Source organism: Pseudophryne corroboree, chromosome 6, assembly GCF_028390025.1.
Source record: "Pseudophryne corroboree isolate aPseCor3 chromosome 6, aPseCor3.hap2, whole genome shotgun sequence".
NCBI lineage: Eukaryota > Metazoa > Chordata > Amphibia > Anura > Myobatrachidae > Pseudophryne > Pseudophryne corroboree.
This window is the reverse complement of record NC_086449.1, coordinates 568479348-568551436: the sequence shown is the minus strand read 5'-3', so window position 1 is coordinate 568551436 and position 72089 is coordinate 568479348. Positions and strand designations below refer to the sequence as shown.

At 47.1% G+C, this 72089-nt stretch overlaps 2 protein-coding genes and 1 non-coding gene across 5 annotated transcripts in view; 1 reads left to right on the top strand and 2 right to left on the bottom strand.

The window, feature by feature from the left end:
- Positions 1-14341, top strand: part of DRAM1 (DNA damage regulated autophagy modulator 1) — a 124118-nt gene extending 109777 nt beyond the window's left edge. The window contains exons 6-7 of the mRNA XM_063927808.1: positions 13385-13477; positions 14145-14341. Coding sequence (XP_063783878.1) covers positions 13385-13477; positions 14145-14189 — 138 coding nt within the window. The 3' untranslated portion in view covers positions 14190-14341. The remainder of the gene's footprint in view (positions 1-13384; positions 13478-14144) is intronic.
- Positions 1345-1460, bottom strand: LOC134938735 (U5 spliceosomal RNA). The gene has a single exon (XR_010181230.1). It is a non-coding gene; the product is annotated as a U5 spliceosomal RNA (small nuclear RNA).
- Positions 14342-31809: 17468 nt separating the features above from the next.
- WASHC3 (WASH complex subunit 3) lies at positions 31810-66796 on the bottom strand. Of its 3 annotated transcripts, none has more exons than XM_063927805.1 (8): positions 66375-66796; positions 63447-63640; positions 63092-63190; positions 62038-62103; positions 60671-60796; positions 53799-53921; positions 53490-53554; positions 31810-32045 (listed from the first exon to the last, which is right to left on the bottom strand). In XM_063927805.1, exons 2-8 carry the CDS (start codon positions 63495-63497, stop codon positions 31967-31969), a joined length of 609 nt encoding a protein of 202 aa, XP_063783875.1. In that variant the 5' UTR covers positions 63498-63640; positions 66375-66796; the 3' UTR covers positions 31810-31966. The 3 variants fall into 3 exon arrangements, with proteins under 3 accessions (XP_063783875.1, XP_063783876.1, XP_063783877.1); XM_063927806.1 differs by having other exon boundaries at positions 66477-66796; XM_063927807.1 differs by lacking the exon at positions 66375-66796 and adding an exon at positions 63880-63934.
- Positions 66797-72089: the final 5293 nt, after the last annotated feature.

Sequence of the window (72089 nt, the reverse complement as noted above, 5' to 3'; positions counted from 1 at the left end):
GGCTAACCCCAGTTTGCAGTATCATATAGAACAAACAACGTATTCATATCACGTACTGTAGACCTTCGGTACATATATAAACGCGTAACGCGTGTACCACATTCAGAATTTTAGAATGTGGTGTCCCCACAGGAACCACTATTGGTATATTGATGTGAAGAATACGAAAGCGGATTTCGTCGGAAGATCTGCTTTGTAATGAGAAAACTCAAATACGGTGGCTTGGAATACAAGGCACCCAAATATGAAAACAAAATCCTTGCCGAAGCACCCTTGGCGAAGCCAAGGCTAGAAGAAAATTGTTTTCCAAAGTGAGAACTTAATACCCATTTGTTGTAAGGGTTCAAAAATATGAAAACTAAGAAATCTGAACCCAACCTCAAATCGCCTGGCGCTGTAGGTGGGATAAATAGAGTCTGAACTTTGGTGACACCTCGTAGAAAGATGTTTACAGACGTAAATAGAGGCAAACGCTTTGAAAATAAGTTTACCACACAGATACCTGCACTCTTAGTGCAGATGAACGCAGTTTTCCATCCCATCCCGTTTAACAGAATACGGGTACTTGAAGTATGATGTTGGAAACTTCCGAGGTTTACAACCTATGTAAGCACACAAAATTTTTTTTTTTTAATTATGAGCTGCCTTAAGCGGCTTACTATTTCGTAACATGGTTGGTATAACCGATACTGTAATTCTCTATTTTTTTAAGAGAGCCGTCTGAACTCTCACCCCGTCAACCGCAGCTGCGGTACATAGATAATAGGTACATAGGTAACTATGGGTAAAAGAACGTTCCGTGATGTAACAGGTTGGCCGTATTATGAGCAGGTTGGCCGTATTATGAGCGGGCCAAGATCGTGTGCAAGTATTACTTGAAAATTCGAGAAGGAAACTTCTCCGAAACCCCTGAGATACCACCAGTATGACTGTGACGAACTGTCTTCTGATCCGTTTTGGCAACGAAGAGAGAAGCGGAAAATGGTGGAGCCAGATACACGATGCTGAATGACCCCATGAATGTGATGTACACATACTGAGCTTTTGTAAGTGTGGCGAGATGCCATTATGTATACTTGGGGTAACCGCCTTCTGTGGACTCACATATGAAACACCTCTGGATTTAATGTCCAGTTTTCAAGATCCAAACCCTGACGGGTGAGATCTTTTGTCTAACAAATGTCCACTCACGGATTGATGTCTTGACATTTTCACATAATGGCGTTCTGAGCCATTGAAAATTTGAGTTACCTGCCTCATCGCCATGCGGCTTCTTGGTTTTCACTGGTTGTTGTGTATGCAACTGCCGTTGCTTTGTTTGACTGCTTAAGGGCAGCGTGAGCCAGGCATGAAAAAAAAAAAACAAAACAAAATTACATGAAACTCACGGTTGTTCCTGTCCACAGAAATCTTTAGTAAAAAGCGAAAGATTTATTCGTTCTGAAGAGAACCCAGAGTCTATCCCTGATCAGACTGAAAACGAATCATTTATTGCATTGTAAAATGCACAGAGTTCTAGGACATTTATCTATTGCATTGTAAAATGCACAGAGTTCTAGGACATTTATTGACAGCAATCTGTCGTGTTTTAGAACCTTTGCGTTGATTTTAACTACAAATCCTGACTCTCTGTGACTGTCGTCCAGAGTATACGCACCCTTGTCCCTCTGTGAGAAACGCGATTGAAAACACATCTTTATTCTTAATAAGTGAATACACCAATGTACCGCTAATGTGCGTGTACCTTCGTTCTTGCTGGTGTAGTAGGTAAAAGTCCTTGATTTACCGACCTAGGAATTGACATCGTTTAGACCGACTTAGATGTGATTGTTTTCGAACTTAATCTGCTACCGCAGTATACCTTAGTAGCGCAAGATAGAGGAACTTTGTTGATACATAGTTTTTATGTGAGATGAGCGATTATTCCAACATCACTTTGGTAAATACCGGAAGCGATAAGCAACGGTATAAATGAAATGGTTAATGGTTGTGGCGATTTGCAACCGCTAGAACCTGTGCTGAAGAAACCGGACTGGGTAAATACGCATTGTGAAGATCAAATGCAATTATACAATTTTGTGGCTGCAATAAGCAAAAACTAACTGCAGAAAATCCATTTTCTAACTGTAGTAAATGACTTGCTGATTGATATTGCAACGGAGCGGTTTGATTTTGCTCAAACAGAGGGGAATAAGTAATTTTGACTCTGTTGGCGTAGTATTGCCTGGTTTATAAACCAGCAAAGACTAAATGACAACCTGCCAAACCGTTCGCCAGAAGCAGTTTTGTACTCTAAGCTGTAAATAGCTGAGACATATACGAGTTGAAGTCATGAAACCTCGCAAATGTAACCTGAAAACCACTGGCTTGCTGACTGTAACGTCCTGTCGTTACAAGGCGTGACTGATTTTTATAAAGGAATAAAACGCCGTTACAAGTATATTGTATGCGCTAATGGCAGAAAATCGTAAAGGGATAAAATGTCGTTACACATATATCAAATTTAGGAGCAAACAAGCTCTGGCCTTGTCGCGCTTAACTAGCGACAATTGAAAATAACCGGCGTTAGCAAAAGCTTTACAGATATACTCTGCAGCTTCTTTTAACCGTGGTTTTTTTGACAGAAACGCATATACCAATGGCGGATCGCGTCCTTTTGGAAACGATTATGTATGGTTGTCCAAAACCCCGCACTATCTGAATGCTGGACTAATGTACCCTTCTCACTTGTAGTTATCGGTGTGAGATTTGACATAGAATCGTGCATTAAATTATAAGACTAGTGAAATAAACACTCTGGTACCCAAAGGAAAATTGTCACTTTGGAAAGATTGTCTTTTGTTAGCGCTGGCGGAGTTATTCTGAGACTCCGATTACCGCTGTGTTAATTTGAATTGCCAATGTTAACCTTTTTTAGTCTGCACTAGAGCCTTATTCGCTATGTAGACAGACATCATAATAGGCAACAGACAGACACTTGCACGACTTAATAACATTATTATATGGCATATATATCTATATATATATATGTTATTGCTGAACAGCATATTTATTAGGAAACTAAAGTCTTTATGTGAAAAGCAGTTCACATGGGCATGAAACCCGAACCAAATTCCTACTAACACCCCTGCGCCTTCTGGTGGCTTAAAGATGTAGGGCAGGAATGTTCTAGAATTATCTTGAACTAAAAAATTCCCACTAACACCCCTGCGCCTCCTTGTGGAGTAGAGGTGTATGGTCTGGAATTATAACTGGAAAACCAGCAATGATTAAAATGGCCGTCATGCCATGCTTTCCCAGAAAATCACAGTACAGGTTACCTGCTGCAGTTTTAATATAGGCTTAATAGCCTATTATACATTGATAACCCAGGTGTAGGATACAGTAAAATATATGCATTTATTCAAATAATATGAGCACTGCCTGCAGTGTATTTATCTTGCAACTGTAACCAAAAATAACAGAAAACATGGTTAAACGTGCAATAGGTTATGCCCCTGATAACCTATTGCCAGCCAAAGCCTCATATATATATTATATATATATACAAAGTGTTTACACATATAATCACAGTTCATACTGATATTATAGACAGTTTCGCCAGCAAAAGCTTCATTATATTTATATATATAAAACGTGCTGAAACATCACAGTACACAGTGTACATTGTTTAACGTGCTGCGCTGCTTGTGTATTTTGAACCCATGCAGCCTTTGCTGCTGCTATGGGTATTATTCCCCCCCCCCCCCCTGCATCCCTTACCTGCAGCGTACGGAGATCGGGAGCAGGGAGAGCAGGAGAGCCTGAATCTAGCGCCGGGGAGCCGTCCGGCAGCTGCTTCCTACAGCAGCTGCTTCCTACAGCAGTACACAGTCTCCCTGTGTCTGCGGTGTCTCTCTGGAAGAGTGGCCTGCGTGCGGCCACTCTTTAGTCGAGGAGCGTCTCGGCGGCATGTAGCGGTGCCGGGTCATCAGAGCAGTGAGAGCGGCCGGCGTCTGAGTGACGTGCGGCCGCTCTGCTTAGTTGAGCGCCCGGAGAATGTCGGCGGCGTGTTCCGGTGCCGCATCAGAGCAGTGAGAGCGGCCGGCGTCTGAGTGACGTGCGGCCGCTCTGCTTAGTTCAGCCCAGGAAAATGTCGGTGGCGTGTAGCGGTGCCGTGCCCTCAGAGCAGTGAGAGCGGCCGGCGTCTGAGTGACGTGCGGCCGCTCTGCTTAGTACAGCGCACGGAGATTCTCGTACCGGGCCATCAGCGCAGTGAGAGCGGCCAACGTCTGAGTGACGTGCGGCCGCTCTGCGCATCGTTCAGCAAGATTCAGCGGCGTGCTCTTTCTACAGTATAACACTCACGTGCTCAGCGGCTATGGCATTTCTACAGTATAACACTCACACACAGCAGGGCGGCAGCGTGAGCTGACCGCCCTGACACTCATACCTTGTGCCGCCTTCTCCTGGCTGTGACGAGCTTCTCTCTGCAAGCTTCGTTTCAGCCTCCAGCATCTCATCTAGGCTGTAACGGGGCTTCTTCTGTAAGCTCCTTGCAGCTGTAGATTCTTCCAGCTCTTTGTCTCATCCTGGCTGTGACGGAGCTTCTTTCTGTAAGCTCCGTTCAGTTTGCAGGAGACAGTGGCTGCCTGTGGCTGTGAGGGTGCTCTTTGTGAGGACCGACACGCCATGCGCTTGCCTATAGCGCCTGTGGCTGTGAGGGTGCTCTTTGTGAGGACCGACACGCCATCCGCTGCCTTGCAGCGGCACCATCCCGGACCCATGTTTTTCCATAAACTGGGACGGGAAGTGTAAAAATTAAAAATAAAAATAAAAATCTGAAAAGTGGCCATTGCCACAAGCCGATGTTCATCTGTGAGCACCGAAAAAACACTGGCAAAGTACACTGAGGTACTTGGGGATATGGAGGGGGGGGGAGAGTCCTAAATTTGAATATTCAGTGCCTTTGTTCGGCTACGCCCGTCCATATCCCAAGAGTACTCCAGTGACCCCTAGTGGATGATAAAGAAATATAGTACACTAAAATAATCCCTGCTGAACTATGTTGTATTCAGAGGTCACATTATATCAGACAATGGGCTAAATGTAACAGCCTGCGACTTGTAAGCATTGGCGAGTTCCCAGCAATTCTGGCCAGTGTTTTAAAGGGGCTATCATTTTAAAGGTAAAACCATCCTGGTTTGCACTATCTTCCTGAAGATATCACTGGGAAGATGGTGCCGGCCTTAAGTATAGGTATACTCGGGAGGAGGGGGGACAGTGGACCAGAGCCCCTCCAGCAGGCCAGTCCCCAGTAATTAGTACCCGCCCCCCATTCCCTCCCAACGCCACTGTGCGCAGAGTGAGGCTGGCACTCAGCATTGGAGATCAGAAACCAGTGTTTACCATCATGACCTCCCATTGATGGTGAAGCCACTCACCAAGGACATCGATTGTTGCTAACCATGGATGGTTGATGGCCAGCTGTAGTGATGTGGGGGCAGGCTATTCTCTGTTAATAGTCCCATGTTGCTTCTGCATCGGTCTTGTCTGTTAGGCCGACAGCATAACCAATAGAACTATATCGGCCGGTCATACACACCCGTTCACAGTCACATTTAGAATGCATGCTGTCGTTACCAGAATTATCCCATTGGGAGTGCAGTGTGCCCGACTGGATGACCCAGCAAATGACCCGCAGAAGCGCACAAGTGGGGGTACACACTAGACGATGTGGCTGATATATTGTTCTGATCCATGTCAAAATCATATATCAGACAAATATATAGTCTAATGTGTACCCAGCCTACCTCTTGTTTGTCTTCATATGTGTATTGATTTACTGGTGTTTACCTTTTGACAGGTGACTGTCTGGCTTCATTGTGAATACCTGTTTCATGTCTGTTACCTTTACAAACTGGAACATCAGAGCAGAGTCTCCTAACCTTAACATATTTGGTTTCTGCCTTGGGATTCCATTCCTGATCACTACCTGTACATGTATGGGCAGCTGCAGCAGCTCACAGCATGCCAGGACTCCATCTATGCAGTCCAATTTGTAGGGCAAAATAGAAGCAAGCACAGTACATACAGAGGGGGCTGCCCAAAAGGGTAAAGCTCTTTGAAAGAAGACATTTAAGACTTTGCTAGCAAGTAGCTATAGAAGGGCTTACAGTCATTAGGTTGACAAGACTTAGGGCGACAGCCTTTACGTCGACCACTATTGGTCGACATGCACTAGGATGACATGGTCATTAGGTCAACATGAAAAAGGTCGACATGGAAAAATGTCAACATGAGTTTTTTTGTTGTTTTTTAAACAGGATTTTGATACCTACCGGCAAATCCTTTTCTCCTGGTCTGTAGAGGATGCTGTGGTCCACTTCATAACCACGGGGTATAGACGTTTCCGCAGGAGCCATGGGCACTCTTAAGACTTTTCAATGGGTGTGAACTGGCTCCTCCCTCTATGCCCCTCCTCCAGACCTCAGTTATAGGAACTGTGCCCAGGGAGACTGACATTTCGAGGAAAGGATTTACTTTAAACTAGTGGTGAGATACATACCAGCTCACACCACAACCATGCCGCACAACATAGCATTCAACAGAACACACGCTAACAGGCATGAACCAATTACAGCAACATGCTGAAACTAATATAACACAACTTGTGTAACTCTAATAACAAAACTGCAGGTAAAGTACGCACTGGGACGGGCGCCCAGCATCCTCTACGGACTAGGAGAAAAGGATTTACCGGTAGGTATCAAAATCCTGTTTTCTCATATGTCCTAGAGGATGCTGGGGTCCACTTCATGACAATGGGGTTTTTACCAAAGCTCCAGTACGGGCGGGAGAGTGCGGATGACCCTGCAGCACCAATTGACCGAACTTGAGGTCTACCTCGGCCAAGGTGTCAAACTTGTATAATTTAGCAAATGTGTTTGACCCCGACCAAGTAGCTGCTCGGCAAAGTTGCAATGCCGAGACCCCCCGGGCAGCCGCCCAGGATGAGCCCACCTTCCTAGTGGAATGGGCCTTCACCGACGTCGGTAACGGCAATCCAGCCGTAGTATGAGCGTGCTGAATCGTACTTCTGATCCAACGCGAAATAGTCTGCTTGGAAGCAGGACACCCAATCTTGGAGGTCATTCCGAGTCGTTCGCTCGGAAAATTTCTTTGCATCGCAGCGTTTTTCCGCTTAGTGCGCATGCGCAATGTCCGCACTGCGACAAGTAAATTTGCTATGAAGTTTGGATTTTTACTCACGGCTTTTTCTTCGCTCAGGCGATCGTAGTGTGATTGACAGGAAATGGGTGTTACTGGGCGGAAACAGGCCGTTTTATGGGCGTGTGGGAAAAAACGCTACCGTTTCCGGAAAAAACGCGGGAGTGGCTGGAGAAACGGAGGAGTGTCTGGGCGAACGCTGGGTGTGTTTGTGACGTCAAACCAGGAACGATAAGCACTGAACTGATCGCAGATGCCGAGTAAGTCTGAAGCTACTCTGAAACTGCTACGAGATGTGTAATCGCAATATTGCGAATCTTTCGTTCGCAATTTTAAGAAGCTAAGATTCACTCCCAGTAGGCGGCGGCTTAGCGTGTGCAATACTGCTAAAATCGCCTTGCGAGCGAACAACTCGGAATGAGGGCCCTTGTTGGGAGCATACAGGACAAACAAAGACTCTGTTTTCCATATTCGAGCTGTTCTAGCGACATAAATCTTCAAAGCCCTAACCACATCTAGAGACTTTGACTCAGTGAACGTGTCAGTAACTACTGGCACCACAATAGGTTGGTTTATGTGGAAAGATGAAACCACCTTCGGAAGAAAATGTTGACGAGTCCTCAACTCTGCCCTATCTTCATGGAAGATCAGGTAAGGGCTCTTGTGAGACAAGGCCCCCAATTCAGACACCTGCCGCGCGGATGCCAATGCCAAAAGCATCACCACTTTCCAAGTGAGAAACTTCAACTCTATCTCTTGTAGAGGGTCAAACCAATCTGATTGAAGGAACTGCAACACCACGTTAAGGTCCCATTGTGCCACTGGAAGCACAAATGGAGGCTGGATGTGCAGAACCCCTTTCACGAAGGTCTGAACCTCTGAAAGAGAGGCCAATTGTTTTTGGAAGAACACTGACAAGGCCGAAATCTGGACCTTGATTGATCCCAATCGTAGGCCCGCCTCCACACCAGCCTGCAAAAAATGGAGAAAATGTCCCAACTCAAACTCTTCCGTAGGAGCCTTCTTGGATTCACAACAAGACACATATTTTCTCCAAATACGGTGGTAATGTCTCGACGTTACTCCTTTCCTGGCCTGAAAAAAGGTGGGGATGACTTCCTTGGGAACACCCTTTCGGGCTAGGATCCGACACTCAACAGCCATGCCGTCAAACGTAGCCGCGGTAAGTCTTGATACACGCACGGCTCCTGAAGATCTGGGTACCAAGCCCTCCTTGGCCAGTCAGGGGCAATGAAGATTGCTCAAACTCTTGTTCTTCTTATGATCCTGAGCACTTTTGGGATCAGCGGAAGTGGAGGGAAGACATACACCGACCGGAACACCCACTGGGCCACCAGCGCATCCACTGCTATTGCTTGAGGGTCTCTCGACCTGGAACAATATTTCTGAAGCTTCTTGTTGAGACGAGATGCCATCATGTCTACTTGAGGAACTCTCCAAAGACTTGTCACCTCTGTGAAGACTTCTTGGTGTAGGCCCTACTCTCCTGGATGGAGATCGTGTCTGCTGAGGAAGTCTGCTTCTCAGTTGTCTACTCCCGGAATTAAAATTGCCGACAGTGCCTTTACATGTCTTTCTGCCCAGAGGAGGATCTTCGTCACCTCTGCCATTGCCGCTCTGCTTTTCGTTCCGCCCTGCCTGTTTATGTACGCGACTGCTGTTACATTGTCCGACTGGATCTGCACGGGATGATCTTGAAGAAGATGTACCGCTTGTCGAAGGCCGTTGTAAATGGCTCTCAATTCCAGCACGTTTATGTGAAGGCAGGCTTCCTGACTTGACCATTTTCCTTGGAAGCTTTCCCCTTGTGTGACAGCTCCCCAGCCTCAGAGACTTGCATCCGTGGTTATTAGGACCCAGTCGTGAATCCCAAACCTGTGTCCCTCTATAGGTGAGAACTGTGTAACCACCACAGGAGCAAAATCCTGGCTTTGGGGGACAAGATTATTCCGGTGCATGTGTAGGTGAGATCCGGACCACTTGTCCAACAGATCTCACTGAAATACTCTGGCATGAAATCGGCCAAACTGTATGGCCTCGTAGGCCGCTACCATGTTCCCCAACAACCAAATGCATTGATGGATCAACACGCTTGTTGGTTTCAATATTTGTTTGACCATTTTCTGGATTTCCAGAGCCTTTTCCACTGGAAGAAATACTCTCCATACTTCTGTGTCCAGAATCATCCCTAAAAAGGACAATCTTGTCGTCGGTTCCAACTGTGACTTTGGAAAATTCATGATCCAACCGTGTCGTTGGAGAATTGACAGGGAGAGTGCGATGTTCTGCACCAACTGTTCCCTGGATCTTGCTTTTATCAGGAGATCGTCCAGATAAGGATTATATTGACTCCTTTTTGACGAAGGAGGACCATCATCTCCTCCACCACCTTGGTGAATACCCTCGGTGCCGTGGAGAGTCCGACCGGCAACGTCTGGAACTGGTAACAGCAATCCTGTACTGCGAATCTCAGATAAGCCTGGTGAGGAGGATAAATGGGAACATGCAAGTAAGCATCCTTTATGTCTACTGACACCATGAAGTCCCCCTCCTCCAGACTGGAAATCACTACCCTCAGGGATTCCATCTTGAACTTGAACCTTTTCAGGTAGAGATTCAGATTTTTCAGGTTTAAAATCGGTCTGACCGAGCCATCCGGCTTCGGAACTACGAAAAGGCTTGAATAAAAACCTTCTCCTTGCTGTGACAAAGGTACCAGGACAATGACCTGATCCTGACATAATTTTTGAATTGCCGTTGTTACTGCCTCTCTTTCTGGAAGAGAAGCTGGCAAGGTCGATTTGAAAAATCGGCATGGGGGGGATGTCTTGAAACTCTAGTTTGCACCCATGGGACACTATTTGTAAGACCCATGGGTCCAGGCCAGATTGAATCCAGATTTGACCGAAAAGTTTCAGACGTGCTCCCACCTGAGCGGACTCCCGCAAGGGAGCCCCAGTGTCATGCTGCAGATTTGGCAGAAGCAAGGGTGGACTTCTGCTCCTGCGATCCGGGAGACGCTGCGGATTTCTTTCCTTTCCCCATTCCCCTACCTGCAAAAAAGGGGGAACCTTTGGCCTTTTTGTATTTGTTGGCCGAAAGGACTGCATGTGAGAGTGATGTGTCTTTTTCGCCGGTGTAGGAGCATAAGGCAAGAATGTCGACTTACCTGCGGTAGCCGCCGTGACTAACGCATCCAGACCATCATCAAACAAGGCCTCACCTTTATACGGGAGAGCCTCCATATTTCTTTTGGAATCTGCATCAGCATTCCACTGGCGAATCCACAAGGCCCTCCAATCCGATACTGCCATGGTAGCGGTTCTTGACCCCAAGAAACCAATATATTTCATGGTTTCTAGTACATACGCAGCAGCGTCTTTGATATGACCTAACGTTAGGAGTAGCTCGTTTCCATCTATTGTGTCAATGTCTAATGACAAGTTTTCTGACCACTTCTCAATAGCACTACGCACCCACGCACAGACAATGGTAGGCCTGAGTAGTGTCCCATTGGCCACATCAATAGATCACCTCACTCACTTGCGCCTGTCGGCTCCTTAAGTGAAGCCATTCCAGGCACAGGGAAACACCTTTTCTCTTTTATGACAGGGCCCTGTCTAAAATGCGGGGTGACTCCCACCTTTTGGAAAAAGGTAAGTTGCCTGAATTCCTTTTGGGAATCTGAAATTTGTTTTCAGGTTAAATCAGACTCCCTCCAAGATACTGTTCCTGAGGTGGAGGGAAAATTACATTACTTCTTTACTAAAGTAAACCCTGTACTTGTGGTAAAAGAGGGGGCTTCGTAACTTCTAACAGCTCCTTTATAGCTAAAACATGTTTTGAATGCTTTTTTGCTAATTTAGGACCTATTCCCCTGGAATCACTAGTGTCGACACAGGAATCAGAGTCCGTGTTGGTATCAGTTTGTACTACTTGTGCAAATTTGTATGTGGCTCAGAAAGATCCCTGTGGATGAAAGCCAGAACTATTAAAAATCACATCTTCACCAGATTATTTTCATTTTCTGTATGAGTTTCAGTCCAACCTCTTACTGATATGATTCACACTATCATGTAACCTTTCACCCAGTCAGGCTCTTGGTGTCATATTACACCTCTGTGTCCCTAACATGTCTCCACAGAGTTCCCTGCCACAGACATGTCACACACGTGCACAACCACACTACAGACACTCCGGGTTTATAGGGGACAGACCCACAGTAAAATCTGTCAGAGGGACACAGATAGGAGTGCATCCAGTCTGCCTGGGCACATTTCTAAAACGGAGGTCTGGAGGAGGGGCATAGAGGGAGGAGCCAGTTCACACCCATTGAAAAGTCTTGAGTGCCCATGGCTTCTGCGGAACCGTCTATACCCCATGGTCATGAAGTGGACCCCAGCATCCTCTATGAGAAAATAATTTTAACTTTTCATACTTTACGATCCACGTGGACTACAATTGGGAACGGTAACCTGTGCCGAGTGCAGCGATAGCAGAGCGAGGCACCTTGCCCGAAGCATAGCGAGAGGATACGGTGCACTAATTGGGGTTCCCTGTCACTTCATGAAGAAAACGACACCAAAAAAGTAAAAAAACTCATGTCGACCTTTTTCATGTTGACCTAATGACCATGTTGACCTAATCACCCTGTAGACCTAGTGCATGTCAACCAACAGTGGTCGACCTAATGACTGTTGACTTAAATCTTGTCAACCTAATGACCCATACCCCTATAGAAGAGTGCCAGTGAGTGTCTATAGATATATGAATACTTTGCAATCACATTGCAGTCACATCCATCGGGGATGCGATTGCAATGTGCGAGTCTGCGCAGCTGCTGTGCGGCCGTTGCGCATGCGCAGTTTGCCTCCCACCCGGGCAAACTGCACTGCAAACTGCAACAGCGGCAGGGTCTGAATGACCCCCAATGTGTATAGAGGGTACCACTGTGTGGTGTAATGTGACTGACAGACACTACTGTGCGGTATACTATGACTGACGGATACTGCTGTGCGGTATACTATGACTGACGGACACTACTGTGCGGTATAATGTAAATTGGTACTATTCTGTTGACACCCCCTTACATTTTTGTTATGTGTCTCCGGCGCACACTGCCCCTGTTTTCAACGGGGAGGGGAGTGCCATAGTAAACATTCACCCTGGGCACCACAAGGTCTACAACTGGCCTTAACGCCACGTGTATGTCAGGCATATAAGTCACACATCCTCATTTCTTCCATATTTTTAATTAGATTGAATATTTTTAATTGTATCCTACACTACACGAACTCCTGTAGGTATCACTCTGCATCAACTCCATAATATTTTACACACACACATACCCCTCATCATGGTCCTTTTATATCTATAGCTTCTATTTCCCCCTCTATTGCCCAAGCAGTAAATCGAAGGAAAAAGCTGGAATCTGTTACAGCAATATTCTATGCAAATAAAACGTGAAGGAAAAATGGCACAATCCAAGATGAAATGCTTGTTAATTGGTGTGAAAGGGTCCCGCGAATGGCGACCCAGGTCCCATTAACACCCTGCTCACTAGTGCCTGGAAATATTGTAATCTCCAAGCACTGGCAGAGGAGAACCTCTTGAAATAATCCGAATCCAGCCTGCGGTGTAAACAGGTTTCAGGCCAATTCGAAGCCGATGTAATATCCTAAAACTGCTTTTGATGTATTAATTAATCTGAGTGACACTTACCAGCAGAACTGCTGAGAAAGACTTCCTTTGTCTGGTTGGATGCCCATCTTGATACTGATGGCTCTCTCCTATCCTGAATAACATAGCTGCATTCCAGTTATGATGTGGATCAAGGAGAGAACGGTCAACAAATGTGAAGTATACAACTATAATAATACAAAGTGCACATTACCATAAACAGCCAAAGTACCGATTGCTCTGCATGTGGGAATACTTTTATCCCCAAAATGTAGATAAGATATTACACACCCAATTCCTGTAACAAAACGAGTTCTGTACTGGGAAACAGTCATGTAAGAACTATTCCTTAGTATCACACTGTACTTATTAGCATTACTTGCTGCATGGATCTAGACAAGTTTTCAAGAACATCTTACTAATGTTGAGTTGTCAAATGTTGAGTGTCCTTTACTAACCCCTTCTCTTCCTACAGCCATCCCCATATCACCAGGCAAGCGCCATCTGTGAGTGGATTGTAGCTTTTGGATTTGTTACATTTTTTTTCACGTTTATCAGAGATTTTCAGGTTGGTATAAATTCTAATCACAAATGCATTTAATAAGATCTGCCTTTAGCGCTTTCAGTGTAAATTTTTCCATTTAAAAAAAAAAAAAGCTTCTTAGCGATTTTTTGCCAAATTTTGTGTTTCAGGCAATAAAATTAATGCCTTTTTTTTTTGCGGCTAAATTTACCTTTTTTCATGCAAAAGCACACAGGACCCGAGATTTGGCGCTTATTGCAGATTTTAGTTCTCCTGTATCCGGGAAGTTGAAACAAAATCCCTGATAATGCTGGCTATCGGCTTCAATTGAATTACCCCCCCAAGGATCAATTAGCTATGCTAATTTACCACAGCTAATTGATTTTCCCCCTAAGTAGTCCCGCATTGTGGAAAAATAGTATTTTGTATTTTATGCTGAATTAAATTTCATGTTTTTTTTTCTACATGAGTTTCTCTTTACATGAGTTTTGGCATTTTTGTTTTCTATGGTACATTAATCATTCAGGAATCGGTCGATGTGTACTGATATTCCCATTCTCTATAGAAATGAATCATTTCTCTTACCAGCCCTTCTAGCTTTGGCGACTGCAGCCACTTTGTCTATCCAGGTCATATTTGCATAACCTTGTTTTATCAGTGTTCATAAGCTCCACATTTCTCCTAATACATGTGTTTATTTGTGTCCTTGCAGTCTGTGACTATAAAAATTTTGACAGAAATACATGATGATTTTTGACAAGAGCTCCTACACGTCAGAAGTGACTTCATCAGTCTGTTTCACTGGTGCCCAATTTGCACTATTCTGCTCTGGTCGCAGAAATATCTGGTCGACATTTCCTAGTATTTTATGTTTTATATTTTTTTCATCAATAAATAATTTAAGATTCATGTTCTCTGGTTCATTTATTGCTTATTTAGTAAGAGCAATGTGGAAAAAGCATCAAGATTTCCAAGACCCTAGGTGTATGAGTTGTTCTATAGCAGCTCTGTATTATACACTGGGTTTGGAGCATGAAGAAACTCACACCACTATTAGAGAAATTCCCTGTCACACTAGGGGATGGGATCACATACAAGTTTGTTTTTAATCCCCAAAATGAAACTCATTATTAAAGAAATATAATACATATCCTACTAGAATTTTAAATCTTTTACCAGCTGGTGGTGTTTGCATAAAAATATATTGGAGCTATTTGCTCTGTAGTTTGCACTACAACATGATTAAAACACTCATGTTGCAAATCATCAATATCAACAGGGTTTACCAAATGGTAACTTTGATAAAGCCAGGGCCATCATTTACACTAGGCACCAGGAAATTCAGTGACATTATACATACACTTCTATAAAAGGAGCTTATCAAACAAAGGGGCCGATGTATTAAGCCTGGAGAAGTGATAAAGCAGTGATAAGGAAAGGTTATAACGTACCAGCCAATCAGCTCTAACTGTCATTTTTCAAACCTGTAATGATTGGCTGGTGCGTTATCACCTTGCACTTATCACTGCTTTATCACTTCTTCAGGCTTAATACATTTGCCCCCAGGGCCGGCCGGCCCGTTACGCAGGGGTAGGCGGCTGAGTTAGGCGCCACAGTGAGGAGGGTGGCGGAAGCCTGGAGTGGATCACACCCCCAGCCTAACCGAGAGCCCATGCTGCATACCGCCAGCTCTGGCAGTGGCGGCTCCTGCCAGAGACCAGCTCCAGTTGGTGACAGGGAGTGTATGACGACGAGTGACAGGCAGGCCCCCATGTGACCGGGCTAGTTGTGACAGCAGGAGGAAGCAGGCAGAGTGCACGGCTGTCATGATCAGAACTTGGAAAGTGCCCGGGAGCCCCCATTGCCGCTGCATTCTGTGCCCCAGCTTGGACATCTCACTTGTGGAGCTGGGAAGGAGAGAGCCTGCAGATGCGCGGGCACCTTGCTGACCTCCGTGATTCTCCTTCTGCTGCCCTGGACTCTCTTGCTGCTGTTTGGGGCTTGGACCTGCTAGTGTCAGGTCTCAGGGGGCAGCAGTGCCAGGTGTCAGGGGTTAGTGGTTTAAGGTCTCAAGGGCAGCAGTTCCACGTTTCAGGGGGAAGTAGTTTAAGGTCTCAGGGGCAGCAGTGCCAGGTCTCAGGAGGTAGTAGTGTCAGGTCTCGGGGCAGCAGTGCCAGGTTTCAGGGGATAGTAGTACCAGGTCTCAGGGGATAGTAGTACCAGGTCTCAGGGGATAGTAGTACCAGGTCTCAGGGGATAGTAGTACCAGGTCTCAGGGGATAGTAGTACCAGGTCTCAGGGGATAGTAGTACCAGGTCTCAGGGGATAGTAGTGCCAGGTCTCAGGGGATAGTAGTACCAGGTCTCAGGGGATAGTAGTACCAGGTCTCAGGGGATAGTAGTACCAGGTCTCAGGGGATAGTAGTACCAGGTCTCAGTAGGCAGAGCAGGTCTTCTATGCGTAATAACTATCAGATCCAGCCGGCCTATTAGGCAAAGTAAGCATTTGCGTATGGTGCCAGGTCACAAACCCCACTGACCACATGAAGGTTCCACGCCAAGACACCAGAGGTACTTTTCGTCCTGGGGAGGGGGGTTCCCTGTAGTGTCTGTGTGTCTGTATCTGGGAGCCGGGGAGGGAAAGCACTGGGTCAGAGCTTCCCGACACTCTCTCCCTGTCACCTCAGCCACCCACTATCTCCCTGTCATCCCAGCCTCCTCAGTCACCCACTATCTCAATCACCTCTGCCTCCCCAGTCACACACTAACTCCCTGTACCCTTGGGGGTACGATTGTGTGGCCACACCCTTTTCTTGCGAGACCACACCCCTTTTAAAAATTATATCCCATCAAGGGGCGCCAAAGTCTAAACTCGCTTACCAAAAAAATGAAGCTCAGGCCGGCACTGTTTGCCCCATAATTCTCAAATACACAAACACTATTTTGACAACTTTTAAACAATGGGTTCTCCATTCTGTGAATTAGTTTTCTTTTTTAATTTTGTTAATCAAACACAACAAAGGAATCGTAAACGCAAGGTAAAAAAAAAATGCAAACAGTATATAGTTCTGTAAAAATAGGATTTTAATACCTACTGGTAAATCCTTTTCTCCTAGTCTGTAGAGGATGCTGGAGACTCCAAAAAGGACCATGGGGTATAGACGGGATCCGCAGGAGCTTGGGCACACTAAAAAGACTTTGACTGGGTGTGAACTGGCTCCTCCCTCTATGCCCCTCCCCCAGACTTCAGTTATAGGAACTGTGCCCAGGAGAGACGGACATTTCGAGGAAAGGATTTTTGTTAAATTAAGGGCGAAACACATACCAGCCCACACCACAAACATACCGTACAACCAGAGTAACAAGAAACCAGAAAACAGTATGAACTAATAACAGCAACAAGCTGAATATAACCGATACACATCTCGCGTGTAACCAAAAACAACCAGTAACACCACTACTGCAAGGAACAGTCTGCACTAGGATGGGCGCCCAGCATCCTCTACGGACTAGGAGAAAAGGATTTAATGGTAGGTATTAAAATCCTATTTTCTCTTATGTCCTAGAGGATGCTGGGGACTCCAAAAGGACCATGGGGTCTATACCAAAGCTCCAGACCGGGCAGGAGAGTGCGGACGACTCTGCAGCACCGAATGAGCAAACATGAGGTCCTCCTCAGCCAGGGTATCAAACTTATAGAATTTAGCAACAGGTGTTTGAACCCGACCACGTAGCTGCTCGGCAAAGTTGAAGTACCGAGACCCCTCGGGCAGCCGCCCAAGATGAGCCCACCTTTCTGGTAGAATGGGCCTTTACTGACCTCGGCAACGGTAGTCCAGCCGAAGAATGAGCTTGCTGAATCGTATTACAAATCCAGCGTGCAATAGTCTACATAGAAGCAGGATTTCCAATCTTTTTGGGAGCATACAAGACAAACAGAGCCTCTGTTTTCCTAGTAAGAGCCGTTCTGGCGACGTAAATCTTCAAGGCTCTTACAACATCCAGAGACTTTGGAACCGCCACAACATCCGACGCCACAGGTACTACAATAGGTTGGTTTATGTGAAACGAAGAAACCACCTTCGGCAGAAATTGCTGACGAGTCCTCAATTCCGCTCTATCAGAATGAAAGATCAAATATGGGCTCTTGTGAGACAAAGCCACCAACTCGGACACTCGTCTAGCAGATGCCAGAGCCAAAAGCATGACCACTTTCCAAGTGAGAAATTTTAACTCAACCTTACGCAAAAGGTTCAAACCAGTGAGACAAACTGTAACACCACTTCAAGGTCCCACGGTGCCACAAAAGGAGGATGTATATGCAGTACACCCTTCACGAAAGTCTGAACCTCAGGAAGGACAGCCAATTCTTTTTGAAAGAAAATAGATAAAGCCGAAATCTGCACTTTGATGGAACCCAATTTCAGGCCTGCATCTACGCATGCCTGCAAAAAATGGAGGAAACGACCCAAATGGAACTCCTCCGCAGGAGCTGCCTTGGTTTCACACCAGGATACATACTTCCTCCAAATACGGTGATAATGTTTCGCCGTGACCTCCTTCCTAGCTTTTAGGAGAGTGGGAATGACCTCCCCAGGAACACCCTTCCGAGCTAAGATCTGGTGTTCAACTTCCACGCCATCAAACGCAGCCGCGGTAAGTCCGGAAACACACAGGGTCCCTGTAGTAACAGGTCCTCTCTTAGAGGAAGCGGCCAAGGATCTTCTACCAGTAATTCCTGAAGATCCGGATACCAAGCCCTCCGTGGCCAATCTGGAACAACGAGTATTGCCTGAACCCGTTTGTCGTACGATCCTCCGCACCTTTGGAATGAGATGAAGAGGAGGGAACACATACACCGACCGAAACACCCACGGAGTTACCAGGGCGTCCACTGCACTGGCTTGGGGGTCCCTTGACCTGGAACAATACCTCGGAAGCTTCTTGTTGAGGCGCGACGCCATCATGTCTATTAGAGGTATGCCCCAACACCTTGTCACTTCTGCAAATACCTCTTGATGAAGAGCCCACTCTCCCGAATGGATATCGTGTCTGCTGAGGAAGTCTGCTTCCCAGTTGTCCACGCCCGGGAGAAAAACAGCCGACAGTCCTTGTGTGACCGCGCCCCAGCCTCGGAGACTTGCATCTGTTGTCATCAGGACCCAGTCCTGGATTCCGAATCGGCGTCCTTCTAGGAGGTGAGAGTCTTGTAGCCACCAAAGAAGAGAGATCCTGGCTCTGGAAGATGGACTATTTTTCCGGTGCATGTGCAGGTGAGACCCGGACCATTTGTTTAGCAGATCCCACTGAAACACCCGAGCATGAAACCTGCCAAACGGAATGGCTTCGTAAGCCGCCACCATCTTCCCTAGCACTCGAGTGCATTGGTGAATCGACATACTTGTCGGCCTCAGAAGCTCCCTGACCAGAGTCTGGATTTCCAGGGCTTTTTCCTCCGAAAGAAACTCTCTGTTGTTCCGTGTCTAGGATCATACCCAGAAAGGACAGCCGAGTGGCCGGGGTCAACTGAGACTTTGGCAAATTCAGAATCCAACCGTGATGCCACAGAACCGACAGGGAGAGATCCACATTTCTCAACAACTGATCCTTGGACCTTGCCTTTATCAGATCATCGTCCAAGTACGGGATAATTGTGACCCCTTGCTTGCGAAGGAGCACCATCATCTCCGCCATTACCTTGGTGAAACCCTCGGGGCCGTGGAAAGCCCAAACGGCAACGCCTGAAATTGGTAATGACCGTCCTGTATCGCAAACCTCAGGAAGGCTTGATGAGGAGGGTATATCGGGATGTGCAAGTAAGCATCCTTTATGTCGACTGACGCCATAAAATCCCCCCCCTTCGAGGCTGGAGATCACCGCTCGAAGAGATTCCATCTTGAACTTGAACACTTTCAAGTATGGATTGAGGGATTTTAGTTTCAGGATTGGTCTGACCGATCCGTCAGTCTTCGGCACCACAAAGAGGCTCGAATAGAACCCTTTTCCCCGTTCTGACGGGGGAACCGGCACCACGACCCTCTGTTGACACAACTTTTGTATCGCATCCCTTACCACTTCTCTTTCGGGAAGAGAAGCTGGCAAGGCCGACACGAAAAACCGGTTGGGGGGCATCTCCTGAAACTCCAGTCTGTACCCTTGGGACACTATGTCTAAGACCCAAGGATCCAGAGCCGAACGAACCCAGACCTGACTGAAGAATCAGAGACATCCCCCCACCGGTAGGGACTCCCCCAGGGGAGCCCCAGCGTCATGCGGTGGACTTGGTAGAGGCGGGGGAGGACTTTTGGTCCTGGGTGCCTGACACTGCAGGCGACTTCCTTCCCCTTCCCCTTTGAAGCGAGGAAGGACGAGCCCTTACCTCTTTTGTATTTATTAGGCCGAAAGGACTGCATCTGCTGATGGGGTGCCTTTTTCTGTTGTGTGGGAACATAGGGAAGAAAAGAGGACTTACCCGCAGTAGCGGTAGACACCAGGTCAGCCAGGCCGTCACCGAACAAGACACTACCTTTAAAAGGGAGAGCTTCCATATTCTTCTTGGAGTCGGCATCAGCATTCCATTGATGAACCCACAGTGCCCTCCTGGCTGAAATCGCCATGGCATTGACTCTTGATCCCAAGAGGCCAACATCCCTCGCCGCATCCTTTAGGTAATCTGCAGCGTCCTTGATATAACCAAGAGTCAAAAGAATATTATCTTTATCAAGAGCATCCATATCAGGAGCCAAATTTTCAGCCCACTTAGCAATAGCACTACTCACCCATACTGATGCAACAGCAGGTCTGAGCAATGCACCAGTATTGACGAAAATGGACTTCAATGTCGTCTCCAGCTTGCGATCCGCCGGATCCTTGAGAGCAGCCGTGTCAGGAGACGGAAGCGCCACCTTCTTGGACAATCGCGAGAGAGCCTTGTCCACATTGGGAGACGACTCCCATTTTTCCCTATCGTCAGAGGGGAAAGGATATGCCATCAAAATTCTCTTGGGAATCTGCCACCGTTTGTCAGGCGATTCCCAAGCCTTTTCACAAAGTGCATTACTTTCAATAGGGGGGAAATTTTACCTCAGGTCTTTTCCCTTTAAATAAACAAACTCTTGTGTCAGGAACGGCAGGTTCCTCAGATATATGTAAAACCTCTTTAATGGCTATAATCATGTACTGAATACTCTTGACAACCCGTGGATGCAAAGAAGCCTCATTAAAATCGACATCAGAGTTAGAGTCCGTGTCGGTACCTGTATCTGAAATCTGGGTAAAAGAACGCTTTTGTGACCCTGAGACTGTCTGTACCTGAGACAAAGCGTCCTCCACACACTGTCTCCATGTTTGTGTCTGAGAATCAGATTTATCCAGTCTCTTAGATAATAAAGCCACATTCGCATTCAGTGTACTCAGCATAGTCATCCAATCAGCAGTCGGCTGTGCCGACAGAGACATGCCTAAATCCTTTTCTGCACCCCCAATAACTTCCTCCGGGGAGGAACACCCAGGCTCAGACATGTCAACACCGAGTGCCGACACACCCACACAGGCCACAAGCACGGTGACAGACCCACAGAGAAGCCCATAGGGAGAAACACACAGGGAGTATGCCAGCTCACACCCCAGCGCCCATACACTAAAGGAATAGTATATATGATCAGCGCTGTCTAAACATATATGAAAGCACCAAATTTTATGTGCCACCCGCCCGCCCTGTTATTCCTCCCTGTTACTTGCGGGAGCTTGGAGGTCCGGGCCAGCGTCTCTGCAGCACTGTAGAGATAGGAGAAAATGGCGCTAATGAGCAATGTGCGGCTAAGCCCCGCCCCTTCCCGGCGCGCTGTAGCCCGCTAAAAATTAGATTTTACTCACCGATAAATCTATTTCTCGTAGTCCGTAGTGGATGCTGGGGACTCCGTAAGGACCATGGGGAATAGACGGCTCCGCAGGAGACTGGGCACATCTAAAGAAAGCTTTAGGACTATCTGGTGTGCACTGGCTCCTCCCCCTATGACCCGCCTCCAAGCCTCAGTTAGGACACTGTGCCCGGAAGAGCTGACACAATAAGGAAGGATTTTGAATCCCGGGTAAGACTCATACCAGCCACACCAATCACACCATATAACTCGTGATAGGAACCCCGGTTAACAGTATGATAACAATGGAACCTCTGAATAGATGGTTCGCAATAACAACCCGATTTGTGTAACAATAACTATTTACAAGTATTGCAGACAATCCGCACTTAGGATGGGCGCCCAGCATCCACTACGGACTACGAGAAATAGATTTACCGGTGAGTAAAATCTTATTTTCTCTGACGTCCTAGTGGATGCTGGGGACTCCGTAAGGACCATGGGGATTATACCAAAGCTCCCAAACGGGCGGGAGAGTGCGGATGACTCTGCAGCACCGAATGAGAGAACTCCAGGTCCTCCTCAGCCAGGGTATCAAATTTATAAAATTTTGCAAACGTGTTTGCCCCTGACCAAGTAGCAGCTCGGCCAAGTCGTAAAGCAGAGACCCCTCGGGCAGCCGCCCAAGATGAGCCCACCTTCCTTGTGGAATGGGCTTTTAGAGATTTAGGCTGCGGTAGTCCCACCGCAGAATGCGCAAGCTGAATAGTGCTACAAATCCAGCGCGCTATAGTCTGCTTAGAAGCAGGAGCACCCAGCTTGTTGGGTGCATCTAGGATAAACAGCGAGTCAGTTTTCCTGACTCCAGCCGTCCTGGAAATATAATTTTTCAGGGCCCTGACTACGTCCAGTAACTTGGAATCCTCCAGGTCCCTAGTAGCCGCAGGCACCAATAATAGGTTGGTACAAGTGAAAACCTGATACCACCTTCGGGAGAAAGTGAGGACGAGTCATCAACTCTGCCCTATCCATATGGAAAGTCAGGTAAGGGCTTTCCTATGACAAAGCCGGCAATTCTGACACATGCCTGGCCGAAGCCAGAGCCAACACATGACCACTTTTCATGTGAGATATTTCAAATCCACGGTTTTAAGTGGCTCAAACCAATGTGATTCCAGGAACTCCAAAACCACATTGAGAACCCAAGGTGCCACTGGGGCACAAAGAAGGGGCTGAATATGCAGCACTCCCTTACAACGTCTGAACTTCAGGCTTACATCCTTCCTGGCTTTGATCAGGATAAGAATGACTACCTCCGGAATGCCTTTTTCACTCAGGATCCGGTGTTCAACCACCATGCCGTCAACGCAGCCGCGGTAAGTCTTTGAACAGACATGGCCCCTGCTGCAGCAGATCCTGTCTGAGTGGCAGAGGCCATGGGTCCTCTGAGATCATCTCTTAAAGTTCCGGGTACCAAGCCCTTCTTGGCCAATCCGAAACAAAGAGTATAGTTCTTACTCCTCTTTTTCTTATTATCCTCAGTACCTTGGGTACTGGTACACCCGCGGTGTCACTAGAGCGTCCACAGCGATCGCCTGAGGTTCCCTTGACCTGGCGCAATATCTCTTTTATTGAGGCAGGACGCCATCATGTCCACCTGTGGTCTTTCCCAACGGTTTACTAGCATTTGGAAGACTTCTGGATGAAGTCCCTATTCTCCCGGGTGGAGTCTGCTGCGGAAGTCTGCTTCCCAGTTGTCCACTCCCGGAATGAACACTGCTGCCAGTGCTACCACATGATTTTCCGCCCAACGGGGAATCTTTGTGGCTTCTGCCATTGCCCTCCTGCTTCTTGTGCCGCCCTGCCTGTTTACATGGGCGAGCGCCGTGATGTTGTCTGATTGGAACCGTACGGCTGGTGAAGCAGGGGCCTTGTTTTGCTTAGGGCCTTGTAAATGGCTCTTATCTCCAGAAAATTTATGTTAAGTGAAAACTCCTGTTTGGACCATAGTCCTTGGAATTTTATTCCCTGTGTGACTGCACCCCAGCCCCGAAGGCTGGCATCCGTGGTCACCAGGACCCAGTCCTGTATTCCGAATCTGCGGCCCTCTAGTAGATGAGCCCTCTGCAGCCACCACCGCAGCGACACCCTGGTTCTTGCCGACCGGGTTATCCGTTGCTGTATCTGGAGATGGGACCCGGACCATTTGTCCAACAGGTCCCACTGGAAAATCCTTGCGTGGAACTTTCCGAATGGAATTGCTTCGTACGAAGCTACCATTTTTTCCCAGGACTCGTGTGCATTGATGTACCGACACCTGTCCCGGTCTTAGGAGGTTTCTGACTAGAGATGACAACTCCTCGGCTTTTTCCATTGGAAGAAACACTTTTTTCTGGTCTGTTTCCAGAATCATTCCCAGGAACAGAAGACGTGTCGTCGGGACCAGCTGTGACTTTGGAATTGAGAATCCAGTCCTGCTGTTGCAGCACTTCCCGAGAAAGTGCTACCCCCTTACCAACTGTTCCTTGGACCTCGCCTTTATCAGGAGATCGTCCAAGTACGGGATAATTAAAACTCCCTTTTTGCGAAGGAGTATCATCATTTCGGTCATTACCCTGGTAAAGACCCTCGGTGCCGTGGATAATCCAAACGGCAGCGTCTGGAACTGATAGAGACAGTCCTGTACCACAACCTTGAGGTACTCCTAGTGAGGAGGGTAAATGGGGACATGCAGGTAAGTATCCTTGATGTCCAGAGAGACCCTGTAATCCCCCTCGTCCAGGTTCGCAATAATCGCCCTGAGCGATTCCATCTTGCACTTGAATCTTTTGTTATATGTGTTCAAGGATTTTTTATATTTAAGATGGGTCTCACCGAACCGTCCGGTTTCGGTACCACAAACATTGTGGAAAAGTAACCCTTTTCCTGTTGAAGGAGGGGTACCTTGATAATCACTTGCTGTGAATACAGTTTTTTGGATTGCCACCAACACTGCCTCCCTGGCAGAGGGAGTTGCCGGTAAGGCAGGTTTTAGGAAACGGCGGGGGGGAGACGTCTCGAATTCCAGCCTGTACCTCTGAGATACTGTTTAAAGAACCCCGGGATCCACCTGTGAGAGAGCCCACTGTGCGCTGAAATTTCTGAGACGGGCCCCCACCGTACCCGGGTCCGCCTGAGCAGCCCCAGCGTCATGCTGTGGACTTACCGGACGCAGGGGAGGACTTCTGCTCCCGGGAACTAGCTGTGTGCTGCAGCTTTTTCCCTCTACCTTTTCCTCTTGGCAGAAAAGATGAGCCTCTAGCTCTCTACTTTTCTGGGGCCGAAGGGACTGTACCTGATAATACAGTGCTTACTTTTGCTGTGGGGTAGCTTGTGGCAAAAGTTTTGATTTCCCAGCCGTAGCTGTGGAAACGAGGTCTTCCATGTGCCGTTTTAAATCGGCATCGCCCGACCATTGCCGAGTCCATAACCCCCGTCTGGCGGCAATGGTTTTACATAGCGCTTATTAGTGATGCCAGTCGGCAAATATCCCTCTGTGCATCCCGCATGTATAAGACAGCGTCTTTTATATGCTCTATTTTCAGCAAAATATTGTCCCTATCTATAGTATAAATATTATCCGACAGGGAATCTGACCACGCAGCTGCCGCACTGCACATCCATGCCGAGGCAATAGCAGGTCTCAATATAATGCCCGTGTGTGTGTATATAGCTTTAAGGGTAGTTTTCTGCTTTCTATCAGCAGGTCCTTCAGGGCGGCCGTATCCGTGATGGTAATGCCACCTTTTTTAATAAGCGTGTAACCGCTTTATCTACCCTAGGGGTTATTTCCCAACGTGACCTATCCTCTGGCGGAAAAGGGTACGCTGCTTTAGAAATTATCCATTTCTTATCGGGGGAAGTCCACGCTTCCTCACACACCTCATATCAATTCCTCAGATGCAGGAAAACTACTGGTAGTTTTCTGTCACCAACATAATACCCTTTTTTGTGGTATCTGGGGTATTATCAGAAATGTGTAATACATTTTTCATTGCCTCAATCATGTAACGGGTGGCCCTATTGGAAGGTACACTAGTCTCATCGTCGTCGACACTGGAGTCGGTATCCGTGTCGACATCTGTGTCTGCCATCTGAGGTAGCGGGCGTTTTAGAGCCCCTGATGACATGTGAGACGCTTGGACAGGCACAAGCTGAGCAGCCGGCTGTCCTATGTCGTCAAACCTTTTATGTAAGGAGTTGACACTGTCACGTAATTCCTTCCATAAGTCCATCCACACCGGTGTCGACCCCGCAGGGGGGTGACATCCCATTCACAGGCATTTGCTCCGCCTCCACATCATTATCCTCCTCATACATGTCGACACAGCAGTACCGACACACAGCACACACACAGGGAATGCTCTGACAGAGGACAGGACCCCCCACAAAGCCCTTTGGGGAGACAGAGGGAGAGTATGCCAGCACACACCAGAGCGCTATATATCACAGGGATATCACCTATAGAGTGTTTTCCCTTATAGCTGCATAATATATATATATATATACTGCGCCTAATTTGTGCCCCCCCTCTCTTTTTAACCCTTTTCTGTAGTGCAGGACTGCAGGGGAGAGCCAGGGAGCGATCCCTCCAGCAGAGCTGTGAGGGAAAATGGCGCCAGTGTGCTGAGGAAGATGGCTCCGCCCCTTTTTCGGCAGGCTTTCTCCCGCTATTTTATCGTTTCTGGCAGGGGTTAATATACACCTATATAGCCTCTGGGGCTATATATGGTGTTAGTTTTGCCAGCCAAGGTGTTATTATTGCTGCTCAGGGCGCCCCCCCCCAGCGCCCTGCACCCATCAGTGACCGCAGTGTGTGGTGTGCATGAGGAGCAATGGCGCACAGCTGCAGTGCTGTGCGCTACCTTGGAGAAGACAGAAGTCTTCAGCCGCCGATTTTCCGGACCACCTTCTTGTTTCTGGCTCTGTAAGGGGAACGGCGGCGCGGCTCCGGGAACGGACGACTAGGTCGGGTCCTGTGTTCGATCCCACTGGAGCTAATGATGTCCAGTAGCCTAAGAAGCCCAAGCTACCACCACTTAGGTAGGTTCGCTTCTTCTCCCCTTAGTCCCTCGTTGCAGTGAGCCTGTTGCCAGCAGGTCTCACTGAAAATAAAAAACCTAAACTATACTTTCTTCTAGGAGCTCAGGAGAGCCCCTAGTGTGCATCCAGCTCAGCCGGGCACAGAAATCTAACTGAGGCTTGGAGGAGGGTCATAGGGGGAGGAGCCAGTGCACACCAGATAGTCCTAAAGCTTTCTTTAGATGTGCCCAGTCTCCTGCGGAGCCGTCTATTCCCCATGGTCCTTACGGAGTCCCCAGCATCCACTAGGACGTCAGAGAAATTCAAATTTCTTTACACTGGCAGGGGTACTCTATACCGTATCCGGACACCGTATATTCCGTTTTTTGCCAGCCACCGACCCCAGTTACTGCTGCCGAGGGCGCTCCCCCCCTAGCGCCCTGCAAGTGCCGTTGGTGATATGTGTGGGAGCATGGAGCACAGCGCTACCGCTATGCTGTACTTCGTTACTGAAGTCTTCTGCCGTCACTGAAGTCTTCGGTTCTTCTAATACTCACCCGGCTTCTTTTTTCTGGCTTTTGTGAGGGGGGTGACGGCGCGGCTCCGGGAACAAGCAGCTAGGCGAACCAAGTGATCGAACCCTCTGGAGCTAATGGTCTCCAGTAGCCTAAGAAGCAGAGCCCTTAACTGAAAAGAAGTGGGTCTGACTTCTCTCCCCTCACTCCCACGCTGCAGGGAGCCTGTAGCCAGCAGGTCTCCCTGAAAATAAAAAACCTAACAAAAGTATTTCTAGAGAAACTCTGTAGAGCTCCCCTAGTGTGCGTCTAGTCACTCCTGGGCACAAAGTCTAACTGAGGTCTAGGGGAGGGGCATAGAGGGAGGAGCCAGTTCACACCCAAAGTCTTTTTAGTGTGCCCAAGCTCCTGCGGATCCCATCTATACCCCATGGTCCTTTTGGAGTCCCCAGCATCCTCTAGGACGCAAGAGAAATACAGCAAAAGGTAACAGTTATCAAACAATATAATCATTATTAGGTACCCATGGCACAAATTGTTCAATAAAGGGAAGGAGATTGGGTAGACTTGAAGTAAGGGGGGGATTTTTGGGAGAGAAAAACGGGGTGGGGAGGAGTGGGTTCCACACAGAGAGAAGCAGACAATGATCAGGAGACCGAAAAGACGACTAAAGCCAAACTGGGACAAAATACACATCAAGTTTTAAAGTAAAGTAAAATCTGTAACATTTTACAAAGATATGCACGGTGGATCAGGTTGCAGCCCTACACAGCTGAGCAAATGAAGCCTATGCTTCGCAGATGAAGAGGCACCCATAGGCCTACTGAAGTAAGCTGAAACCCTGGAAGGAATCAACTGTCCCTGGGTAATGTGAGCTTGACAGATTGTAGCCCAGAGCCACCCAGAGATCGTCTGCTTAGAAGCCGGCCACCCTTGTTTCGTAGCATCTTGAAGATAGGCTACAATTACCACCATCACCATGCAGGAACTCTATTTTAAACTTTTGATACTCCAGATGTACATTTAGAGACTTGGGATTCAGAATTGGTTGAACTGAACCATCTGGTTTGAAAGAGGTTGGAGTGCAACCCTTGAGATCTGCGACTCGGTGGAACTGGCATAACTACCCTTGAGGACAGGAGATTTTTCACCGCCTGAACTAAACCTGTTTTTTTTTTAGGAGAGGCCAGAATAGCGATAGTAATCTCCGTGGATGATGGCCCACAAATGGAATCTTGTACCCTACCAATAGTATTTTCTGAGCCCAAGCTTCTGAACAAGTCTCTAAACCAGATGCTTTAAAAGAGAAGAAGCTAACCGCCCACCATAGGAACCCACTATGTCAGTTGGAAGCTTGTCATGTGCCTGGCTTGGGGTCTGGTCGACAAGAAAAAATAAATGAGGGCCGCTAGCCTGTCAGCTTTTGGGGGGGGATGGAGATTGACCTCCCCCCTCCCCCCCAAGAAAACACTCCCTAATGGATGATGGAAAGGAGGACAAGAATATGGTTTCTTAGGAGCCAAGGAAGTTGGTGAGGGTGTCCTTTCCTCATGCAGCTAAGGCAATTATCTTGTACAATTCTGGACCAAACAGTATATCCCAGAATATGGAAGGGTGTCTACGAAACGTATAGAGTCTGTGTCTGCTTGCCAGACCCACAGCCAAAGGGCCCGGCGGGCTGCAACTGCTTAGGCGACACCTTTGAACAAGCCTGCCCTGCATCCAAGGCAGCCACTCCCAAGTAAATGCCCAACAACTTGATGTATTCCACTAATGGAGTTAGATCCACCTTTGGACAGCCCGATCGAAGATCCTCTAATATTAGGTCTCCCATTTTTCCACTACCTTGTTTACCCAAGCTGAAATTAAAATGGGACTTCGTGAAATTCCTGCAGCAACGTAAATGACTTTAACGTGACTTCCAGTTTACAATCGCATCCATTTCTGAGCGATAAGGCACCCGGCAGAGGAATAGTTGTCTTCTTGGACAACCTACAGACAGAAGGAGCAACCAAGGTAGGAGATTCCCATTTACATATTTCCCCTGGTGGCAATAGGTAAAGTGTAAAAAAATATTGGAACATCTGGAACTTTAAGTCCGGATAAACCCAGGCCTCTGCCAGGAGTTCCTCTAACTAAAGGAGAGGAAGAAAAAGTTACTGACTGTTTTCTTGCAGTTCTGCAGAAGGGGAAATACTCAGAACCTAGCGTACAGCCTTAATTAAAACTTTTACTCCATAAGCATCTGATACATCCTCCTTCTGAACTGAAGACTCTTCCTAATCCGAATCTCCTAGAGGATCGTCTTCACCTTAGGAAGGAACTTCAGAAGTAGATTCTTCTCAAAAATACAAAATTGTGGGTAGTCGAAGCTTCTGAGACAGTGATCGCCTAGGTCAGTGTTTCTCAACCACGGTCCTCAAGGCACACTAACAGTCCTGGTTTTAGTGATATCCAGACTTGAACACAGGTGACTTAATTAGTACCTCAGTTATTTTGATTTAACCATCTGTGCTGAAGCCTGAATATCACTAAAACCTGCACTGTTGGTGTGCCTTGAGGACCGCGGTTGGGAATCCCTGGCCTAAGTAATTAATCTGGGCCTTTACAAGAGGCTTCTAGTGAGTCTTTCTAAGAAAGAAACCTGAACCAGTCCTTGGACTGACTGGTTCAGGCCTGGACTGAGACTCCATCAGTGCCAACTGATCAAGTGAGAAACCTAACCTAAAAGGCACGATCTGAGGAAAAGGCTGCCTAGAAGCCGCTACCTGACGAGATAGCAGTGACATTGCCCCTGCTAAAGTTGCCATCGAGGCCAGAGTGAACACAGGGAGAGACTCCACAGTAGCAACAGACAGCCCCCCAAGATTCCAAAATGCAATACATAATTTGCCCATGCACAAACACCTTCTGGACAACTGAAACCTACGGTGTTGCCCTTTTCTAGATATGAGGAGATACACACAGAATAGACTGCAGCAACAATAACACTGAATGCTGTAAACAATGAACATCTTTAACAGTGACTAGAACTACAATACTGAAAATAATAACGAAAAACAGTCACGCACACACTTAGAAGATTATAGAATAAACTAACACTGTTAAGTATTCCCTGAGAAGACTGGCAATAGTCTGTACTACCATTTTAACAGATTACCTCACTAGAAAAAAAGCTAAACAGAGTGCTCTGCGAAGATAGTCCCACCAGTGTAACTTACAGACCCCTTGGGGATAGAGAAGGAGTGGTTGCCTGCCACAGTGTTGTCTCAAGTCAGCTCCGCTGTAGAGGGCTCTTTAGACAGTGCAGCTGCTGGGGAAATAAGCAAGGGCAACCCCAATGGCTGTCGTCGCTAAACCCTGTCCCCAGACACTTCTCACAAAGAGCTTACTTTATAAAATGGCTGCTGAACATGGTCGCAACACTAAACAACCCGGAGGACAACCAACAGGCTAGGGGCATTGCCGCGGCTTTGCTGGAGACCCGTCCTTCACTAGTCAGAGAACAGATCCTACTCACACCTGGTGCAAAAAAAAAAAAAAAAAGTGTATGATGCTCTCAGGGACCCGGACACTAACCTTCAAAAGCTCCTTCGGTGCAGGCAGACTGCGGCAGTAGTAAATCTGCCATGGGGAAAGAAAAACAAAAATGCAAAAACAAAAAGAGAGACTGCCCAGCAACCGCAGAAGGCCAGGCTCCAACAGTGAATAGATGGTGGGCAAAGCGGTTGCATAGATGTAGCTGATGCTCACTATAGTGAAAGTGATTTCCGAACCCAAAACAGATAGTTAAATGGAAGTATAATGTAACATAATTCCTTATATTAGTCATGCACTTCCCCCTACCTTGCCAACCACATATACAACAATCAAGTAAAAACAACTTTGATCAGTTGTTCTCAATTCCAGATTTCAGGCCATGTTTTGTGGACTTTTTTAATATGCATAGATGAGTTACTCTGTTATACTGGGTCAGTAATTATCCCATCTGCTTCCACAAAATAATTTCCTGAAAACATGACCTGTTGGGAAAACTTTATGGTTGACTATAAGAACCACTCACTTAAGCTGGGTGCGAACTTGAGCGATGGTCAATTGATTCGACATCGGATCGAATGCCTTTGAGTGGGAATTGCCTGTACATATTAGAATGAGTTTAATGAAGGACGGAACGATCATGTTCCGCCCGTCATTAGCATAAACAAGATCACTAGCATAATTGCTATGTTTAATGTGCAGCACATCAAACATAGTGACCTTCGCAAGTGCCCAAGAATAACCCATACACACAGCAATGCAGGTCGATTTGTGTGAGACTGTGTGTACCCAGTTTTACATAGAGCAGAAATGTTTCTGGGATATTTTTTTTTATTTCTTTTTTTGCCACTAAGATTTTTGAACCAAATGATACCAATAATACTTCCACTACATTTGTCACACTGTTATTTATATATTTCCTATAATTTTGCATGGTATTATGTACATTGTATCTGCACTATATAAAAGCAACATTCATCTTACTTAATTCATATTAAAATACTGTATTTAAATAAAGATGAAACACTATGGGGTGACATTTATTTGTACATAGATAGTTGTGGATTACACAAGACAATGGCAGAATATTGGACAACATTGTTATGTCTTTCCATGGAAAATACCACACTCCACAACTCCTTTACTAAATGCCCAGGTCTACTGGCAGTAATGGTGCTTTCCCAAATATGCCAAACAGATGCCCTAATACAGGGATTATCTACCTATGCCATGTGTGTCTGAGGGATATTTCACATACAGTCAACAGTAACTGCTCTGTATTAATAAAAAATATATATATTTATATACAATAATAGATCAGTTTGATTTTTAGGTATAAGCAGGTGCATGGTGTATAGTTTTATATACACAAGTTGAAACTTAATAAAAAAACATTGGCCAAGCAATATGAAAACCCTGCCTTTTATTATACTTACTTTGTGGTTTTATCCACTGTACACATACATCTGAGTAATGAAAATTGTTAATAGTGCTACATAGAAAATCTTTACAGTCCAATCTAAGGCATACAGCTGTAGAGCGCATTGGAGATTTTAGGTCTTTTCAGTCACTGAAAGATGATTCGCTGTCAGAACTGTCTTCTGCTGCGAGTTCCCCATCTGGGACTGGTGCATTGGGTGTCCTGGGGAAAGTACCAATTCGTATGAGAAAAACAAAAATATAAGATTTTAAACCTATCGGTAAATCTTTTTCTCCTAGTCCGTAGAGGATGCTGGGGACTCCGTAAGGACCATGGGGTATAGACGGGCTCCGCAGGAGACATGGGCACTATAAAGAACTTTAGATGGGTGTGCACTGGCTCCTCCCTCTATGCCCCTCCTCTAGACCTCAGTTAGAGAAACTGTGCCCAGAGGAGACGGACAGTACGAGGAAAGGATTTTTGTTAATCTAAGGGCAAGATTCATACCAGCCCACACCATATAACATGGAATATACGCAACCAGTTAACAGTATGAACAAAACAGTCGTTGGCGGATGCTGATCTTAACATAACCCTTATGTAAGCAATAACTATATACAAGCCTTGCAGAAACATGTCCGCACTGGGACGGGCGCCCAGCATCCTCTATGGACTAGGAGAAAAAGATTTACCGGTAGGTTTAAAATCTTATTTTCTCTTACGTCCTAGAGTATGCTGGGGACTCCGTAAGGACCATGGGGATTATACCAAAGCTCCAGACCGGGCGGGAGAGTGCGGATGACTCTGCAGCACCGATTGAGCAAACATGAGGTCCTCCTCAGCCAAGGTATCAAACTTGTAGAATTTAGCAAAAGTGTTTGAACCCGGCCAAGTCGCCGCTCGGCAAAGCTGTAATGCCGAGACGCCTCGGGCAGCCGCCCAAGAAGAGCCCACCTTCCTAGTGGAATGGGCCTTTACCGAATTTGGTAACGGCAATCCAGCCGTAGAATGAGCCTGCTGAATCGTGTTACAGATCCAGCGAGCAAGTCTGCTTAGAAGCAGGAGAGCCAACCTTGTTGGCTGCATACAGGACAAACAGTGCCTCTGTTTTCCTAACCCGAGCCGTCCTGGCTACATATATTTTTAAGGCCCTGACTACATCAAGGGACTTGGAATCCTCCAAGTCCTTCGTAGCCACAGGTACCACAATAGGTTGGTTCATATGAAACGATGAAACCACCTTAGGCAAAAATTGAGGAAGAGTCCTTAATTCTGCTCTATCCACATGGAAAATCAGATAGGGGCTTTTGTGAGACAAAGCCGCCAATTCAGACACCCGCCTTGCAGATGCCAAGGCCAACAACATGACCACCTTCCAAGTGAGAAATTTCAATTCAACCGTTTGAAGAGGTTCAAACCAGTGAGATTTTAGGAACTGTAACACCACGTTAAGGTCCCATGGTGCCACTGGAGGCACAAAAGGAGGCTGTATGTGCAGCACTCCCTTTACAAAAAAGTTTGGACTTCTGGGAGAGAAGCCAATTCCTTCTGAAAGAAAATTGATAGGGCCGAAATCTGTACCTTAATGGAGCCTAATTTTAGGCCCATATCCACTCCTGTCTGTAGAAAGTGGAGAAAACGGCCCAGATGGAAAACTTCCGTAGGAGCATTTTTGGATTCACACCAAGATACATACTTTCTCCAGATACGGTGATAATGTTTCGCCGTCACCTCCTTTCTAGCCTTCATCAGAGTAGGGATGACTTCTTCCGGAATGCCTTTCCCAGCTAGGATTCGGTGTTCAACCGCCATGCCGTCAAACGTAACTGCGGTAAGTCTTGGAACACGCAGGGCCCCTGTTGCAACAGGTCCTCTCTGAGAGGAAGAGGCCACGGATCTTCTGTGAGCATTTCCTGAAGATCGGAATACCAGGCCCTTCGAGGCCAATCTGGAACAATGAGTACTGTCTGCACTCTTTTTCGTCTTATGATTCTCAATATCTTTGAGATGAGTGGAAGAGGAGGGAACACATAGACCGACTGAAACACCCACGGTGTCACCAGGGCGTCCACTGCTACTGCCTGAGGGTCCCTTGACCTGGCACAATACCTCCGAAGCTTCTTGGTGAGGCGTGACGCCATCATGTCTATTTGAGGAAGTCCTCAATGACTTGTTATCTCTGCAAAAACTTCTTGATGAAGTCCCCACTCTCCTGGATGGAGATCATGTCTGCTGAGGAAGTCTGCTTCCCAGTTGTCCACTCCCGGAATGAAGACTGCTGCCAAAAGCGCTTATGTGATTTTCCGCCCAGCGCAGAATCCTGGTGGCCTCCGCCATTGCCACTCTGCTCCTTGTTCCGCCTTGGCGGTTTACATGAGCCACGGCTGTGACGTTTTCTGATTGAATCAGAACCGGTAGGTCGCGAAGAAGATTCTCCGCTTGACGTAGGCCGTTGTATATGGCCCTCAATTCCAGTACGTTGATGTGTAGACAAGCCTCCTGGCTTGACCATATTCCCTGAAAGTTTCTTCCTTGTGTGACTGCTCCCCATCCTTGGAGGCTCGCGTCCGTGGTAACCAGAACCCATTCTTGAATGCCGAACCTGCGACCCTCTAAAAGGTGAGGACTCTGCAGCCACCACAGGAGAGACACCCTGGCCCTGGGGGACAGGCTTATTTTCTGATGAATTTGAAGATGGGACCCGGACCACTTGTCCAGAAGGTCCCTCTGAAATGTCCTCGCATGAAACCTGCCAAAGGGGATTGGCCTCGTAGGTCGTCACCATTTTTCCCAGTACTCGAGTGCATTGATGGACTGACACTCTTTTCGGTTTTAACAGGTCTCTGACCATGTTCTGGAGTTCCTGGGCTTTTTCCATTGGGAGAAAAACCCTCTTTTGTTCCGTGTCCAGAATCATGCCTAAGAAAGATAGCTGAGTTGTTGGAACCAACTGTGACTTTGGTAGATTCAGAATCCAGCCATGTTGCTGCAGCACTCTCAGGGAGAGCGCCACACTTTTCAGCAACTGATCTCTCGATCTCGCCTTTATCAGGAGATCGTCCAAGTATGGGATAATTGTGACTCCCTGCCGGCGCAGAAGCACCATCATTTCCGCCATTACCTTGGTGAAAATCCTCGGGGCCATGGAAAGCCCAAACGGCAACGTCTGAAACTGGTAATGACAGTCCTGTACAGCGAATCTCAGGTACGCCTGATGAGGGGGATATATGGGGACATGAAGGTATGCGTCCTTTATGTCCAGTGACACCATAAATTCCCCCCCTTCCAGGCTGGAGATAACTGCCCGGAGCAATTCCATCTTGAATTTGAACTTTTTCAAGTACAGGTTTAGGGATTTTAAATTTAGAATGGGTCTGACCGAGCCATCCGGTTTTGGGACCACAAATAGGGTTGAATAGTACCCCTTCCCCTGTTGAACTAGGGGAACCTCGACAACCACTTGTTGTTGACACAGTTTTTGAATTGCAGCTAAAACTATCTCCCTCTCTGGGGGAGAAGCTGGTAGAGCAGATTTGAAAAACCGGCGAGGAAGCAATGTCTTCGAATTCTAGCTTGTGCCCAAGGATCCACGTCTGACTGAACCCAGACGTGGCTGAAGAGTCGAAGACGTGCCCCCACCGGCGCAGACTCCCTCAGTGGAGCCCCAGCGTCATGCGGTGGATTTAATAGAAGCCGGGGAGGACTTCTGCTCCTGGAAACTAGCCGTAGCAGGCAGTTTTTTCCCTCTTCCCTTACCTCTGGCGAGGAAGGAAGAGCCCCGACCTCTTCTGGACTTATGCGACCGAAAGGACTGCATCTGATATTGCGGTGTTATCTTTTGCTGTGGGGAAACATAAGGTAAAAAAGTAGACTTGCTGTGGAAACCAGGTCCTTTCCCAAATAAATTCTCACCTTTGTAAGGTAAAACTTCCATATGCTTCTTTGAGTCTGCATCACCCATCCATTGGCGGGTCCACAGGGCACGCCTAGCAGAAATCGCCATGGCGTTGGCTCTCGAACCTAGCAGACCAACGTCTCTCTGAGCGTCTCTCATATATAAGACTGCGTCTTTAATGTGACCTAAGGTCAATAAAATGGTATCCCTATCCAGGGTATCAATGTCAGCTGACAAAGTATCTGTCCAAGCCACAACAGCGCTACAAACCCAAGCAGACGCTATTGCCGGTCTGAGCAAGGCCCCCATGTGTGTATAAATAGATTTTAAGGTAGTTTCCTGTCTGCGATCAGCAGGATCCTTGAGGGCTGCCGTGTCTGGAGACGGTAGCGCCACCTTTTTGGACAAGCGCGTTAACGCCTTGGCCACCCTGGGTGAGGACTCCCACCGTAACCTGTCCTGCGCAGGGAAAGGATACGCCATAAGAATTCTTTTGGGAATCTGCAGTTTCTTGTCTGGAGTTTCCCAAGCCTTTTCAAATAACGTGTTCAGCTCATGAGATGGGGGAAAGGTTACCTCAGGTTTCTTTTCCTTAAACATGTGTACCCTCTTGTCAGGGACAGAGGGGTCATCAGTTATATGTAAAACATCCTTTATTGCAATAATCATATAATGAATACTTTTGGCCACCATTGGGTGTAACCTCGCATCATCGTAGTCGACACTAGAATCAGAATCCGTGTCGGTATCAGTGTCTGCTACTTGGGACAGGGGACGTTTCTGAGACCCTGAAGGGTCCTGTGACACAGCCAACGCCATGGATTGACTCCCTGTTCTATCCCTGGACTCTGCTTTGTCCAACTTCTGATGTAATAAAATAAGAATTTACTCACCGGTAATTCTATTTCTCGTAGTCCGTAGTGGATGCTGGGAACTCCGTAAGGACCATGGGGAATAGACGGGCTCCGCAGGAGACTTAGCACTCCAAAAGAAAGATTAGGTACTATCTGGTGTGCACTGGCTCCTCCCTCTGTGCCCCTCCTCCAGACCTCAGTTAAGGAAACTGTGCCCGGAAGAGCTGACACAACAAGGAAAGGATTTGGAATCCAGGGTAAGACTCATACCAGCCACACCAATCACACTGTACAACTTGTGATAACCATACCCAGTTAACAGTATGAACAACAACTGAGCCTCAGTAACAGATGGCTCATAACAATAACCCTTTAGTTAAGCAATAACTATATACATGTATTGCAGAGTCCGCACTTGGGACGGGCGCCCAGCATCCACTACGGACTACGAGAAATAGAATTACCGGTGAGTAAATTCTTATTTTCTCTGACGTCCTAGTGGATGCTGGGAACTCCGTAAGGACCATGGGGATTATACCAAAGCTCCCAAACGGGCGGGAGAGTGCGGATGACTCTGCAGCACCGAATGAGCAAAGGCAAGGTCCTCCTCAGCCAGGGTATCAAACTTGTAGAACTTAGCAAATGTGTTTGAACCCGACCAAGTAGCAGCTCGGCAAAGCTGTAAAGCAGAGACCCCTCGGGCAGCCGCCCAAGAAGAGCCCACCTTCCTTGTGGAATGGGCTTTTACCGATTTAGGATGCGGTAACCCTGCCGCAGAATGAGCTTGCTGAATCGTGTTACAGATCCAGCGCGCAATAGTTTGCTTTGAAGCCGGAGCACCCAGTTTGTTGGGTGCATGCAGGATAAACAGCGAGTCAGTTTTCCTGACTCCAGCCGTCCTGGCTACATAGATTTTCAAAGCCCCGACTACATCTACTAACTTGGAAGCCTCCAAGTCCCGAGTAGCCGCAGGCACCACAATAGGTTGGTTCAAATGAAACGCCGATACCACCTTAGGGAGAAATTGGGGACGAGTCCTCAATTCTGCCCTGTCCATATGGAAGATCAGATAAGGGCTTTTACATGACAAAGCCGCCAATTCTGACACACACCTAGCCGAAGCTAAGGCCAATAGCATGACCACTTTCCACGTGAGATATTTTAGCTCCACGGTCTTAAGTGGCTCAAACCAGTGGGATTTCAGGAAATCCAACACAACGTTAAGATACCAAGGTGCCACTGGAGGCACAAAAGGGGGCTGAATATGCAGCACTCCCTTAACAAACGTCTGAACTTCAGGCAGTGAAGCCAGTTCTTTTTGAAAGAAAATAGATAGGGCCGAAATCTGGACCTTTATGGATCCTAATTTTAGGCCCATAGTCACTCCTGACTGTAGGAAGTGCAGGAATCGACCCAGCTGGAATTCCTCTGTAGGGGCCTTCCTGGCCTCACACCAAGCAACATATTTTCGCCATATACGGTGATAATGTTGTGCTGTCACGTCTTTCCTAGCCTTCATCAGCGTAGGAATAACTTCATCCGGAATGCCCTTTTCCGCTAGGATCCGGCGTTCAACCGCCATGCCGTCAAACGCAGCCGCGGTAAGTCTTGGAACAGACACGGCCCCTGCTGTAACAGGTCCTGTCTGAGAGGCAGAGGCCATGGGTCCTCTGAGATCATTTCTTGTAGTTCTGGGTACCAAGTTCTTCTTGGCCAATCCGGAACGATGAGTATAGTTCTTACTCCTCTCTTTCGTACTATCCTCAGTACCTTGGGTATGAGAGGAAGAGGAGGGAACACATAAACCGACTGGTACACCCACGGTGTCACTAGTGCGTCCACAGCTATCGCCTGAGGGTCCCGTGACCTGGCGCAATATTTTTTTAACTTTTTGTTGAGGCGGGATGCCATCATGTCCACCTGTGGCAGTTCCCAAATGTTTACAATCTGTGTGAAGACTTCTTGATGAAGTCCCCACTCTCCCGGGTGGAGGTCGTGCCTGCTGAGGAAGTCTGCTTCCCAGTTGTCCACTCCCGGAATGAACACTGCTGACAAGTGCTAGCACGTGATTCTCCGCCCATCAAAGAATCCTTGTGGCTTCTGCCATTGCCATCCTGCTTCTTGTGCCGCCCTGGCGGTTTACATGGGCGACCGCCGTGATGTTGTCTGACTGAATCAGCACTGGTTGGTTTTGAAACAGGGGCTCTGGTTGCCTCAGGGCGGTGTAAATGGCCCTTAGTTCCAGTATATTTATGTGTAGTGAAGTCTCCTGACTTGACCACTGTCCTTGGAAGTTCCTTCCCTGAGTGACTGCCCTCCATCCTCGGAGGCTTGCATCCGTGGTCACCAGGACCCAGTCCTGTATGCCGAATCTGCGGCCCTCGAGAAGATGAGCACTCTGCAGCCACCACAGCAGAGACACCCTGGCCCTTGGGGACAGGGTGATCAACCGATGCATCTGAAGATGCGATCCGGACCATTTGTCTAACAGATCCCACTGAAAGATTCTTGCATGGAACCTGCCGAAGGGAATTGCTTCGTAAGAAGCCACCATCTTTCCCAGGACTCGCGTGCAGTGATGCACCGACACCTGTCTTGGTCTCAGGAGGTCCCTGACCAGAGATGACAATTCCTGGGCCTTCTCCACCAGGAGAAACACCTTCTTCTGTTCTGTGTCCAGAATCATGCCCAGGAAAAGCAGACGCGTCGCAGGAATCGGCTGCGACTTTGGGATATTCAGAATCCAGCCGTGCTGTTGCAACACTTCCCGAGAGAGTGCTACGCTGACCAACAACTGCTCTCTGAACCTCGCCTTTATAAGGAGATCGTCCAAGTACGGGATAATTATAACTCCCTTCTTCCGAAGGAGTATCATCATTTCGGCCATTACCTTGGTAAATACTCTCGGTGCCGTGGACAGACCAAACGGCAACGTCTGGAATTGGTAATGACAATCCTGTACCACAAACCTGAGGTACTCCTGGTGAGGTGGGTAAATGGGGACATGCAAGTAAGCATCCTTGATGTCCAGCGACACCATAAAATCCCCCTCTTCCAGGCTTGCAATAACCGCCCTGAGCGATTCCATTTTGAACTTGAACTTCCTTACATAAGTGTTCAAGGATTTTAAATTCAGAATGGGTCTCACCGACCCGTCTGGTTTCGGTACCACAAACATTGTGGAATAGTAACCCCGTCCCTGTTGAAGGAGAGGAACCTTGATTATCACCTGCTGGAGGTACAGCTTGTGAATTGCCGCCAGTACTACCTCCCTTTCCCTGGGAGCAGCTGGCAAGGCTGATTTGAGGTAACGGCGAGGGGGAGTCGCCTCGAACTCCAGCTTGTATCCCTGAGATACAATTTGTACAGCCCAGAGATCCACTTGTGAGCGAACCCACTGGTTGCTGAAGTTTCGGAGACGCGCCCCCACCGCACCCGGCTCCGCCTGTGGAGCCCCAGCGTCATGCGGTGGACTTAGTGGAAGCGGGGGAGGATTTCTGTTCCTGGGAACTGGCTGTCTGGTGCAGCTTCTTTCCTCTACCCCTGCCTCTGGGCAGAAAGGATGCGCCTCTGATCCTCTTGCCTTTCTGAGGCCGAAAGGACTGTACATGATAATACGGTGCTTTCTTAGGCTGTGAGGGAACATGAGGTAAAAAAGTTGACTTCCCAGCTGTTGCCGTGGATACGAGGTCCGAGAGACCGTCCCCAAACAATTCCTCACCCTTATAAGGCAAAACCTCCATGTGTTTTTTTAGAATCAGCATCACCTGTCCACTGCCGAGTCCATAATACTCTCCTGGCAGAAATGGACATTGCATTAATTCTAAATGCCAGCAGGCAAATGTCCCTCTGTGCATCCCGCATATATAAAAGACGTCTTTTATATGTTCTATGGTTAGCAAAATAGTATCCCTGTCGAGGGAATCAATGTTGTCTGACAGGGTATCAGACCATGCTGCTGCAGCACTACACATCCATGCTGAAGCAATACCAGGTCTCAGTATAGTACCCGAGTGTGTATACACAGACTTCAGGATAGCTTCCTTTAGGGCGGCCGTATCCCGAGACGGCAGTGCCACCTTTTTTGATAAGCGTGTGAGCGCCTTGTCCACCCTAGCGGATGTTTCCCAAAGTAACCTGTCCGTTGGCGGGAAAGGGTACGCCATCAGTAACCTCTTAGAAATCACTAGTTTCTTATCGGGGGAACTCCACGCTTCTTCACACAATTCATTTAATTCATCAGATGGGGGAAAAGTCACTGGCTGCCTTTTCTCCCCAAACATAATACCCCTCTTGGTAGTAACCGGGTTAACATCAGAAATGTGCAATAATAAGAATTTACTCACCGGTAATTCTATTTCTCGTAGTCCGTAGTGGATGCTGGGAACTCCGTAAGGACCATGGGGAATAGCGGGCTCCGAAGGAGGCTGGGCACTCTAGAAAGATCTTAGACTACCTGGTGTGCACTGGCCCCTCCCACTATGACCCTCCTCCAAGCCTCAGTTAGGTACTGTGCCCGGACGAGCGTACACAATAAGGAAGGATTTTGAATCCCGGGTAAGACTCATACCAGCCACACCAATCACACCGTACAACTCGTGATATGAAACACAGTTAACAGTATGAAACAATAGAGCCTCTCAACAGATGGCTCAACAATAACCCGATTTAGTTAACAATAACTATGTACAAGTAATGCAGATAAACCGCACTTGGGATGGGCGCCCAGCATCCACTACGGACTACGAGAAATAGAATTACCGGTGAGTAAATTCTTATTTTCTCTAACGTCCTAGTGGATGCTGGGAACTCCGTAAGGACCATGGGGATTATACCAAAGCTCCCAAACGGGCGGGAGAGTGCGGATGACTCTGCAGCACCGAATGAGAGAACTCCAGGTCCTCCTCAGCCAGGGTATCAAATTTGTAGAATTTTGCAAACGTGTTTGCCCCTGACCAAGTAGCTGCTCGGCAAAGTTGTAAAGCCGAGACCCCTCGGGCAGCCGCCCAAGATGAGCCCACCTTCCTTGTGGAATGGGCATTGACAGATTTTGGCTGTGGCAGGCCTGCCACAGTATGTGCAAGCTGAATTGTACTACAAATCCAACGAGCAATAGTCTGCTTAGAAGCAGGAGCACCCAGCTTGTTGGGTGCATATAGGATAAACAGCGAGTCAGATTTTCTGACTCCAGCCGTCCTGGAAACATATATTTTCAGGGCCCTGACAACGTCTAGCAACTTGGAGTCCTCCAAATCCTTAGTAGCCGCAGGCACCACAATAGGCTGGTTCAGGTGAAACGCTGACACCACCTTAGGGAGAAACTGGGGACGAGTCCTCAATTCTGCCCTATCCATATGGAAAATCAAATAAGGGCTTTTACAAGACAAAGCCGCCAATTCTGATACTCGCCTGGCAGAAGCCAAGGCCAATAACATAACCACCTTCCATGTGAGATATTTCAGATCCACGGTTTTTAGTGGTTCAAACCAAAGTGATTTTAAGAAAACTCAACACCACGTTGAGATCCCAAGGTGCCACAGGAGGCACAAACGGGGGCTGACTATGCAGCACTCCTTTTATAAATGTCTGAACTTCAGGTACTGAAGCTAGTTCTTTTTTGAAAGAAAATCGACAGAGCCGAGATCTGTACCTTAATGGAACCCAATTTAAGGCCCATAGTCACTCCTGCTTGCAGGAAATGCAGAAATCGACCTAGTTGAAATTCCTCTGTTGGGGCCCTTTCGGCCTCACACCATGCAACATATTTTCGCCATATGCGTTGATAATGAGTTGCTGTAACCACTTTCCTGGCTTTAGTAAGCGTAGGAATTACTTCCTCCGGAATACCCTTTTCCTTCAGGATCCGGCGTTCAACCGCCATGCCGTCAAACGCAGCCGCGGTAAGTCTTGGAACAGACAGGGCCCCTGCTGCCGCAGGTCCTGACTGAGTGGCAGAGGCCATTGGTCCTCTGATATAATTTCTTGAAGTTCTGGGTACCAAGCTCTTCTTGGCCATCCACGAGTATCGTTCTTACTCCTCGCCTTCTTATTATTCTCAGTACCTTTGGTATGAGAGGCAGAGGGGAGAACACCTAAACCGACTGGTACACCCACGGTGTTACCAGAGCGTCCATAGCTATCGCCTGAGGGTCCCTTGACCTGGAGCAATATCTTTTTTAGCTTTTTGTTAAGGCGGGACGCCATCATGTCCACCTGTGGCCTTTCCCAATGGTGTACAATCCTATTGGAAGACTTCTGGAGGAAGTCCCCATTCTCCCGGGTGGAGGTCGTGTCTGTTGAGAAGATCTGCTTCCCAGTTGTCCACTCCGGGAATGAACACTGCTGACAGTGCTAACACATGATTTTCCGCCTATCGGAGAATCCTTGTGGCTTCTGCCATCGCCATCCTGCTTTTTGTGCCGCCCTGTTGATTACATGGGCGACTGCCGTGATGTTGTCTGATTGGATCAGTACCGGCTGGTTTTGAAGCAGAGGCCTTGCTGGCCTCAGGGCATTGTAAATGGCCCTCAGATCCAGAATATTTATGTGTAGGGAAATAACCTGACTTGACCAAAGTCCCTGGAAGTTTCTTCCCTATGCGACTGCCCCCCAGCCTCAAAGGCTGGAATCCATGGTCACTAGGACCTAGTCCTGTATGCCGAACCTGCGGCCCTCTTGAAGATGGGCACTCTGCAGCCACCACAGTAGAGATACCCTGGTCCTTGGAGACAGGGTTATCAGCCTATGCATCGGAAGATGCGATCCGGACCACTTGTCCAACAGGTCCCTCTGAAAAGTTCTTGTATGGAACCTGCCTAATGGGATTGCTTCGTAAGAAGCTACCATTTTTCCCAGGACTCGCGTGCAATGATGCACCGCTACCTATTTTGGTTTCAGGAGGTCTCTGACTAGAGATGACAACTCCTTGGCTTTCTCCTCCGGGATGAACACTATTTCTGGTTTATGTCCAGAACCATCCCCAGGAACAGTAGACGTGTCATAGGAACCAGCTGTGACTTTGGACTGTTTAGAATCCACCTATGCTGTTGTAGCACTTTCCAAAATAGTGCTACCCCGACTACCAACTGCTCCTTGGACCTCGCCCTTATAACGAGATTGTCCAATTACGGGATAATTACAACTCCCTTTTTTTTTTTGAAGGAGTATCATCATTTCGGCCATTACCTTGATAAAACACCATCGGTGCCATGTACAGTCCAAACGGCAGTGTCTGGACTTGGTAATGGTAATCCTGTACCACAAATCTGAGGTACTCCTGGCGAGGATGGTAAATGGGGACATGCAGGTAAGCATCCTTGATGTCCCGGGATACCATGTAATCCCCCTCGTCCAGGCTTGCAATAACCGCCCTGAGCGATTCCATCTTGAACTTGAATTTTTTTATGTTCAAGGATTTTAAATATAAAATGGGTCACACCGAACCATGCGGTTTCGGTACCCCAACCCGTGTGGAATAGTAACCCCGTCCTTGTTGAAGTAGGGGCACCTTGAGTATTACCTGCTGGGAATACCGCTTATTAATTGCCTCTAGCACAGCCTCCCTGCTTGAGGGAGTTGTCAGCAAGGCATATTTTAGGAAACGGCTGGGGGGAGACATCTCTAATTCCAGCTTGTACCCCTGAAATACTACTTGGAAGAAACAGGGATCCACCTGTGAGCGAGCCCACTAATTGCTGAAATTTTTGAGGCGGCCCCCCACCGTACCTGGCTACACCTGTGGAGCACCCGCGTCATGGTGTGTACTCACAGGAGGCGGGGGAAGAATCTTGATTCTGGGAACAGGCTGACTGGTGCAGCTTTTTCCCTCTACCCTTGTCTCTGTACAGAAAGGAAGCGCCATTTGACCCGCTTGCTTTTCTGAAGCCGAAAGGACTGTACCTTTTTCTGTGAGGAAACCTGAGGTAAAATTATTTCTTCCCAGCAGTTGCTGTGGATACGAGGTCCCAGAGACCATCCCCAAATAATTCCTCACTCTTATAAGGCTCTCTATGCGCTTTTTAAGTCAGCATCACCTGTCCAGTGACAGGTCTCTAATACCCTCCTGACAGAATGGACATTACATTTATTTTGGATGCCAGCCGGCAAAATATCCCTCTGTGCATCCCCCATATATAAGACAACGTCTTTAATATGTTTTTATGTTTGCCAACTATTATCCCTGTTTGACAGGGTCACCAACCACGCTGCAGCAGCACTATCTGCAGGTCTCAGTCTAGTACCTGAGTGTGTAAATACAGACTTCAGGATAGCCTCCTGTTTTTTTTTTTTATCAACAGGTACCTATTAAAGTGGCCGTATCCTAAGACGGCAGTGCCACCTTTTTTGACAAACGTGTGAGCGCCTTATCCACCCTAGGGGATATCTCCCAGCGTAACTTATCCTCCTGGCGGGAAAGGGTACGCCATCAGTAACTTTTTATAAATTACCAGTTTCTTAACGGGGGAACCCACGCTTTTCACACACTTCATTTATTCATCTGATGGGGGAACAAAACACTGCCTGTTTTTTCTCCCCAAACCTAAAACCCATTTATAGAGGTTAAAGTCAGAAATGTATAACACATTTTTTATTGCCGGGATCAAGTCACGGATTGGATTGTGTATATGTCTCCACCTTGTCGACACTGGAGTCAGACTCCGTGTCGACATCTGTGTCTGCCATCTGAGAGAGCGGGCGTTTTTGAGCCCCTGATGGCCTTTGAGACGCCTGGGCAGGCGCGGGCTGCGAAGCCGGCTGTCCCACAGCTGTTACGTCATCCACCCTTTTATGTAAGGAGTTGACACTGTCGGTTAATACCTTTTACCTCTCTATCCACTCTGGTGTCGGCCCCACAGGGGGCGACATCACATATATCGGCCTCTGTTCCGTCACCATATAAGCCTCCTCATTCAACATGTCGACACAGCCGTACCGACACACCGCAGACACACAGGGAATGCTCTAAACGAGGACAGGACCCACAAAAGCCCTTTGGGGGGACAGAGTGAGAGTATGCCAGCACACACCAGAGCGCTATATACTGCAGGGACTAACTGAGTTATGTCCCCTATAGCTTTATATCTATATATATATATATATATAATGTATACTGCGCCTAAATTTAGTGCCCCCTCTCTCTTTTTTTAACCCTTGTAGACTGCAGGGGAGAGCCAGGGAGCTTCCCTCCAACGGAGCTGTGAGGGAAAATGGCGCCAGTGTGCTGAGGAGATAGGCTCCGCCCCTTTTTCGCGGCCTATTCTCCCGTTTTTTATGGACTTCTGGCAGGAGTATTTACCTCATATATAGCCCCTGGGGCTATATATTGAGGTATTTTTGCCAGCCAAGGTGTTTTTATTGCTGCCTCAGGGCGCCCCCCCCCAGCGCCCTGCACCCTCAGTGACCGGAGTATGAAGTGTGTGAGGAGCAATGGCGCACAGCTGCAGTGCTGTGCGCTACCTTGGTGAAGACTGAGTCTTCATGCCGCCGATTTTCCGGACCATCTTCTTGCTTCTGGCTCTGTAAGGGGGACGGCGGCGCGGCTCCGGGACCGAACATCAAGGCTGGGCCTGCGGTCGATCCCTCTGGAGCTAATGGTGTCCAGTAGCCTAAGAAGCCCAATCCGGCTGCAAGCAGGCGAGTTCGCTTCTTCTCCCCTTAGTCCCTCGCTGCAGTGAGCCTGTTGCCAGCAGGTCTCACTGAAAAGAACAAATTCTAAGACTATAACTTTCTAAGAGCTCAGGAGAGCCCCTAGTGTGCATCCAACCTCGGCCGGGCACGAAATCTAACTGAGGCTTGGAGGAGGGTCATAGTGGGAGGGGCCAGTGCACACCAGGTAGTCTAAGATCTTTCTAGAGTGCCCAGCCTCCTTCGGAGCCCGCTATTCCCCATGGTCCTTACGGAGTTCCCAGCATCCACTAGGACGTTAGAGAAACATTTTTCATTGCAGTAATCATGCATCGGATTGCTTTTGTAGACTGTACATTTGTCTCTTCCTCATCTACACTGTAGTCAGACTCCGTGTCGACATCTGTGTCTACCATCTGAGCTAGCCGGCGTTTATGAGCCCCTGATGGGCTCTGAGACGCCTGGGCAGGTGCGGGCTGAGATCCCGGCTGTCCCAAGGTTGCTGCGTCATCGAATCTTTTATGTAAGGAGTTTACACTGTCTGTTAATACCTTCCACATATCCATCCAATCCGGTGTCGGCCCCGTCGGGGGCGACACCACACTTATCTGCCCCTGCTCCGCCTCTACGTAACCCTCCTCATCAAACATGTCGACACAGCCGTACCGACACACCGCACACACACAGGGAATGCTCTGACTGAGGACAGGACCCCACAAAGTCCTTTGGGGAGACAGAGTATGCCAGCACACACCACAGCGCTATATAAAACACAGGGATTTACACTATAATGAGTGATTTTTCCCAATAGCTGCTTATTATCCTATTTGCGCTAAATTTATGTGCCCCCCCTCTATTTTTTACCCTTCTTGTACATGATACTGCAGGGGAGAGCCTGGGGAGCGTCCTTCCAGCGGAGCTGTGAAGAGAAAATGGCGCTGGTGTGCTGAGGAAGAAGGCCCCGCCCCCTCAGCGGCGGGCTTCTCCCGCGTTTTGTATAGCTTAATAGCTGGGTTTTTTTTTTTTACACATATACAGTTTTCCAGACTGTATTATGTGTATTTAGTGCCAAAAGGTATTCTTATTGCTGCCCAGGGCGCCCCCCCCCCCCAGGGCCCTGCACCCTACAGTGACCGGAGTGTGTGGTGTGCTGTGGGAGCAATGGCGCACAGCTGCAGTGCTGTGCGCTACCTTAATGAAGACCGGAGTCTTCTGCCACCGATTTCATCTCCTTCTTCTGTCTTTTGACTCTGCAAGGGGGACGGCGGCGCGGCTCCGGACGATCGAGGTCAGGCCCTGTGTTCGAACCCTCTGGAGCTAATGGTTTCCAGTAGCCTAAGAAGCACAAGCTAGCTGCACGCAGGTAGGTTTGCTTCTCTCCCCTCAGTCCCACGTAGCAGCGAGTCTGTTGCCAGCAGATCTCACTGAAAATAAAAAACCTAACAATACTTTCTTTCTAGCAAGCTCAGGAGAGCCCACTAGGAGCACCCAGCTCTGACCGGGCACAGATTCTAACTGAGGTCTGGAGGAGGGGCATAGAGGGAGGAGCCAGTGCACACCAGATAGTACCTAATCTTTCTTTTGGAGTGCCCAGTCTCCTGCGGAGCCCGTCTATTTCCCATGGTCCTTACGGAGTTCCCAGCATCCACTAGGACGTCAGAGAAAGACACATTTGCATTTAAAACATTCAGCATATCCAACCAATCAGGTGTCGGCGTTGCCGACGGAAACACCACAATCATCTGCTCCACCTGCTCCTTAGATGAGCCTTCCGCTTCAGACATGCAGACACACGCGTACCGACACCCCCACACACTAAGGGATATATCTATATGGAGACAGTTCCCCAATAAGGCCCTTTGGAGAGACAGAGAGAGAGAGTATGCCAGCACACACCCAGCGCCAACTGACACTGGAAACCAAATGTGTGTGGGAGCAATGGCGCGTAGCGTTACCTCAGGGAAGATTTGAAGTCTTCTGCCGCCTTTGAAGTCTTCTTTCTTCTTATACTCACCCGGCTTCTATCTTCCGACTCTGTGAGGAGGACGGCGGCGCGGCTCCGGGACGAACGGCGAAGGTGAGACATGCGTTCCGGCCCTCTGGAGCTAATGGTGTCCAGTAGCCTAAGAAGCAGAGCCTATCATTTAAGTAGGTCTGCTTCTCTCTCTCCTCAGTCCCACGATGCAGGGAGCCTGTTGCCAGCAATGCTCCCTGAAAATAAAAAACATAAAATTATTTTTCAGAGAAACTCAGGAGAGCTCCCCTGTAGTGCACCCAGTCTCCTCTGGGCACAGGATCTAACTAACTGAGGTCTGGAGGAGGAGCCAGTGCACACCCATCTAAAGTTCTTTATATTGCCCATGTCTCCTGCAGAGCCCGTCTATACCCCATGGTCCTTACGGAGTCCCCAGCATCCTCTAGGACGTAAGAGAAACAATGTGTTTTTTTCTGGCCACACAAAGGGCTAAAAACACTATATAAATGCAGATAGAAGCAAACAAAAGCTGAAAACATTGTATTAGCCATTTATCATTTGAAAACACAAGATAGATACAATCTAAAAAGACTGAGTCCTGCTTCAGAAAAGTGCTATATAAATAAAATGATAATAATTTTTTATTATTATTATTATTATTATTATTATTATATGAACATTTGCAATAATAGAATAGAATGTGCAGTGTACGGTCACACAACAGCAACAGATCACCAGGAGGAGTGGAAAAAGTACATGGCATTTTACTAGTGTTTACATGAAAAATATCTGTTTGCTCTACTTTAGACCTTGCAGCAGCAAAGACTTCAGGGACAAGATTTACTAAAGCTTCTGAAAACGAAAGTGGTGGCATTGCCCATAGATCAGATTCGGTCTCTCATTGAGAGAAATGATAGCTATAATGTGCAACACCACTACTTTTTATTTTCAGAAGCTTTAGTATTTTTTCCCCCGAAGCCCCTGCAGGAATGGGAATACAGAACAGCTCTTCCAAATAAGTAGCTTCTAATGCAGATTTCACCTTTTTTTTTATTTTGTGTGCGTGGGGGGGGGAGAGGCAAAGATAGAATTTTGGTATTTACCAATAAATACCTTTCTCCGATTTCATGGGGGGCACTGGAGTTACACAGGTTCATAGACAATGACGAGTGGAGTCAGGCAATTTTTCAAATTTCTTTACAATTGTGGCTGGCTCCTCCCCCTCTGTACCCCACTAGACTCTTAAGATTAACAAGCCCGTGCGGAGATGGAGAGCAGAAACAATAGAGTAATAGAGACAAGTAGAAGGAGAAACCAACAGGACAAAGGGTCCAAAGACAAAAACAGAGAACAATAACAAACATACTGGAGACAACCAACATATACTCAACATACAAGGAACAATAGCAGGAAAAGAAGAGCACATGGTGGACTTCCAGTGTCCCCTGCAGTCAGAATAAGGGATTCATCGGTAAGTACTCCTTCATCTACTAGGGGACATTGGCGTTACACTAGGGATGTCTCAAAGCTTCTCTCCCCCCGATGGGAGAGCGCTGAGAAAACTGCAAAACCCTGCAACCAAACCCCGCAGCAGAGGCTGCAAAAAGTATATAAACTGTAAAACCGCACAAACGTATGAACCGTGGACCAAGTGGCCACACAGCAAAGCTGTAACGCAGAAGCCCAAGAGGTACCAACCGAGCACATGGAATGCGCCAAGATAGAAGAAGCCGGTGGCTGAGCACTGGCCGCATAAGCCTGACGAATAGCCAGACAGATCCACCTGGCCAGAGTCTGCTTAGAAGCAGGAAAACCTCGCTTGGTAGCATCAAACAGGGAATCTGATTTGCGCAAGGCCATCGTACATGCAACATAGATCCAGAGCGCCAAAAACCACTTCAAGAAATGAGCCAGAACCATCGTCAGCCAACAAAACAGTAACCACAATAGGCTGATTTATAAGCAAGGTGAAGACTACATTTGGCAAGAAGGTCAGCTTTGTACAAAGCTCAGCTCTATGGTCATGGAAGATGAGATATGGGGAGCGACAGGACAAGGCCCCAAACTCTGAAACCCTCCGAGCTGAAGCCAGGGCCAAAAGAACCATTTTCCAGGACAGGTACTTAAGATCCACCTCCTCCAGGAACTCAAACACAGCTGACTGGAGGAAGGACAACACTAGCTTGAAGTGCAGTAGGAGGCACAAAAGGTGGCTGGACTCAAAGTGCACCCTGTAGGAAAGTTGAATCTCCAGAAGCAGTAAAAAAGATGGATAAGGCAGACACGTACGTTCAGCGAACCTAAATGCAGACCAGCGTCCAGACCTGCCTGCAGGAAGAAAACAAGGCAGGATAGTTGGAAGGACATAGTGGAGAATCCACAAGTCGTTCACACCAAACTATGTAAGACTTCCAAATACGATGATAATGTGCAGCTGTCACCGGCTTCTGGACCCGAAGCATGGTGGGAATAATCACTTCCGAACACCCCTGAGCCTTAGGATCACGACTTCAACAGCCACACCTTTGAATGCAGACACGCTAAGTTGGGGAACCAGAAGGGTCCCTGCTGAAGAAGACAGGTCTGAGTGGCAGCAGCCACTGTTATCTGCAAGAAGTTGTAGAAGGTCAGAATCCAATCCGGAGCCACGAGAATGACTGTAGCGGATCGCGCTTGATGCGTTTGAGAACCCGCGGCAGAAGGAAGGGTGGAAAGAGGTAAACCAGATGAATCAATGCAACAGCCAGAGCATTCACCACATCCGCCGCTGGATTGAGTGTCCTGGAGCCATACAGTGGAAGCTGGTGATTCCGCCGAGAGGCCATGAGGTCTGTGTCCTGCGTCAATGCCGGACCAGCTGCAGTAGCACCTCTGGAAGGAGGGCCTATTTTCCAATGTGGAGATCCTGGAAACTGACATAGTCTGCCTCCCAGTTCTCGACCCAGAGTATGAACACGGTGGAGATAGCCTCAGCGTACCTTTCCACCCACTTCAGGATGCGGATGTACTCCTGCATGTCCAAACGACAGCGAGTTCCCCCTTGTTAACTGATGTACGCCATGGCCATAGCATTGTCCTAATGCACTCGAAAGAGAATATGCTGTGAGGGCATTATACATTGCCCTAAGCTCCTCCTGGTGGACCCAGTGACCCTGAAATTGGCTGTCCATCAGCACTGCACCCAAGCCTCATAAGCTGGTGTCCTTGGTCATGAGAACCCAATTCCAGATGCTGAAGCGGCAACTTGCCGTGAGAGGAGCGGTCTGAAGCCACTATAGCAGAGACATGCGAATCTGAGGAGACAAATGAGCCACTCTGTGCATGTGAAGATGGCACTCCGGCCACAGAGACAGAATGTCGAACTAAAAAGGCCGGGAATGGAATCTGCTGAACCGAATGGCCTCGAAGGAAGCCACTATTTTTGCGTAGCAAACGGATGCCTTTTTGCCAATAGAGCCTTGATGAGATGGTCGTCCAGGTATAGCACAATGGACACCCCAAGAGACTTTATATCTGCAACAATCACAGCCATTACCTTGGTAAATACCTGGGGGGGCAGATGAGAGGTTAAAAGGCACACCCTGAAAATGGTAATGGGACTCCTGGATGGCGAAACAGGGAAATGCCTGATGCGGTTCCCAAACTAGAATGTGGAGGAACACATCCTTGATGTCCAAGGACACTAAAAATTCCTCAGCTTCCAGACCCACGATCACTGAATGTAGGTACTCCACCTTGAAGCAATGAAAACACAAACATTTAACGGTTTGAGACTGAAAGTAGGCCAGACTGAGCCGTCCGGATTTGGCACTACAAATAGGTTTGAATAAAAGCCCTGAGTGATGCACCAGGACAGGTACAAAAACTCTGGATGCAAGAGGCTTCTAGTGGAATTAAGAAAGCTTGTGGAACATTAAATCAAAAGCCCTCAACCAACTGTTCTTCTCACTTTTCAACCGCCTTATACACCCTGCTGCAATTTAAATTGATGAGGGTTGATTCCAATTTTGTAACTGATCCATCTCACAAGGACGTGGCCCCTGGGAGAGGGAGTGTCGTCGTCTTGGAAAGTTGGGATACCGAAGGGTCCACCTGAGGTGGGGTGTCCCACTTGGCTCTATTAACTGACGGAAAAATGTAGATAGTAAGAAAACGCCGGGACATCTGGAATTTTTTATCTGGATGTTTCCAAGCTGAAGACAGCTGATCCTCCAGCTGAAAAGTGGGAAAGGTAACTACAAGTTTATTTTTCTTGTTAAACAGATATATACGTCCAGAGAGGCCCTTGTGTTTCAGTCCGATATCTGAAGGAGCTGACGGACGCCAATGATAAAAATACAAATACGCCCCAACTGCAAAAAAATACAAAAAAGATGCCGGCAGGAAGCAACCTTAATTTCTGCTAACAAGCAGAAAATGCGATGCAAATACAATTTCTGCTTGTTAAAGTGAAGGGGGGACGGACGCAGCGGTCAGCATGCTGGATGGCCTTGCTCTGCGATGGGCAGCCCCCAGCATGCTAACAAAAGTATTGCAAATCCTGCTAATTAGAAGAATTTGCAATCCTTGCTGAATTAGGCCATTAGTTTGGTATAGAGGGAGAGCAGCCAGAAATAATTCTAACGAAATGTAAAGTGCCAGGATCCACTCATCACCTGTCTATACTCCAGTGTAACTCCAGTGTCCCCTAGTGGATAAGGGAGAAAAAAACAAAAGTTCTAAACGTAAGAGAAATGTGACAATAATGAAATAAAGTTGTATTTTTTTTTTTTTTTTATGGACTGCACTTCCTACCTTTATAATGCCGATAAAAAACATAGAAAGTCATGTTGTGGTACCGAAATAAAGCCCTTTATTTCCACATAATAGCCTAAAATATTCACTTGGTTGGAGGAATAAAAACTGTCCTGTCCTCTTCGAAACCTGGGCACACATTGCGCCAACACTTCGAAGGACCCGCCCTCTCGCCAACCGAGCCAGGATAGCATATATACCAATCAGTTGCCCGATGCCTCGGTCTCGCAGCACTGCTGGGCAGGCATTTGAATTTGCCCGCCCAGCTGTGACATCTGCCTCCACAGTAAGTGTATGGACTGCCACACACGCAGCCAGAGGCGACGATATATCTAAAAATATATCGCCCAACGCCTGTGCCGCACAGCTGACTCGATATGTCGTTTATACAGACACATTGTTTGCCTACACCCGCCAGCGATATATCGTCCGTTCGCTCGTGCCCAGCCTAAGAGTTCAACTCCAACCTCTGGTGCTGGAAGAGCTGAGTGTTATGTTTTTTGTATATGATGGAAAGTACTTACTCTAGAAGATCAGGATTAAGCCCTTCGGATATCATTTTATTTCTGATTGCCATTACAGGAACCCCCTGTAAAAATAGATACAATTAGACTAAATATATGAGTAACACAACAGTCTCTGAGGAACACTGCATAATATGGGGGTGCTAAACAAATAAATAGTTCAACAAATTATAAAATGTTTAATTTCCCAAATACAGTGATGGCCAAAGAAAAAAAAAACAGTACAGTAGCTACATAGTCACTTCTACTATACAGCAAATTCCCATTAATGACCTTCATAACAATAGTAAGAGGAGGTTAGGCGCTTACCACTTGGACCATCTTTAGATATCGGGCATATCTTGGATCTTTAGAGACAGTGGGAACGTTGTCTGCTTGTACTTCTTCCTTCTGTAATGTGTGAATATCATTTATTGAATTCTGTTGTATGACCTGAAAAATACATAAGAGTTGCATTTCAGCAGAAGATAAATGCCAGAGACCCCCAATAGTTATGGGGGGATTATGCATGACAGATGTGATTCAGAATTTGTTTGTTCACCCACCTCCATCCCTGTTATCACTAATAATAATAATAATAATAATAATAATATCTCCACCAAAAGCTAGGAATGTGGTTATGGGCGGCATTCCATTAAAAAAAAAAAATTCTAAAAACCCAAATGCTTATTTTCTCTTATCAGAGAGTAAAGCTGAAAAAATACAAGCCAGGGCTTTTTATTATAGAAAATTATAAAGGCATTTATTACAAGAGAAATCTACTGTTATGTTGAGTTGTGATGCTCAGTAGTCCTAGTACTCTGCATGCAATTTATTTATTAACAGTTTCTTATAGAGTGCAGCATATTCCGTTGCGCTTTACAATAAGATGGTAAAGGGATGTGGCTAATTTATCATTTCTGCTGCACACTAACTTCCCTTTTCATGACTGAAATACAGAGTCCCTTGGATCAGGAGAAATGCATGCACTCAATACAGAAGGACTTCTAAGCAAACCTACTGTAGTATAAGGTCCCCAAAGTAACCAATAAGACATTTGGGGTGGCCATCCAACAAACGGCACATTCTTCTCCCAGGATGAAAGTATGACGCACAACCTAGTTACATATCTGGTAAAAAACGATTTGCATGTACAGTATCTGCCCAGAAAACCTTAAGTTAGGAATAAATCCCTAAATGTTTTGGGTTTATCGCAGGGACATACAAATGCTTTGAAGTAAAGGTTTTGCTACATTTTATGTACAGTGGAGGGTTTGTTTGGCTCATCCTGCTCCAAGTCACAATATACACAGCATTCTCCAACCACATACATTTAGTTAATTGCTAAACAAACAGAAAATAGGATTTTAATACCTACCGGTAAATCCTTTTCTCTTAGTCCGTAGAGGATGCTGGGGACACTTCAAGAACCATGGGGTATAGACGGGATCCGCAGGAGACATGGGCACTTTAAGACTTTGAAGGGGTGTGAACTGGCTCCTCCCTCTATGCCCCTCCTCCAGACTCCAGTTATAGGAACTGTGCCCAAGGAGACGGACATTTCGAGGAAAGGATTGTTAACTAAAGTGGGACATATACCAGCTCACACCTCAAACACGCCGTACAACATGGCATTTAACAGAAACTCCAGTCAACGGCATGAACAACATCAGCAACAGGCTGACCATAACGTAACACAACCCGTGTGAAAACATAACTAACAACTGCAGACAGAGTCCGCACTAGGACGGGCGTCCAGCATCTTCTACGGACTAAGAGAAAAGGATTTACCGGTAAAATCCTATTTTCTCATACATCCTAGAGGATGCTGGGGACACTTCAAGAACCATGGGGTTTATACCAAAGCTCTAGAACGGGCGGGAGAGTGCGGATGACTCTGCAGCACCGATTGACCAAACATGAGGTCCTCATAGGCCAGGGTATCAAACTTGTAAAATTTCGCAAAAGTGTTTGAACCCGACCAAGTTGCTGCTCGGTAGAGTTGTAATGCCGAGATTCCCCGGGCAGCCACCCAGGATGAGCCCACCTTCCTGGTAGAGTGGGCCGTCACTGATTTCGGTAACGGCAATCCAGCCGTAGAATGAGCATGCTGAATCGTATTACAGATCCAGCGCGCAATAGTCTGCTTGGAAGCAGGCGTCCCAATCTTGGTGGCAGCATACAGGACAAACAGAGCTTCCGTTTTCCTAAGTTGAGCCGTTCTGGTGACATAAATCTTTAAGTCCCTGACAACATCGAGAGATTTTGACTCCGCTAAGGCGTCAGTAGCCACCGGTACCACAATAGGCTGGTTCATGTGGAACGATGAAACCACCTTCGGCAGAAATTGTTGACGAGTCCTCAACTCCGCTCTATCTTCATGGAAGATTAAATAAGGACTCTTGTGAGACAAAGCCGCTAACTCAGACACCTGCCTTGCGGATGCTAAGGCCAATAGCATGACCACTTTCCAAGTGAGAAATTTCAACTCTACCTTCTGTAAAGGTTCAAACCAATGTGACTGAAGGAAATGCAACACCACGTTAAGATCCCATGGTGCCACTGGGGGCACAAATGGAGGTTGGATGTGCAAAACTCCTTTCACGAAAGTCTGAACTTCTGGAAGGGAGGCCAACTGTTTTTGAAAGAAAACCGATAAGGCCGAAATTTGTACTTTAATCGAGTCCAACTTTAGGCCCGCATCCACACCTGCTTGCAGGAAATGGAGGAAACGCCCTAGCTGAAATTCTTCCGTAGGAGCCCTCTTAGATTCACACCAAGACACATTTTCTCCAAATATGGTTATAATGTTTAGACGCTACTCCTTTTCTAGCCTGAAGAAGTGTGGGAATGACTTCACTAGGAATACTTTTTCGGGCTAGGATCCAGTGTTCAACGGCCAAGCCGTCAAACGTAGCAGCGGTAAGTCGTGATATACGCACGGCCCCTGCTGTAACAGATCCTCTCGTAGAGGAAGAGGCCGGGGATCTCTTATGAGTAATTCCTGAAGATCTGGATACCAAGTCCTCCTTGGCCAGTCCGGAACAATGAGGATCGCCTGAACCTTTGTTCTTCTTATGATCTTTAGCACCTTTGGAATGAGTGGAACCGGAGGGAACACGTACACCAACTGAAATACCCATGGTGTCACCAGCGCGTCCACTGCTATTGCTTGAGGGTTCCTCGACCTGGAACAATATCTCTGAAGTTTCTTGTTGAGGTGAGACGCCATCATGTCTATTTGAGGAATTCCCCAAAGACTTGTCACTTCTGTGAAGACTTCTTGATGAAGACCCCACTCTCCCGGATGGAGATAGTGTCTGCTGAGGAAGTCTGCTTCCCAGTTGTCCACTCCTGGAATGAAGATTGCTGACAGAGCGCTTGTATGTCTTTCCGCCCAGCGGAGTACTTTCGCTGTCTCTACCATTGCCGCCCTGCTCTTTGTTCCGCCCTGGCGGTTTATGTGCGCTACTGCTGTTATGTTGTCAGACTGTATTAGGACGGGCAGGTTGCGAAGAAGACGTTCCGCTTGAAGAAGGCCGTTGTAAATGGCCCTTAACTCTAGAACGTTTATGTGTAAACAAACTTCCTGGCTTGACCATTTTCTCTGGAAGGTTTCCCCCTGTGTGACTGCTCCCCAGCCTCGGAGACTCGCATACGTGGTTACTAGGATCCAGTCCTGGATCCCGAACCTGCGTCCCTCTAGGAGGCGAGAGCTGTGCAGCCACCACAGGAGTGAGATTCTGGTCTTGGAGGACAGGATTATTTTCCGGTGCATGTGCAGATGGGATCCGGACCACTTGTCCAATAGGTCCCACTGAAACACTCTGGCATGGAATCAGCCAAATTGAATGGCCTCGTAGACCGCCACCATCTTCCCCAGCAATCGAGTGCATTGATGGATTGATACTCTCGCTGGTTTCAGAATTTGTTTGACCAAACTCTGAATTTCCAGAGCCTTCTCTTCTGGAAGAAAAACTCTGTAATTCCGTGTCCAGAATCATTCCCAAAAACGACAGCCGTTTTGTCGGATTCAACTGTGACTTCGGCAAGTTTAGAAACCAACCATGTTGCTGCAGAACTGTCAGGGAGAGCGCAATGTCCTGCTCCAGCTTGTCTTTGGATCTCGCCTTTATCACGAGATCGTCCAAGTAAGGGATAATTGTGACTCCTTGTTTGCGAAGGAGAACCATCATTTCCGCCATTACCTTGGGGAAAATACTTGGAGCCGTGGACAGACCAAACGGCAACGTCTGAAATTGATAATGACAATCTTGAATAGCAAACCTCAGGTAAGTCTGATGCGGAGGATATATGGGGATGTGTAAGTAGGCATCCTTTATGTATTTCGACACCATGAAATCCCCTTCCTCCAGACTGGAGATCACTGCTCGGAGAGATTCCATCTTGAATTTGAATTTTCTTAGGTAAAGATTGAGGGACTTTAGGTTCAGAATTGGTCTGACCGAGCCGTCCGGTTTTGGGACCTCAAACAGGCTTGAATAAAAGCCTTCTGCCTGTTGTGACGGGGGAACCCTGATAATGACTTGATTTAGACACAACTTTTGTATTGCATCGCATCGCATACAACCTTCCTGTCCGGAAGAGAAGCTGGTAAGGCCGATTTGAAAAATCGGTGAGGGGGAACGTCTTGAAACTCCAGTTTGTACCCCTGGGACACTATTTCTAAAACCCATGGGTCCAGGGCCGAACAAGCCCAGAATTGACTGAAGAGCTTGAGACGTGCCCCCACCGGTACGGACTCCCGCAGAGGAGCCCCAGCATCATGCGGTGGATTTGGCAGAAGCCGGGGAGGACTTCTGCTACTGGGAACCTGCCACGGCCAGAGATCTTTTACCTTTTCCTCTTCCCCTATTAGCAAGGAAGGAATAACCTTGGCCTTTTTTGTATTTATTTGGCCGAAAGGACTGCATCTGAAAGTGGTGAGCTTTCTTTTGTTGTGGAGGAACATAAGGTAAAAATGACGACTTACTCGCGGTAGCCGTAGATACCAAATCAGTGAGACCCTCACCAAACAAGACACTACCTTTATATGGGAGAAACTCCATAGCTTTCTTAGAGTCAGCATCAGCATTCCATTGATGAATCCACAATGCCCTTCTAGCTGAAATCGCCATGGCATTGGCTTTTGATCCTAAAATGCCATTATCTCTCGCTGCCTCCTTTAGGTAGGCAGCAGCATCCCTGATATAACCCAGAGTTAACAGGATGCTATCCCTATCTAGGGTATCTATATCGGACGACAAGTTCTCTGCCCACTTTTCGATAGCACTACTCACCCACGCAGATGCGATGGTTGGTCTGAGCAGTGTACCTGTGGTGACGTAAATGGATTTTAACGTATTTTCCTGTCTACGATCCGCAGGATCCTTAAGGGCTGCCGTGTACGGAGACGGTAAAGCCACCTTTTTAGACAACCGTGATAGAGCCTTGTCCACAATTGGGGATGACTCCCACTTATCTCTATCCCCAGAGGGGAACGGATACGCCACCTGAATCCTTTTGGGAATCAAACTTTTTGTCAGGATTTTCCCACATTTTCTCAAAGAGGGTATTCAGTTCATGAGAGGGAGTAAACGTTACCTCAGGTTTCTTCCCCTTGTACATACAGACCCTAGTATCAGGAACAGCAGGGTCCTCGGATATATACAACACGTCTTTTATTGCCACAATCATGTACTGAATGCTCTTTGCCAATTTTGGGTCTAATCTGGTATCACTATAGTCGACACTGGAGTCAGTGTCAGTATCGGTGTCTGCTAACTGAGCAAACAAACGTTTATGTGACCCCGAGGGGGTCTGGACCTGTGATAACACATCCTCCACAGACTTTTTCCATACCTGGTACTGAGACTCAGATTTATCTAATCTCTTATTAATAAGAGCAACATTAGCATTCAAAGCATTCAACACATTTACCCAGTCAGGAGTCGGCGGTGCCGAGAGGGTCACTCCCACAGCCGTTTCTGCCCCTAACACAGTCTCCTCCTGGGAAGAGCACTCCGCCTCAGACATGCAGACACACCTGTACCGACACCCACAGACACACTGGGCCAAAAGGGGGACAGACCCACAGTAAAGCCTGTCAAAGAAACACAGAGGGAGTTTGCCAGCTCACAACCCAGCGCCTGTCCCGGTCCTGAAACCTTACTATATAATGTCTCAGACCCTGCAGCGCTTTTAAACACTTAATTTTGCACCAAACTTGCTGTGCCCCCCCCCCCCTCGTTTTGCACCCTGTTACTTGTCAATAGCAGTGGTGAGGAAGGACCAGCATCTCTGCACTTCCGGAGAGAAAATGGCGCTGAGGAGAGCTGTGAGGGCTAAGCCCCGCCCCCTGCATGGCGCGCTTCAGCCCGCTCTTTTTTAAAATAACACCGCTGGCGGGGGTACGAATTTAGTGCCAAGGCACACCAATATGACTGCCAGCCTATACAGAGGATTTTTATGCTGCTCAGGGCGCCCCCACCCGTGCCCTGCACACTACAGTGCCGCTGTGTGTGTGGGAGCATGGCACGCAGCGCGATTGCTGTGCGGTACCTCAGAAGCCGTCACTGAAGTCTTCTTTTCTTCTTCTACTCACCTGTCTTCTGACTTCTGGCTATGCAAGGGGGGTGACGGCGGGCTCTGGGAGTGAACCCCTAGGCGTACCTAGTGTTCCAAACCCTCAGGAGCTAATGGTGTCCTGTAGCCAAGAAGCAGAGCCTTTAAACTCACTAGAAGTAGGTCTGACTTCTCTCCCCTAAGTCCCACGATGCAGGGAGACTGTTGCCAGCAGTGCTCCCTGAAAATAAAAAAACCTAACATAAGTCTTTTTCAAAGAAACTCAGTAGAGCTCCTCAGTATGCATCCAGTCTGCCTGGGCACAGATTCTAAACTGGAGTCTGGAGGAGGGGCATAGAGGGAGGAGCCAGTTCACACCCCTTCAAAGTCTTAAAGTGCCCATATCTCCTGCGGATCCCGTCTATACCCCATGGTTCTTGAAGTGTCCCCAGCATCCTCTAGGACGTATGAGAAACCACCAATAACCATTCATAACATTGTGAAACACACAAGGAATTTTAAACTCTATACCGCGTACATTTCTCCCAGCACCTGGGAAAGTTCTGTATGTATTAAATTACTGCCCTTCTGGCACAACAGAAATATATGAAACAAACAAGCAATGATAATCTACTGACTTCTGATGGAGGTGACACAGCGATAGATTCTGCATCAGTCTGTGGCTGCAAATTTCCATTGGGAATAGTGTTCTTTGACAAATGTGTTTCAACTTTAACATCTTCTAAGCCAGGAATAGATGAGAGCTGAAAGAAAGTGATGGCACATAAGGCTGAAGACCGACTTGTAGATTTGTCACAAGCAAATGCAATTCAATAGTTTCCATGTCTAAATAAAACAAACCCATGTTTGTAATCCTTGGGAAGATGAAAGTAATTCCAACATCATAACATTATGGAGGCCCAAAACAGACTCTTAGGGGGCAATGCAATTATCAGCAATGTACGAACATTGTCACAACACACAGGGTCCATAAATGCATAAGGCTAATTTAAATATGGGTACACTGGGGGGGGGGGGGATACAATTTGGTATAATCAGCAAATTACAGTAATGCCAACATTGTAAAACTTGTGATGCAGTCAGAACACGATGTGCTATTCCAGAATAACACACTGCGTTGATGTCGCTAATTGTGTTCCCTCCCCTATGTTTTTAATAAGTAAACTGCATTCACTGTGTCCTAAAAAATCTATGACTTATTTTAATACAGTGTGTATAGAGCTGCATGGAGCTCCGCCCCCTACCAGCTCTCAGTGGCTGGCTGATTTCTGTCTTCTACATCCTGTGCTATTAGTACAGGAATGTTGCCTACTAGCAGAACCTGCAACCCTTTACCTGTAAATGAGGGAAGGGGGACTTTCTGAAGGGGCCGGGTGCTGTTAGAAATACCTGTTCTAACAGCGCACGGATCTCATGGCGTTTCTGCCCCTAGAACTAATAAGTAAAAGATGAGCGAGAGAGGGAGAGGAGTAGTGGGGAGAGTGGAAAAAAGATTAGCGGGAGGAAGACAAATGAGAGACAGGTATACAGGTGAGGGGGACTAAATGAGACAGGGCTGAGGGGTCTATTTACTATGGAGATAAAGTACCAGCCAATCGGCTCCTAATGGTCATTTTTGGAACCCAGCCTGTGGCATGGCAGTTAGGAGCCGATTGGCTGGAACTTTATCTCCATCCAAGGCTTAGTAAATATACCCCTAAGTGAGGTGGACAGAAATGAATGACAGGAAGATAGGGGATGAGGGCAGAGGAAAACAGAGATGGGGAAGAAAACAACCTCCGACATCGGACATGATAACTAGCGACCCAGTGTTTGATAGGTTGATAAGACTTGTGTGTAAATATTCCTATACATTGTCTGTAGCGTTGCTGAAAACATTAAAAATGTAAAACGATTTCACTTTAGACTGCACTGGTTTATTTACTGCTTGCTGGTATTTCTAATAAATCAACAACATAAAAACAGATATTTATTATTTACAAACCTTCGCATCTAAAATATTTAGAGTTGTTTCAATTTGTTGAACACGAAGTGACAGAGCTGATAGTTTCTAAAGCAAAAAAAATAAAAGAACATGTGACGAAAGTGCATAATTACACATATAATCAATGGAGTAACTTTTGAAAGATTAAAAACAAAACAAGATCACTTCTACCATTCATACACTTGGATTCACATGAACCACACAACTGCACTAATAAAAACAAGCATTGTGTAAGAATTTAAAAACAAAATACAGTTAATCATCGATGAAGCCAAATATGTTGTTACCCTATCTGTGTCGGGTGGTCTTCTGTATACCGGCGGTCGGGCTCCCGGCGCTCAGTATACCGGCGCCGGGAGCCCGACAGCCGGCATACCGACGCTTATTTTCCCTCGTGGGGGTCCACGACCCCCATAGAGGGAGAATAAAATAGTGTGGCGCGCGTAGCGCGCCACCGTGCCCGTAGCGTGGCGAGCGCAGCGAGCCCGCAAGGGGCTCATTTGCCCTCGCCACACTGTCGGTAAGCCGGCGGTCGGGCTCCCGGCGCCGGTATGCTGGTCGCCGGGAGTCCGACCACGGGCCAGCCGTAGTGAACCCTCTGTGTCACCCTCGTCAGTCTGCCCCTTCCCTTTAGAATGTAAGCTCTCATGAGCCAGACTTTCTCACCTCATGTGCTTTTCCTCCTCTTGCTTACATTATACTGTACTCCTTACAACGCACCTAGGCCTTGGCTTCTGCCACCCTGATGCATATTTTAGGGTCATGTCTGCTGATGCAGCAAGGTTTGTATACCAAGGACTTGTCCTACATTGTCTTGTACTCTAAGTCACTGTTTTTATTGCTCATTTCTGTATACTTTGTTAGGTTCTGCGGAATCCTTGTGGCGCCATATAAAGAATATCAATATTAATATTATTAATAATAATAATAATAATAATAATAATAATAATAATAATAATAATAATAGGTATTAACTTGTAATAATGGTTAGAGAAAGGACCATGTACCCTATACTTCATACAGCACTACAGAAAGTACAGGGGATATAACAAACCTCTTCACAAATTGTTGAAAAGCGATTAAGAAACTGGACCGTGTGCACCACAAACTGATTGAGGAACGCCACCGTTCTCTTCTGCTGGATGGCCGGGACCTGCACAAACAGAAATACCACCGCTTTACAGAGGTGCATGGTTATTGCTGCTATAATGTTCTGTATACTGTACCTGTACAGTACTTTGATATCAGCAACATACAGCTGCAAAATATATGACCTTATTCATGTAGTCTATATGGAAAGCAGTGTGCTAGTTTGGAGACAGGATAGGTCTGCTACTCTGAGCTCTGTCACATCTTTATCCTGGTCACCGTGTAATGCTGATTCACTAGCTAACTGAAAACGTACACACCTTAGTGAGGTCTATGCCAGATCCAACTATAGGCAGTCCATCCTCATCCATCCCACCAGGAGATGAGCACACAACAGCCTCACTTCCTCAGCTGTCAGGAGTTGCCCTTGTGACCACACTCAGTAAGGGCAGTCACAGGAATCGAAAACAATTGGTGTAGGCAAACAAGTAAAAGAATTGATAAGCACGATGACCTGTAAGGGTGAAAAGATATAAATGTATCACGATTACTCAGGAGATGACCACATACCCAAGATAAGAGGTGTATTTATGAATAAAACATATGCCTTTTAAAACTTTATTTTCTCAAATATTAAATAAAGAAGAAATCACTGATTTCTCAGCTGTATGTTTATTTTGCACACTACAGTGTGACAGCGCATTTCATCAATTTATGAAGCAGCAAATGTCCCCGGATGGCGTTAATGCTTACCAGAAGGACTTGCTATGTCTGTTCATCTCTTCATCTTATTCCCTGCACAACCTTTCTGGTTAGCAAAGGCCAAAAAACCAAGGCAAACAACTGATTATGGTATAGTTAAAATTATGAAAACAAAATCCTCATAGAGAGTCAAACATTAATCTATGTAAAAACAATTATAACAGTTAAAACAGTAGTAACGTAAACATCAGGAACAAGGCATATATCTTTACATATGATAAACAAGTAGTATCACCATATAAAAATCTAACATTGATCTTGTTAGGCGCAATTGCCCCAGTTGCAGGCTAAAATAACAGCTAGCGGTTGATTGGAAATTATTTATTTCTCTCCATGCTTTGATAACTATCCCCCTTAAACACAAAGCCACCCAACCCCCTGCAAAACAGCTTCATCACTTGTTAGGCGCAATTGCCCCAGTTGCAGGCTAAAATAACAGCTAGCGGTTGATTGGAAATTATTTATTTCTCTCCATGCTTTGATAACTATCCCCCTTAAACACAAAGCCACCCAACCCCCTGCAAAACAGCTTCATCATTTGTAGCCACTGTGTGGCTGGAGAATAATGAGCACTATTATGCTGAGAGGTTTGTGGCTCATATGAAGAGCTACAGCTGTACAGTAATTGTGCCCATACACTTGTGCGATGTCCCGCGACGAGATATCACGGGGCATCGCACCTGAAATGCCAAAGTGATTACCATGCGATAGATTGCATGGTAATCATGTGATGGGCACGTCACCGCCGAGTGGGAGCGGCCTCTGGCCCTTCCCGGCGGTTGCCCAATGCAGTGCGATATATTGCACGTGTTAAAAAAAAAAACCCACAAAAAAAACACATGTGATTGCACTGCAATGCGAGAAATATTAAGTGCAGTACATACTATCTTGAGACGCAACATTCGAGCGACATGCTCACACATCGCGTCTCATGTACCTTAAATGTGCATACAATTCTTCAATTTCTCTCACAGTTCCGTTTCGAAATCGAAGGATCGCACCTAATATCTCACAAGTGTATGGGAACCATAAGGCTGGCTACAAATTAGAACGATGTGTACCTGAACGATATGCCGGCTGACATATAGTATAGTATTTCATTACACTGCATCAGGTCGCATGCGTTATCTTCCGATTGGCCGTGCAGCACAGACAACCAAGGGATACTGCATAGGAACCGCAGGAACGTGCAATCGGTCATACACACTGCCCGATAAGTCGTTCCAATTCGGACGGAAACAAAATATTGTGTTTATAATGGCCAGGTGTCTACCCACCCTAACACATTGTGATATGTGGCTCAAGTAAATAACCCTAAAAGTCACACACATTCCTAGTTTTAAACAACCAATTAACCAAAACAATAAATACATTAAAATCCAAACACCAAAAAAACTACATGCATAAACAATAACGCGGAAGCAGCAAAAGGCTGTATTCACATCTCAGCCTATAAAGAAGATGGGTTCTGGTATGAATGGTTGACCATGTTAAGGTCGACCACTATTGGTCAACATTGACATGGTCGACATGGACAAATAGTCAACACATGAAAATGGTTCACACGGGACAGGTCTACATGGAATTTTGAGCTGTTTTTGGTGTCATTTTTTCTGTAACATCACCGGGAACCCCAATTAGTGTACCGCTTCGCTCGCCATGCTGCGGGAAAGGTGCCTTGCTCCACTACCACTGCGCTCGGCACAGGTTACTATTCCCAATCGTAGTCCATGTGGATGGGAAAGTATGAAAAAGTAAAAGTCTAAATAAAAATAAAAAAGTTTTGGAAAAAAAGTAATGTCGACTTTTCCATGTGTCGACCTGTCCCGTGTCGCCCATTTCCATGTGTCGACCATTTGTCCATGTCGACCTAAATAGGGTCAACCTGCCAAACGGATACCAAGAAGATGTTCATGGTGCAGCAAAAAACAGTAACAGTAGAATGCCGAGTATCCAAACTAATTAGGATTGAGGGGAGTGTGGAAAAGCAGAATGTGACTCATATAGATTGTGTTCTGACAGAATGTGTTCTGATGGAAATCTAGAATACTGACTTTACAGCAGTGGTTCTCAAACTCGGTCCTCAGGACCCCACACAGTGCATGTTTTGCAGGTAACACAGCAGGTGCATTCATTATTCACTGACACATTTTAAAAGGTCCACAGGTGGAGCTAATTATTTCACTTGCGATTCTGTGAGGAGACCTGCAAAACATGCCCTGTGTGGGGTCCTGAGGACCGAGTTTGAGAACCTGTGCTTTACAGCATTACAATCGGTGTGTGTAGTGGGGCCACAGCCAAACACCTGAAAATAGGCCTGCCCTATGTCACTTCTCCCCATTACTTGCTGATAGGAGTGTAGCCTTGTACCATACCACCAGCATGCCCACAGCAGCCTGCACCCACAGGCAGGAGAGGGGCACAGTGCTGGGTATACAAGGCAGCAGGGCACCGACTGGGGAAGCAATGCTACAGCTCACTCTCACCTGGTGACAGGAAGATCAGTCTTTTTAATGACAAGCTGTAAATGATGACGGGGCCCCGGCAGTGACAGGAGGGGCCCCTGTGTGCACACCCCCGGTACTCACAGGACAGCGGTCACACACAGGAATACGGTGCAGGACGGGCACAGCGCTGCTGCTGCTACAGCTCCTCCTCCCCGGCACTTCCTTGTCCCGTGTCAGTCCTGCTGCACGACTCGTGACCCACACGGCGCTGCGACGGCCGCCATCCGTATCCCGGCCCACACAGCTGACTCCAATCCTGCACAGGATACACTTCCTAGGAAGCGGCGGCGGCGAGATCCGGGATGCTCACTCTCCTCCGCTGTCACGGCAGCTCCGCCCCCTGTTCTGACTCCACGCTGTCAACGGCGCCCCCTGCTGCTCGCAGCCCCTTATTACACCCTTTACACGCATGGATGTGTCACTTTTACATCTGCGCAATGCATACCTCTCCAGGAGGGACACAATGCTCTGCTCCTAGACTTCCCGATTAATGTATGATTGCCGGCACCAGTGTTGAACAGGTTAATGGATAAGAAAGGTGTTTTAGGACAGGTTATGGCAATCATACAGTAAGAAGGAAGTCCAGGAGCAGAGCATTGTGTCCCTCCTGGAGAGGGTCATGTTGGGAGGTATCAGTGGCGGATTTAGCGGGGGGGCGATTAGGGCGAACGCCCCCCCCTACATATACCGGCACCGGGATGGAGGCCGGGTCCTGGCGCGGTATTGGGAACGGGGTGGAGAGCGGTGCAGCGCGGCGGGGTACGAGGAGAGAGAGGAGCGTCCTGACGCGCGTACAGCGACCTCTGTTCTGACCACGCCCCTCCTTCCTGTATGCGCGTCAGGACGCTCTCTCTCTGTCTTCGTCCCCCGCCGCTCTGCACCCCGTTCCCAATACCGCGGCGGGACCCGGCCTCCATCTATGAGGTGGGAGTGTGAGTGAGTGTGTGAGTGAGTATGTGTGTGTGTGTGTGTGTCTCCCATTTCTCTCCCCCCCCCGCTCTTCTCCCTGCATTATTTGGCTGAATTTTGCCTCATTCTGTGTGCTATGTCATTTTTGCCTCATACAGTGTGCTATAATGTGATTTTTCCCTCATTCTGCGTGCTATCATGTGAATTTTGCCTCATTCTGCATGCTATCATGTGAATTTTGCCTCATTCTGCGTGCTATCATGTGAATTTTGCCTCATTCTGCGTGCTATCATGTCATTTTTGCCTCATACAGTGTGCTATAATGTGATTTTTCCCTCATTCTGCGTGCTATCATGTGAATTTTGCCTCATTCTGCGTGCTATAATGTCAATTTCGGCTCATTCTGCGTGCTATCATGTGAATTTTGCCTCATTCTGCGTGCTATCATGTGAATTTTGCCTCATTCTGCGTGCTATCATGTCATTTTTGCCTCATACAGTGTGCTATAATGTGATTTTCCCTCATTCTGCTTGCTATCATGTGAATTTTGCCTCATTCTGCGTGCTATAATGTGAATTTTGCCTCATTCTGCGTGCTATTGTGAATTTTGCCTCATTCTGCGTGCTATCATGTCAATTTTGCCTCATTCTGCGTGCTATCATGTCATTTTTGCCTCATACAGTGTGCTATAATGTGATTTTTCCCTCATTCTGCGTGCTATCATGTGAATTTTGCCTCATTCTGCGTGCTATCATGTGAATTTTGCCTCATTCTGCGTGCTATCATGTCATTTTTGCCTCATACAGTGTGCTATAATGTGATTTTTCCCTCATTCTGCATGCTATCATGTGAATTTTGCCTCATTCTGCGTGCTATAATGTCAATTTCGGCTCATTCTGCGTGCTATCATGTGAATTTTGCCTAATTCTGCGTGCTATCATGTCATTTTTGCTTCATACAGTGTGCTATAATCTGATTTTTCCCTCATTCTGCGTGCTATCATGTCATTTTTGCCTCATACAGTGTGCTATAATGTGATTTTTCCCTCATTCTGCATGCTATCATGTGAATTTTGCCTCATTCTGCGTGCTATCATGTGAATTTTGCCTCATTCTGCGTGCTATAATGTGAATTTTGCCTCATTCTGCGTGCTATCGTGAATTTTGCTTCATTCTGCGTGCTATGTCAATTTTGCCTCATACAGTGTGCTATAATGTGATTTTTCCCTCATTCTGCGTGCTATCATGTGAATTTTGCCTCATTCTGCGTGCTATAATGTCAATTTCGGCTCATTCTGCATGCTATAACGTCATTTTTGCCTCATACAGTGTGCTATAATGTGATTTTTCCCTCATTCTGCGTGCTATCATGTGAATTTTCCCTCATTCTGCGTGCTATCATGTGAATTTCGGCTCATTCAGTGTGCTACAATGTGAATTTCGGCTCATTCAGTGTGCTATAATGTGAATTTCGGCTCATTCAGTGTGCTACAATGTGAATTTCGGCTCATTCAGTGTGCTACAATGTGAATTTCGGCTCATTCAGTGTGCTATAATGTGAATTTCGGCTCATTCAGTGTGCTACAATGTAAATTTCGGCTCATTCAGTGTGCTATGATGTGAATTTCGGCTCATTCAGTGTGCTACAATGTAAATTTCGGCTCATTCAGTGTGCTACAATGTGAATTTCGGCTCATTCAGTGTGCTATAATGTGAATTTCGGATCATACTGTGTGCTATAATGTGAATTTTAGCTCATTCTGTGTGCTATAATGTGAATTTTGGCTCATACAGTGTGCTACAATGTGAATTTCGGCTCATTCAGTGTGCTATGATGTGAATTTCAGCTCATACAGTGTGCAATAATGTGAATGTCAGCTCATTCAGTGTGCTATGATGTGAATTTCGGCTCATTCAGTGTGCTATAATGTGAATGTCGGCTCATTCAGTGTGCTATAATGTGAATTTCGGCTCATTCTGTGTGCTGTAGAAACATAATTTGTCGGCAGATAAGAACCACTTGGCCCATCTAGTCTGCCCCTTTTTTATTTTTTTTATTTTACATTATTTTTATCTCTAACCTTATCTGATCCTTATTTCTTTGTAAGAATATCCTTATCTCTGTCCCATGCATGTTTAAATTGCCCTACTGTCTTATCCTCTACCACCCCTGATGGAAGGAATGGCGATTCGCCAGTCTGTATCACCAGTGCACAGGGTTCTCTCCACTAACTGGCAACATTTTATTAGTAATGGCAACAATAGGAAAGTTTAGAAGCGAACGGGAAGGGCATTACTAAGTGGGAGGGGCTATGATTAGGGGGAGGAGTCATCATTCTTAAACCCCCCCCCCCCTAAAAGTTAAGTCTAGATCCGCCACTGGGAGGTATGGCAATGTTTCACATGTATTGTACATACATTTCCATATAACCAACAGGCTTTAATCAACAGTAATCAACTATATGCGGTGCAAGAGTAAGTAACCACACCATTTAATTAAAAGTTATACTTACATCATGCTCTGTACTCAGAATAAATACAGCTCTATTGGTGGGTCCACACTAGGCCATGTGCTCTTTGAGTGACATCGCCTAGTGTAAATGTAGTAGCCTGCTAGATGTCCCACATGCGTATGAAACAGTTCATAGTATAGCATAATTAAGGAAAATTTACATATATCTGTATAAAATATATATGCACTCACTGAGGGATACCAGAGAATTATAAATGCCTCCCTCTCTCTCTCTCTCTCTCTCTCTAGATATAGGTATAGGTGTAGCTATAGGGCCATGTGTATTGTGCCCTCATGCATTGGTGACAGTGGGGATGGCCATAGTTATGCTGTGGCTATGTTAACATTGGTGGCAGTGGACCAGCAGGAACCCTCATTCCCCCCTGGGGCCTGCGCGTGAACAGAAAGTTCTGGGACTGCCGCGCGCCGGTCTCCCGGGGCTCCTAACAGCAGGCTTGTGGCGCAAACTGACCGTTGGAGTCTGGTGTGCTGCGCATTTAACACACTGGTCGATGTTCTCTTGAGCGCCCGATATATCGCGGGACGGTCGGCCAGTGTGTACGGCCGATACGTCTGTGAACTCCGTCGTTCACAGATGTATCGCATCGGCCGCGCAGCACAGCCGACGGCCAAAATATCTACCGATATATTGGCGCGTCGCTGTGTGTGTACGGGGCGGTCGGCTGACCGCCCGTACACATGCTGCGGCGGCCGGCGGTGATTGACAGCTAAACTGGGCGGGCGTGTGTACACGCCCGCCCAGTTCATGACATCAGTCCCCGACGGATCGAGCAGTGTGTATGCTGAACACACTGCCCGATCCGTCCATAGATATATCTGCAGATCAATTGATCTGCAGATATATCTATTAGTGTGTACCCACCTTAAGAGCCGGAGAGAGAGACGTGCGGCCCCGGACTGAAGAGATCCCTAACTCCCGGTAAAGCGCGGCTGGAGATCGAGCAGCGGCAGTGGGCGGCAGCAAGCTCCGGCAGCAGAGGCTGACATCAGGCGGAGCGGGAGAGGCTTCTGGACGGTCCCGGACACGGCTGGGGGCGGAGACACCTGTAGCGCCGCGGGAGATAGAAGTCTCACTGAGCGGTACGGAGCCGGCGCTGTCCTCTACAATACCCTGGAGGTTGGTCCCCTGAGCAGTGAGTGACAGCGTGCGGCAGCCTAAATAGAGCAGTCAGCAGCAGGAGAGGGCGGCACATGTAGAACCTGCCCCAGGGAGGAGAGCACAGTTAGGAGTGACAGCAGGAGAGGTAGCCGGAGCACCCTGGCAGGTACACTATATTGAACTAATTCGGCATCTATTCAGAGAGAGAGAGAGAGAGAGCTCCTTCACCATCCTCCACACTGCATCACCAGCAGAGTTAGTGATCCCGCCTCACCTTATGCACAGTTTTACCATTAGTGCTTGCCTACTAGTGGCCGTGTAGTCACTGAAGCATTACTCGTATACAAATCTCAGACAGTCTGCTTAAGTTAAAAGAGTAAAATTCAGGCAGAGAGTGGGGAAGCATTACTCTAACAAACACTGAACTCACAGCACCCGATACCCGCCTCGGTAGGCAGCCACTGCATGTAGAGAGGATACTCAATACCTACCGCGCCTGAGACCTGACCAATGGGTGCATCAAATCCATTCAGGAATAGACGTTTAGGTTGTCAGATGTAGATCTACTAATCCTCTCTACTAGACAGGGAACCTCTTAAGAGCATCACCGCCAGCCGCTCACTACCTTATTATACTGTAGCTGCAGAACTGCTGTTTCCATTTCAAAAGGATACAATAGTAAAGACCAGCCACAACTAGAGTAGGATTACCAAATTGCTATATTGTTATTGCTGCAGAACTGCTGCAGAACTTTCCATTACAAAAGGATACAATAGTAAAGACCAGCCACAACAAGAGCAGGATTACAAAATTGCTACATTGTAATAGCTGCAGAACTGCTGTTACCATTACAAAAGGATACGATAGTAAAGACCAGCCACAACAAGAGCAGGATTACAAAATTGCTACATTGTTATAGCTGCAGAACTGCTGTTACCATTACAAAAGGATACAATAGTAAGGGAGCAAGATATAGCATAGTTCATCGCGACCACTGAAAGCTTCAGAAGACTAGTGACTGAGATTATATTCAAGGGAATACAGTAATCCCATAGTTAGGAATCATTTCGCCTTTATTGGTACCACAAAGTTATCATCACTTGTGCACCAACGAGGTAAGCAGTACTCAGACTGTAATGTGGTTGCTGTAGGGA

Coding starts and splice junctions, on each gene's coding strand:
- WASHC3 (XM_063927805.1), bottom strand. CDS start 63,497: ATGGATGAGGATGGACTGCCTATAGTTGGATCTGGCATAGACCTCACT. Junction 63,191..63,446: donor CTGGCATAGACCTCACTAAG/GTGTGTACGTTT, acceptor CTGTTTGTGCAG/GTCCCGGCCATCCAGCAGAA. Junction 53,555..53,798: donor ATCTAAAGATGGTCCAAGTG/GTAAGCGCCTAA, acceptor CTATTTTTACAG/GGGGTTCCTGTAATGGCAAT.